Here is a 72,089-nt window from a genome sequence, read left to right as displayed (position 1 = left end):
ACACACAGGATATGTATGAGAGGGACCCCCCAGATACTCACAGGATATGCATGAGGGACCCCCAGATACACAGAAGATATGTATGAGAGGGATCCCCAGATACTCACAGGATATGTATGAGAGAGACCCCCAGATACACACAGAGTTGTACAAGAGGGACCCCCAGATACACACAAGATGTGTATGAGAGGGACCCCCAGATACTCACAGGATATGTATGAGAGGGACCCCCAGATACACACAGAGTTGTACAAGAGGGACCCCCAGATACACACAGGATATGTATGAGAGGGACCCCCCAGATACTCACAGGATATGTATGAGGGACCCCCAGATACATACAGAGTTGTACAAGAGGGACCCCCAGATACTCACAGGGTAGGTACTAGAGGGGCCCTTATGAAACACACAGGGTACCAGGGATTATTGCAGGGAGTTGTGTTTGGGGCGAGGGCTGAGACTTAGGGAGAAGGTTGAGGACAAGATCGAACACGTTGAGACAATGAGCTCATCTGACACAAGGGAACTCCCCACTGACACCAAAACCAGTTTGGCTGGAAATGATCTGTGGGGTGAGGGGCAAATAATACTGGGGATTTAATACTGGGCAAATAATACTGGGTGCCCTTGTCCCCCCATTCTCCTGCTGGTGCTGTTCCCTGGCACTGGAGGGCCACAAGCCACATGTTACTGTCAATAGATTTCATTGTATGACATCATCACTTTCCTTCCTCCCCCTCCTTGTGGGACACTTCATAAAATCCAGAGCCCAAGCAATAGTGGAGGTCCTAGGAGGATTGTGGGAAGGGGGACACAACTGAATATCCAGAGCCCCCCTCAATGCTCAGGCCACAGAGACAGGACTAGAGGGGGAGTCACCCAGGAGAGTGATGATGATGATGATGGTGGTGATGATGATGATGATGTAGAAGTGAAATGATGCAGACAAAGTGCAACCTGGTCACACACAGGTACAAGCACCGGAGCCAAGGGCCCATGAAGCTCTTGAAAAACTACACCCAAGCACCCCTGAAATGGAGCCTATATGTCTCCCCTCAGCACCCCCTTATGGACCAGTACAGAGTCTTCTGAGAACATTCTCTGATGGATCAGCGCTGGGTGCCTTTCTCTCATTTAAACGGGTGCGATACTTTTAAGTTGATTTTAGTATGTAATAGAATGTCCATAGCAACTTTTCAATTGGCCTAAATGTTTTCTTTTTTTTGTTTTTGAATGATTTGCCTCCTTCTTCTGACTCTTTCCAGCTTTCAAATGGGGGGTCACTGATCCCATCTAAAAAACAAATACTCTATAAGACTACAAATGTATTGTTATTGTTAATTTGTATGCCTCATCTTTCTATTCATATTCCAGTCTCTTATTCAAATCAATGCCTGGTTGCTAGGGTAACTTGGACCATAGCAACCAGAGGGCTGAAACTGCAAACTGGAGAGCTGCTAAATAAAAAGCTTAATAACTCAAAAACCACAAATAATAAAAAATTAAAACCAAATGAAAATTGTATCAGAATATCACTGTCTATAACAATTAATTTAGGAAAAGTGTGCCCTGTGCCCCCCCAGCACTGATCCCCAAACTCTGAGTAGAATCTCCTTTAGTTCCTATTCTCTTGTCAAATTGGAGCCTTCCTGTCCCTATAAATAAGCTCCCTATAAATAAATTCCCTATAAATAAGCCCCTATAAATAAATTCCCTATAAATAAATTCCTTATAAATAAGCCCCTATAAATAAGCCCCTATAATAAGTTCCCAATAAATAAGCCCCTATAAATAAGCTCCATATAAATAAATTCCCAAACAAGGCTCCGCCCTGACACCCACTTGAAAGTTCCCAGGAGGATGCGCAGTACCTGCCGCTCTGCTCGTGACGTCAGCCTCCTTATTCCCAGCGCCCCGCCCCCCGACCAATCAGCAGCGTCGCCGCTCCACCTGCCAGGAAGTCACTTCCGTAATTCCGAGCGTCTCAAGAGCCGAGCGCTTCTCTCCCGGGAGCGAACTTTCCCCCTGATCTTGTGAGTTCAAAACCGACTGCTCCGCGAAGCTTCCCCGGTACCGGCAGCGAATGTTCTGCCCCAGCCCGAGGCTCCCGTCCGACTCCTAAACACTCACTGCCCGGGAACTGGTGAGTGCGGGACTGGGACACTGGAACGTTCTTTACCGGGGCCTCCCCGCTCTGTGTCTGTCTGAGAGTCCGGGATAGACTGGGAGTCAGGGGATAGACTGGGTGCTGCTGGGAGTCAGGGGATAGACTGGGTGCTGCTGGGAGTCAGGGGATAGACTGGGTGCTGCTGGGAGTCAGGGGATAGACTGGGTGCTGCTGGGAGTCAGGGGATAGACTGGGTGCTGCTGGGAGTCAGGGTGGGGGGTAGGAAGACTGGGTGCTGCTGGGAGTCAGGGGGATAGACTGGGTGCTGCTGGGAGTCAGGGGGATAGACTGGGTGCTGCTGGGAGTCAGGGGATAGACTGGGTGCTGCTGGGAGTCAGGGGATAGACTGGGTGCTGCTGGGAGTCAGGGGATAGACTGGGTGCTGCTGGGAGTCAGGGGGATAGACTGGGTGCTGCTGGGAGTCAGGGGATAGACTGGGTGCTGCTGGGAGTCAGGGGATAGACTGGGTGCTGCTGGGAGTCAGGGGATAGACTGGGTGCTGCTGGGAGTCAGGGGATAGACTGGGTGCTGCTGGGAGTCAGGGGGATAGACTGGGTGCTGCTGGGAGTCAGGGGATAGACTGGGTGCTGCTGGGAGTCAGGGGATAGACTGGGTGCTGCTGGGAGTCAGGGGATAGACTGGGTGCTGCTGGGAGTCAGGGGGATAGACTGGGTGCTGCTGGGAGTCAGGGGATAGACTGGGTGCTGCTGGGAGTCAGGGGATAGACTGGGTGCTGCTGGGAGTCAGGGGATAGACTGGGTGCTGCTGGGAGTCAGGGGATAGACTGGGTGCTGCTGGGAGTCAGGGGATAGACTGGGTGCTGCTGGGAGTCAGGGGATAGACTGGGTGCTGCTGGGAGTCAGGGATAGACTGGGTGCTGCTGGGAGTCAGGGGATAGACTGGGTGCTGCTGGGAGTCAGGGGGATAGACTGGGTGCTGCTGGGAGTCAGGGGATAGACTGGGTGCTGCTGGGAGTCAGGGGATAGACTGGGTGCTGCTGGGAGTCAGGGGATAGACTGGGTGCTGCTGGGAGTCAGGGGATAGACTGGGTGCTGCTGGGAGTCAGGGGGATAGACTGGGTGCTGCTGGGAGTCAGGGGATAGACTGGGTGCTGCTGGGAGTCAGGGGATAGACTGGGTGCTGCTGGGAGTCAGGGGATAGACTGGGTGCTGCTGGGAGTCAGGGGATAGACTGGGTGCTGCTGGGAGTCAGGGGATAGACTGGGTGCTGCTGGGAGTCAGGGGATAGACTGGGTGCTGCTGGGAGTCAGGGGATAGACTGGGTGCTGCTGGGAGTCAGGGGATAGACTGGGTGCTGCTGGGAGTCAGGGGATAGACTGGGTGCTGCTGGGAGTCAGGGGATAGACTGGGTGCTGCTGGGAGTCAGGGGGATAGACTGGGTGCTGCTGGGAGTCAGGGGGATAGACTGGGTGCTGCTGGGAGTCAGGGGATAGACTGGGTGCTGCTGGGAGTCAGGGGATAGACTGGGTGCTGCTGGGAGTCAGGGGATAGACTGGGTGCTGCTGGGAGTCAGGGGGATAGACTGGGTGCTGCTGGGAGTCAGGGGATAGACTGGGTGCTGCTGGAGTCAGGGGATAGACTGGGTGCTGCTGGGAGTCAGGGGATAGACTGGGTGCTGCTGGGAGTCAGGGGATAGACTGGGTGCTGCTGGGAGTCAGGGGATAGACTGGGTGCTGCTGGGAGTCAGGGGATAGACTGGGTGCTGCTGGGAGTCAGGGGATAGACTGGGTGCTGCTGGGAGTCAGGGGATAGGACTGGGGTGCTGCTGGGAGTCAGGGGATAGACTGGGTGCTGCTGGGAGTCAGGGGATAGACTGGGTGCTGCTGGGAGTCAGGGGATAGACTGGGTGCTGCTGGGAGTCAGGGGATAGACTGGGTGCTGCTGGGAGTCAGGGGGATAGACTGGGTGCTGCTGGGAGTCAGGGGGATAGACTGGGTGCTGCTGGGAGTCAGGGGATAGACTGGGTGCTGCTGGAGTCAGGGGATAGACTGGGTGCTTGCTGGGAGTCAGGGGATAGACTGGGTGCTGCTGGAGTCAGGGGATAGACTGGGGTGCTGCTGGGAGTCAGGGGATAGACTGGGTGCTGCTGGGAGTCAGGGGATAGACTGGGTGCTGCTGGGAGTCAGGGGATAGACTGGGTGCTGCTGGGAGTCAGGGTGCTGGGTGCTGCTGGGGAGTCAGGGGATAGACTGGGTGCTGCTGGGAGTCAGGGGATAGACTGGGTGCTGCTGGGAGTCAGGGGGATAGACTGGGTGCTGCTGGGAGTCAGGGGATAGACTGGGTGCTGTAGGACATGAATAAAACAGGAGTTAATAATAAATACAAAGTTCAGTTACAATGAAGATTAAGTGTTAAGGAAACAGAAAGGAGAATGTCCCTGACCCGCAGAGCTTACAGTCTAAGTGATGGTATTGCCAGGTTGTGAGTGGATACATTCTGGGTGCTGTGTGTTCAGACTACTGGGGACCTATGGGTGCCTGTGGGGGGCGAGTTATCTGGTTGGGGTGAGACTCCCAATGTTCTGCACTTTTACCTGTGACCCCTCAACTCTCTTTAAAGGAGCAGATTTGAGTGTCAGTTTAAATTGTTGCCATGGGGAGGAGCTCATTCTGTGCCCCGCCCCCATTGTATTGTGTAATAATATCCCCAAGCAGCTGCCGTTAACCCTCTCTCACCCAGCAAATCTGTAGCTCTTGGGACCCCAGCTACGGAGAGAGTGAAGGCTCAAACCCCTTGGCTGTGTGCGACTAGCGTGGGGCCCCGGCTGAATTGTTCGGGTGAGGAGGGCAGCTGGGCAGGAGAGGGTTAGTAGAAGGCAAGAGGGCAGGAGAGGGTTAGTAGAAGGCAAGAGGGCAGGAGAGGGTTAGCAGAAGGCAGGAGGGCAGGAGAGGGTTAGTAGAAGGAAGGAGGGCAGGAGAGGGTTAGTAGAAGGCAGGAGGGCAGGAGAGGGTTAGTAGAAGGAAGGAGGGCAGGAGAGGGTTAGTAGAAGGCAGGAGGGCAGGAGAGGGTTAGTAGAAGGCAGGAGGGCAGGAGAGGGTTAGCAGAAGGCAGGAGGGCAGGAGAGGGTTAGTAGAAGGCAGGAGGGCAGGGGAGGGAAGAGGCTTCATGTGTCAGTGGAGGAGGCGGAGGAAGAGGAGGAGTCAGTGTAGAAAACAGGGACATGTGGGGGGAGGGCTGGTGTTGGCTCTGGTTTATTTGTGGCGCTGCAGCAGTTGGGGGATCCTGGTAAGTCCCAATTTCTCTGTTTGTTCTGCTGGGGGGGGGGGGGGGGGTCTGGCCTGACACTGGCGACTGGTGACCCCAGGGGGTTATTTAGGGGTAACTAAGCTGAATGGGAGTTAATGGGCTGCACTGACTGGGAAGTGAATGATTCGCTCAGAGCAGCCCCCCAGCTGCATTTTCTGCACCCTCCCCCCTTCTCTTATCTGGGAACTGTATGTAGGGGGTCGGGTGCTGCTGCCCAGGCTGAGTGGAGTGTGGCGGCTGAGTGGAGTGTGGCGGCTGAGTGGAGTGTGGCTGCTGAGCTGTATGAGTTGGTCTCGGGGGGGGGGAGCAGAGGTCCCACGTCGCACCCTTGTGTCCCACAGAGGCAATTCTGGCACCTGACATGGAGGGGGGGGTAATTAATGGGCTCCAGGGACCTTCAGTGATTGATCTTTCCTTGAGTTCAGCAGTCGCTCCCCAAATTGATTTCTCTTACCTCAGTGATGTTCAGGGTGCGCTGCCCCTTTAATAGGAAGTTCCTGTGCCGGGGTTTTAGTGCCCCCACTTGTGACCTGCCCTATTTATTGCTCAGCAATCTTTCTCTTCCTCCGGGTCATTATGGGCCATGGGGCAATTTTGCACATTTCTGCCTCGATCCACTTCCCTGGGGGACACATTTTCTCATTGCACATCTCACTTCCTGGCTCACTTCCTATTGGATTGCTCAGAATATTATTGGAGGCTTTTTTCAAAGTTCTTTTCCCACTCGCACGTTGCTGTGTTTGGAAACATTTTCTGGAAATAACTGCTGGTTCCCCCTCGTGCTTCCAGTGAGGAGGCGGAGCCAGACTGCAGTGTCACAGCTATGTGCGGAATGTGGAGTTGGCCAATGGCATCCCTGCACTTTCCCCTGTTCGTTATGGCATAGGCTCCACCCACCACTCCCGCTAATGCTGATTTGCACTCATTTGGTTTTTTTATTATTTATACAGTTTCCATGGTTTTATTTCTAACCCCTCCCACTCTCCTATGGAAATACATTGTAAGTACTCTCTAACTGTCATGTATACTTCCCACTAAATGGCAACTCATCCTTTCTTGTGTCTTATGAGATTGTAGCACTGATGCTCTGCCATAAAGCAACACCGGACTGCAGTTTATTGCCAGAAAGGAAGCGGGGAACGTCACACGAGTACCAGGAAATACACTCCCCCATGCAAAGGAAGTAGAGACAGTCACATGAGTACCAGGAAATACACTCCCCCATGCAAAGGAAGTAGAGACAGTCACATGAGTACCAGGAAATACTCTCCCCTGTGCAAAGGAAGTAGAGACAGTCACATGAGTACCAGGAAATACACTCCCCTGTGCAAAGGAAGTAGAGACAGTCACATGAGTACCAGGAAATACACTCCCCCGTGCAAAGGAAGTAGAGGCAGTCACATGAGTACCAGGAAATACACTCCCCCGTACAAAGGAAGTAGAGACAGTCACATGAGTACCAGGAAATACACTCCCCCGTGCAAAGGAAGTAGAGACAGTCACATGAGTACCAGGAAATACACTCCCCTGTGCAAAGGAAGTAGAGACAGTCACATGAGTACCAGGAAATACACTCCCCCGTGCAAAGGAAGTAGAGACAGTCACATGAGTACCAGGAAATACACTCCCCCGTGCAAAGGAAGTAGAGACAGTCACATGAGTACCAGGAAATACACTCCCCTGTGCAAAGGAAGTAGAGACAGTCACATGAGTACCAGGAAATACACTCCCCCGTGCAAAGGAAGTAGAGACAGTCACATGAGTACCAGGAAATACACTCCCTGTGAGTATAATGAGCTCATGGGATACTCTAATGTACTTATTGAGTCCTAATCACTGTATTGTGTGATTTCTGTGCATAATTCCCAGAATTGTCATTTACTGATATATTTCACCCAAATGAAAGTTGTGTTTCTTTCATTTGGGTGAGTGTCAGCTCATTATCTGTGAGGGTCCTGCTTTAGCGTTGCAACAGGAGGTGAGGAGCAGCTTATCCATTGGAACTGCAGACACTGGGCCCTTGTTGTTATTGAGTTTCATTGTGGCCACGCCCCCGGGTTCATTATTTAGCAGATCCTAAGAGGATAATTACAGCAGTGCAGCGAGTGGTGGAGGAGACCTTTAGGGCAGAAGTTTCCAGGGGCCGCACCCTAATGGCTGACGGTTTGACGTGAGTCACAGAGATCCCGCGGCAGAGCAAGTGGCGCTTAAAGGTGTTGGTAGGGTTGCCACCTTTGCCGGTGGCTAAACCCAAACAAAAGGGGTGTGGCAGTGATATTGGGTTCGGCATGATGACATCAGAGGCACAATGGGCCTTAGAAAAACCAAACTGTTCGGGTCAAAACCGAACAGGTGGCAACCCAGGTGTTGGTGTTACATCGGGGATAGCAGGCCCGGACTGGCAATCTGTGGGTTCTGGCAAATGCCAGAGGGGCTGCTATAAGGTGCCATAGAAAGTCAGTATTTAGTGGCTGGTGGGGGCTGATTGGGCCTCAGTGTACCTGAAATGCCAGGGCCTATTTTAATTCTCAGTCCGGGCCTGGGGGGTAGAGTCCCAATTTGGGCAGTACCAAGGGGCGCAGGGGGTACTGGTGAGTGGGGTCAGTATATAGAGCAGTGATGAGTATCTCTGTGTCAGTGCAGGGGGCACCGTGTGTAAATCTTGGCAGGAAAATGATTTTCCCTTTAATTCCCCAGTGATTGTGCAGTCTGATTGGAGAGAGCAAGGTCAGGCGCAGTTGGATTGTGCCCCCGGGGGTAATTAAATAGCCCTGTGACTCCTCCTGTGTGAGACTGATGTTCGGCATCTCCTCATTGTGTCGCTCTTATTGGCTCGGGGGCAACAAGTGCAACCTCTTTGTCCTAAATGCCCTCTAATCCCCATTCATTGGCACCCTGTGTGTGCTGGAGGGCTCCCCCGTCCTACCACTGCGCTGCCCCCCTTCTCACTACCAGTTCTTTGCCCATTCTCAGCTGGACCAGGACTGTGATTGGTCATTGCTCTTTTGCTATTGGACTGATCCAGTATTGCCCAGTGCCACTGACCAACTTGTTTACCCTCCTGGTACAGGTGCCCCTGCAGATCTGCCCCGGGTTTTGCCCCCATTGTTCTCTCTTTTGTTCTAATCAAATTCCCAGAGTAACAATGGAGCGGCACATAAAGCTGAATGTCCTTCCCACAGTGCCCTCTCTCCCTGTAACCCCCTAATCATGGAATTTAACTGGTTATTTACTGGTTATTCACCTGATGGGCGGAGCTAGAAAAGAAACCAATTAGAGATGCTGCTGTTTTTTGTTTGTTTGCGACGACTTGAACTAGTCAATTAGTTACATAGAAACAATGGTCTGTATCAACACGCGTGTCCTACATGTGATCCTATAATGTCTGTAATATATAATGAGACTGGTGGAAAGGAGATTCCACCAACAGCATAGGAAGGGGTTCTTTACTGTAAGGACAGTCAGGTTATGGGATTCCCTACCAAGAGAGGGGGAATGAGTGATTCATTGGTGGGGAGGAAAGGAGATCTCACCATCAGCATAGGAAGGGGTTCTTTACTGTAAGGACAGTCAGGTTATGGGATTCCCTACCAAAAGAGGGGGAATGAGTGATTCATTGGTGGGGAGGAAAGGAGATCTCACCATCAGCATAGGAATGGGTTCTTTACTGTAAGGGCAGTCAGGTTATGGGATTCCCTACCAAGAGAGGGGGAATGAGTGATTCATTGGTGGGGAGGAAAGGAGATCTCACCATCAGCATAGGAAGGGGTTCTTTACTGTAAGGGCAGTCAGGTTATGGGATTCCCTACCAAGAGAGGGGGAATGAGTGATTCATTGGTGAGGAGGAAAGGAGATCTCACCATCAGCATAGGAAGGGGTTCTTTACTGTAAGGGCAGTCAGGTTATGGGATTCCCTACCAAGAGAGGGGAATGAGTGATTCATTGGTGGGGAGGAAAGGAGATCTCACCATCAGCATAGGAAGGAGTTCTTTACTGTAAGGGCAGTCAGGTTATGGGATTCCCTACCAAGAGAGGGGGAATGAGTGATTCATTGGTGGGGAGGAAAGGAGATCTCACCATCAGCATAGGAAAGGGTTCTTTACTGTAAGGACAGTCGGGTTATGGGATTCCCTACCAAGAGAGGGGAATGAGTGATTCATTGGTGGGGAGGAAAGGAGATCTCACCATCAGCATAGGAAGGGGCTCTTTACTGTAAGGGCAGTCAGGTTATGGGATTCCCTACCAAGAGAGGGGAATGAGTGGTTCATTGGTGGGGAGGAAAGGAGATCTCACCATCAGCATAGGAAAGGGTTCTTTACTGTAGGGACAGTCGGGTTATGGGATTCCCTACCAAGAGAGGGGGAATGAGTGATTCATTGGTGGGGAGGAAAGGAGATCTCACCATCAGCATAGGAAGGAGTTCTTTACTGTAAGGGCAGTCAGGTTATGGGATTCCCTACCAAGAGAGGGGGAATGAGTGATTCATTGGTGGGGAGGAAAGGAGATCTCACCATCAGCATAGGAAGGGGTTCTTTACTGTAAGGACAGTCAGGTTATGGGATTCCCTACCAAGAGAGGGGGAATGAGTGATTCATTGGTGAGGAGGAAAGGAGATTTCCCCATCAGCATAGGAAGGGGTTCTTTACTGTAAGGACAGTCAGGTTAAGGGATTCCCTACCAAGAGAGGGGAATGAGTGATTCATTGGTGGGGAGGAAAGGAGATCTCACCATCAGCATAGGAAGGGGTTCTTTACTGTAAGGACAGTCAGGTTATGGGATTCCCTACCAAGAGAGGGGGAATGAGTGATTCATTGGTGGGGAGGAAAGGAGATCTCACCAACAGCATAGGAAGGGGTTCTTTACTGTAAGGACAGTCAGGTTATGGGATTCCCTACCAAGAGAGGGGGAATGAGTGATTCATTGGTGGGGAGGAAAGGAGATCTCACCATCAGCATAGGAAGGAGTTCTTTACTGTAAGGGCAGTCAGGTTATGGGATTCCCTACCAAGAGAGGGGGAATGAGTGATTCATTGGTGGGGAGGAAAGGAGATCTCACCATCAGCATAGGAAGGGGTTCTTTACTGTAAGGACAGTCAGGTTAAGGGATTCCCTACCAAGAGAGGGGGAATGAGTGATTCATTGGTGGGGAGGAAAGGAGATCTCACCATCAGCATGGGGTGCATTTCTGACATTAATAGACACATATAGTTGACTTGGTCCGATACAGTTATTGGCCCTTGAGCTGATATAGGAAGTAACTGTGAGGGGGAGGGGAGAGCGTATTATACACAGACTGTAATAAAACAGGACAGGGATTTGTGTTGTTCTGCACTGGGGACTATGAGGTGGGGGGGAGGGGTGCAGAGGACTCTGCTATTGTGATTGGTTGAATCATAAAAGATCGTTGTTTCCTTTCAGGGGCCCCAGGAATGGAGAATCCACTGGATGTTTTGTCCCGGGCGGCGTCATTGGTTCACGCAGATGACGAGAAACGTAAGTGGCCCCTGCCTTTAAACCTGTGTCCCCCCCGCCATTATTTATCCAATGATTGGCTGTGCTGTTGTGTAATGGGAGGGGTTAGTGACAGAATGAATCTCATTATCCAGCCCCCCAATAGCAAGGAATCCTGGGGTACAGCGGTGTCTCTGAGGGACCCCTGGGGCTCAATGAGTGAATGTGAGGGGCCACAGGTGTGGGGGACGTCTCAAGGGATTTTGGGGTCTATTCACGTGACCCAGTGACTTTCTCTATTGGCAGTGGCTTCATAAAATCTGTGGGGCCCCGGGCCCTTGTTACTGCTCTGCCCACAACTTACCCCACCCCTCAGTCTCCAAGCTCCTCCCACAGCTCAAGGCTCGGATTTAGCCACAGTTTGTGCCACGTCTCCATGTTTTCCAGTTGCCCCAATTACATGTAAAAAAGCAGGTCCCTAAGTGACTGTAACTCCCCGCACCCTGTGGCAGTGGAAGGGAGTTGTAGTTACCAGTTTGGTGCAGAAGTTGTGGTGGGGGGGGTGACACGGGGGAGGGATCTTTGTACTCGACGTTTATCTGACTCGTCCGACCAGTTCCAGTAACGAGAGACACAAATGTATTTACTAAGTTCTGCCCTCGCCAAATAGTCGCCTTTATTTTCCCTTAATCCGGAGCAAAGTGTTAAACCTTCCAGCACTTTATACCCCAATACCCCTCTGTTCCTTTATTTACCCCAGTCCTGTTCCTTTAATTACCCCAGTCCTGTTCCTTTACCCCAGTCCTGTTCCTGTAATTACCCCAGTCCTGTTCCTGTAATTACCCCAGTCCTGTTCCTGTAATTACCCCAGTCCTGTTCCTGTAATTACCCCAGTCCTGTTCCTTTAATTACCCCAGTCCTGTTCCTTTATTTACCCCAGTCCTGTTCCTTTATTTACCCCAGTCCTGTTCCTTTATTTACCCCAGTCCTGTTCCTGTAATTACCCCAGTCCTGTTCCTTTAATTACCCCAGTCCTGTTCCTTTAATTACCCCAGTCCTGTTCCTTTATTTACCCCAGTCCTGTTCCTTTATTTACCCCAGTCCTGTTCCTTTAATTACCCCAGTCCTGTTCCTTTAATTACCCCAGTCCTGTTCCTTTATTTACCCCAGTCCTGTTCCTTTATTTACCCCAGTCCTGTTCCTTTAATTACCCCAGTCCTGTTCCTTTAATTACCCCAGTCCTGTTCCTTTATTTACCCCAGTCCTGTTCCTTTATTTACCCCAGTCCTGTTCCTTTATTTACCCCAGTCCTGTTCCTTTATTTACCCCAGTCCTGTTCCTTTATTTACCCCAGTCCTGTTCCTTTATTTACCCCAGTCCTGTTCCTTTATTTACCCCAGTCCTGTTCCTTTAATTACCCCAGTCCTGTTCCTTTATTTACCCCAGTCCTGTTCCTTTATTTACCCCAGTCCTGTTCCTTTATTTACCCCAGTCCTGTTCCTTTATTTACCCCAGTCCTGTTCCTTTATTTACCCCAGTCCTGTTCCTTTATTTACCCCAGTCCTGTTCCTTTAATTACCCCAGTCCTGTTCCTTTAATTACCCCAGTCCTGTTCCTTTAATTACCCCAGTCCTGTTCCTTTAATTACCCCAGTCCTGTTCCTTTATTTACCCCAGTCCTGTTCCTTTATTTACCCCAGTCCTGTTCCTTTATTTACCCCAGTCCTGTTCCTTTATTTACCCCAGTCCTTTTCCTTTAATTACCCCAGTCCTGTTCCTTTATTTACCCCAGTCCTGTTCCTTTATTTACCCCAGTCCTGTTCCTTTATTTACCCCAGTCCTTTTCCTTTAATTACCCCAGTCCTGTTCCCCTATTATTCCTGTAACTGATGGCCGTGCTGATGCTGAAGGAAATTTGAGTTTGTTCCACCAGGGCGGCTTTGTCTCTGGTTGTGAGTAACGCGAGTAACGCGAGTAACGTGAGTAACGTGAGTAACGTGAGTAACGTGAGTAACGTGAGTAACGCGAGTAACGCGAGTAACGCGAGTAAGGTTAAACCCGCAGGGAATCCGATACCATCGTCTCCACCTGTCCTTGCTGTGTCCTGGCGCCAAGCCGGGCACAATCCCACCCACCTTATATAAAGCCCCACCCACCTTATATAAAGCCCCACCCACCTTCCTCAAACCCTTTGTATTTGAAGTGCCCTCAAGCCTCTTGGTCAACTCCCCCCAGTCCGTGGATTTGCACCTCCGCACTTTCCGTTCCACCCACAAACTGACCACAAATCTTTACTTTTTCTTGGTGAGACTTGGGGTATTGGCGCCAATAAAAATGTTTGAAACTTGCTGGGTCTCATTGGCCTTATGAGTGCCAGGTCCTTTAAGGGGTTACTAGCCTGAAGAGCTTACAGTCCTTACAATAGAGCTTCCCTTGTGAATTCACTCTACCTGCTGTTATATTGTGGGGCCCTATAGAAAGGACCACTGGTTGTGGGCGTCACATAGTTTGGGGGGGGGGGGCTCACTCGCTGCCCAATAATTACAGGTAAAGTTGCTGTTCTGTGTTAGTAAATATGTTACAGGGAAACCCTTGTGAAATATAAAAATAACAAAAGTGGTGTAAAGGTGATCCCTTTATTGGCTAACTAATAGAATCATAACTAATATCATCATAACTAATAGAATTATAACTAATAGAATCATAACTAATATAACTAGCATCATCATAACTAATATCATAACTAATAGAATCATAACTAATAAAATCATAACTAATAGAATCATAACTAATATCATCATTACTAATAGAATTATAACTAATAGAATCATAACTAATATAACTAGCATCATCATAACTAATATCATAACTAATAGAATCATAACTAATAAAATCATAACTAATACAATTATAACTAATGGAATTATAACTAATATCATCATATCTAATATCATAACTAATAGAATCATAACTAATAGAATAACTAATATCATTATAACTAATAGAATCATAAGAAGCTTTCAGAACATTTAGTTCTTTCTCAAGCTGATTACACTGAAGCTGTGTGTTCTCTGCTATATAAATATACAGTATAAATATATATATACACAACATTCAGCTCATAGGTCACATGAGCAACATAAAGGAATATCAGTCTGTGTGTGAGGAGTAAAGTCAATTACGAGGGGATCAGTAAGAGAGAAGCAGATAAAGTACAAGATAATGTGAATATAAATTAGGGCTGAATTATGTGAGTGTAGAATGAAAGGAATTCCCTATGATCTATTAGTCCAGATCCAGACACGTTGCTATTTGTGACCTGGTTCAGTCCTTTATTAGTCCATAGAATTAGCCAGAAATCCAAGGCCCACGTTTAGTCCCTTCTTCAGAGAATTGAATGTTTCCATTAATTTGTATTTATTTGTATTCCCACACTTTTCTTTCATTATCTGTTTTAAAATTGCCCTTAACAACCAAAATTCTTAAATCCTTTATGGAGTGATGAGGCCACTGAAGTGATTTCCTATTGGTTTGTCCAGATTTTTATTGGTTATAGTGAATGGGGGGTGATTGTTTCTCTTTCTCAGGCTTTGTCCTGTCTCTCCTCTATACAGTCCCCCTGTTATACATTTAGTGTATTGTATTAACTACACCACATTGTATTAACTACACCACATTGTATTAACTACACCACATTGTATTAACTACACCACATTGTATTAACTACACCACATTGTATTAAGTACACCACATTGTATTAAGTACACCACATTGTATTAAGTACACCACATTGTATTAAGTACACCACATTGTATTAAGTACACCACATTGTATTAAGTACACCACATTGTATTAAGTACACCACATTGTATTAACTACACCACATTGTATTAAGTACACCACATTGTATTAAGTACACCACATTGGAAGAAGAACAGTGACCATGGATGTTGTATTCCTCTAATGTGTCTGGAATTAGTATTTAGTCTGAAGTCGGGATTTGGGGGCAGGTTTTACATTGTTTTTTGTCACAGTGATATGTTTTTTTAAGGATGCAAGTTTTCAATAAAAATTAATTTTTGGTGGGTGCAATAAGGCACTTGTTGTTATTAGTGACTGTAGGTTGTGAGTCTGAATTCTGGGAGTGGTGCGTCTGGGAATGTGCACCTTGTAGATCTCTCGCTGTGTTTCTGAGGGTCCTTAGTTGGGGATTATATGTGACCACTAGTGGAACTGATTTATTTCAGGTTTTTGTTTATATTGTAGAAGGTGAGTTCTGGGAATCCTGGTGGATCTATGAATGTATTGATGTACAATGATGGGCTGTAGCCCCTGTAGATGAAGTTCTACTTGTGTTTTGAGGTGGAGATTCCTTTCAGCGGTGTCTGATCATATACAATTGTATCATAAAGCCTGGCTGTAGATTGAGTGTTTAGTGTGTACCTCCCAACTGTCCCTTTTTCGGAGGGACAGTCCCTCTTTTGACAGCTCAACCCGCAGTCCCTCATTTGTACTGGAAAGTCCCTCTTTTCTCTGCACTGAACAGCCAGAAAAAGAAACAAAGTTTCTCACTTAATTGGCTTTTAGCAGAGAGCCCAGAACAGCCAACAGGTGCAAATAAGATACTTTTGTAACAATTTTGAGACACAAAAACACAGTTTAGATGAGGAGAAATATTTTCAAACTTTTATAACCCGCCAAATTTTGTAAAACAAACATGGTAATTAGGGGTGTGGCCACATAAAGGGGTGTGGTCAAAAAATTGCTGCGACATGTGCGGGAAAAAAATTTGTGTCCCTCTTTTTACTTCCAAAATGTTGGGAGGTGTGTGATTAGTGTGGTCATGGTGAAAGCTGTCGTACATTAGATATGAGGGTTAGTTCGTTGGCTTTTTATATGTTGGTTTGAATAATATTATCCCTGATGTGAATAGTTGTGTCCAGAAATTGGATGTGAGTGTGTGAGTTGTTCATTTTCAGATTGATTGTTGGATGAAAGTCTTGAAACTGTTTGTGAAACTGAATAAATTCCTGTTCAGTATTTGTCCACATTATGAATATATTGTCTATATATAGTGGAGGTAAATCAGAGGCTTTGGAGTTGCAGGAGGAGAGGACGTTCTCTTCTAGTTTTGTCATCAACAGGTTGGGATATTGGGGTACAATATAGGGGTTCCCATGCGTTACAGAAATAATTCCTGGCTGAAAAAGAAGCAGCCGTGTGTTACTGTAAACTCAGTTGTACAACAGCTTGGGATGGTAGATGCTGCTTTTCCACAAATGTTTTGCAGGCGTCTATATCATCCTTGTGTGGAATGTTTGTTTATAATGATCCCACATCCATTGTTGCCAAAATGGTTCCCTCTGGAAGTGATCCTGCAAGTTTGTTGAGCAGATCAGTTGTGTCTTGTAAATAACAACAAATACAGCAAATATCCCAGGAATGTGAGTGATACCAGTGATGGGCAGCAGGTGGCGCAGTGAGTGCAGGAATCAAGGAATGTTATGGCCACTGTGTAATGAGAAGGATTTGGGGAATGGGAGGAGTATTTCCCCTTCGGAGTCTTTTTCTCCTCCCTCTGATTTCACAGGCGCTACTTGTTACTGTGTCACTTCTTCCTCATTGTTATCCTGCCCCTTATTTACATCCCACACTGCCCCCACACCTCCCTATACACTATTACCCCTAACACTCTAATGCCACGGGGGTAATTACTGGTGTCTGTGTTTAGTTCAGGAGTAATAATACGTGGGGGAACTGCTGGATGTGGACAGGAGTCATTTCCATACAGTAGAAAAGCAATTTCATGTTTGTCCAGCAGGTGGCGCTGCCTCACTAGATTCAGAGGTTCCTGCAGGTGAAGGAGAATACAATTACATTTGGCAGTGAAATGGTTTTGGGGCGGGGCTCAGAGTGGTTCTGTTATACAGAGCAGAGACCCCAATGGCTCCAGCAGGAGTTGAACAGAATAGAAACCTTGGGATATAAATAACGTGGGATCCTATAAATGGGATATTGCGTTTCCGATGTCGAATCGCACAGATTGTAGCAGTGGGGCTGATGTCATTCACACAGGGGGCTCATTAAACTGTGTCGGGTTTATTTGCGTTCGCCAAATGAAACACTTTCTGGAAGGTGTCGGATTCTCCTGCAGTGAAAATGTTCTACTCCCTGAGTTACAATCACCGGCAAATGAGACTTTGGGCCAATTATCCACCTGTAACTTTATCACTGAACCCCCAAAATATCCCTGTGAGTCATGAGAAATCACTGGTGACTTCTACCTGAAAATGTGCCACAACCCTCAACTTCTAACTTATTGTGTGCCCAGAACATTCCTTCTCTGTATATTTGTATTTATACATATGGGAGGAGGAGGTGCCATATTGATTCCCTTAGACAGTACAGTATGAGGGTATAGCTTATTGTGTGCCCAGAACATTCCTTCTCTGTATATTTGTATTTATACATACGGGAGGAGGAGGTGCCATATTGATTCCCTTAGACAGTACAGTATGAGGGTATAGCTTATTGTGTGCCCAGAACATTCCTTCTCTGTATATTTGTATTTATACATATGGGAGGAGGAGGTGCCATATTGATTCCCTTAGACAGTACAGTATGAGGGTATAGCTTATTGTGTGCCCAGAACATTCCTTCTCTGTATATTTGTATTTATACATACGGGAGGAGGAGGTGCCATATTGATTCCCTTAGACAGTACAGTATGAGGGTATAGCTTATTGTGTGCCCAGAACATTCCTTCTCTGTATATTTGTATTTATACATATGGGAGGAGGAGGTGCCATATTGATTCCCTTAGACAGTACAGTATGAGGGTATAGCTTATTGTGTGCCCAGAACATTCCTTCTCTGTATATTTGTATTTATACATATGGGAGGAGGGAGGTGCCATATTGATTCCCTTAGACAGTACAGTATGAGGGTATAGCTTATTGTGTGCCCAGAACATTCCTTCTCTGTATATTTGTATTTATACATATGGGAGGAGGAGGTGCCATATTGATTCCCTTAGACCAGTGATCCCCAACCAGTAGCTCGTGAGCAACATGTTGCTCTCCAACCCCTTGGATGTTGCTCCCAGTGGCCTCAAAGCAGATGCTTATTTATGAATTTCAGGCTTGGAGGCAAGTTTTGGTTGTATAAAAACCAGGTGCACTGCCAAATAGAGCCTCTATGTAGGTTGACAATCCAGGGGGGGCTACCAAATGACCAATCACAACACTTATATGGCAGCCCAAGAATATTTTTCATGCTAGTGTTGCTCCCCAACTCCTTTTACTTCTCAATCTTGCTCACGGGGTTGAAAAGGTTGGGGATCCCTGCCTTAGACAGTACAGTATGAGGGTATAGCTTATTGTGTGCCCAGAACATTCCTTCTCTGTATATTTGTATTTATACATATGGGAGGAGGGAGGTGTCATATTGATTCCCTTAGACAGTACAGTATGAGGGTATAGCTTATTGTGTGCCCAGAACATTCCTTCTCTGTATATTTGTATTTATACATATGGGAGGAGGAGGTGCCATATTGATTCCCTTAGACCAGTGATCCCCAACCAGTAGCTCGTGAGCAACATGTTGCTCTCCAACCCCTTGGATGTTGCTCCCAGTGGCCTCAAAGCAGATGCTTATTTATGAATTTCAGGCTTGGAGGCAAGTTTTGGTTGTATAAAAACCAGGTGCACTGCCAAATAGAGCCTCTATGTAGGTTGACAATCCAGGGGGGGCTACCAAATGACCAATCACAACACTTATATGGCAGCCCAAGAATATTTTTCATGCTAGTGTTGCTCCCCAACTCCTTTTACTTCTCAATCTTGCTCACGGGGTTGAAAAGGTTGGGGATCCCTGCCTTAGACAGTACAGTATGAGGGTATAGCTTATTGTGTGCCCAGAACATTCCTTCTCTGTATATTTGTATTTATACATATGGGAGGAGGGAGGTGTCATATTGATTCCCTTAGACAGTACAGTATGAGGGTATAGCTTATTGTGTGCCCAGAACATTCCTTCTCTGTATATTTGTATTTATACATATGGGAGGAGGAGGTGCCATATTGATTCCCTTAGACAGTACAGTATGAGGGTATAGCTTATTGTGTGCCCAGAACATTCCTTCTCTGTATATTTGTATTTATACATATGGGAGGAGGAGGTGCCATATTGATTCACTTAGACAGTACAGTATGAGGGTATAGCTTATTGTGTGCCCAGAACATTCCTTCTCTGTATATTTGTATTTATACATATGGGAGGAGGAGGTGCCATATTGATTCCCTTAGACAGTACAGTATGAGGGTATAGCTTATTGTGTGCCCAGAACATTCCTTCTCTGTATATTTGTATTTATACATATGGGAGGAGGAGATGCCATATTGATTCACTTAGACAGTACAGTATGAGGGTATAGCTTATTGTGTGCCCAGAACATTCCTTCTCTGTATATCTGTATTTATACATATGGGAGGAGGAGGTGCCATATTGATTCCCTTAGACAGTACAGTATGAGGGTATAGCTTATTGTGTGCCCAGAACATTCCTTCTCTGTATATTTGTATTTATACATATGGGAGGAGGAGGTGCCATATTGATTCCCTTAGACAGTACAGTATGAGGGTATAGCTTATTGTGTGCCCAGAACATTCCTTCTCTGTATATTTGTATTTATACATATGGGAGGAGGAGGTGCCATATTGATTCCCTTAGACAGTACAGTATGAGGGTATAGCTTATTGTGTGCCCAGAACATTCCTTCTCTGTATATTTGTATTTATACATATGGGAGGAGGAGGTGCCATATTGATTCCCTTAGACAGTACAGTATGAGGGTATAGCTTATTGTGTGCCCAGAACATTCCTTCTCTGTATATTTGTATTTATACATATGGGAGGAGGAGGTGCCATATTGATTCCCTTAGACAGTGCAGTATGAGGGTATAGCTTATTGTGTGCCCAGAACATTCCTTCTCTGTATATTTGTATTTATACATATGGGAGGAGGGAGGTGCCATATTGATTATTTATTTGGGTGCTGGAGGGATCACAGGGATTGGGGCCCAGGCTTGTGTAGTCGGGGGCTCTATGATTTATACTCATTGTTGTTACTCAGTTGCATCTGTACAAACATCTGGTCTCTCGCAGTGAGATTTCCTCTGAATGTGCCTCATCCTAGGAAATGGGGGGGGGGGAATATTATTCCCAAATTCTCTGCTTATTCACACGTGTTGTAGATCCACAGCTCCCATCATCCTCTGTGATCTCACAAAGCAGTTGATCTGTGTGTGTGTGTGTATATATATATATATATGTGTATATGTATGTGTGTCACATGATCAGTCCTTCATTGCTCAACCTTAAAGGGGTGGTTCACTTTTATGTTAATTTTTAACATGTTATAGAATGTTAATTCTAACCAACTTTTCAATTGGTCTTCATTATTTATTTTTTATCGTTTTTGAATGATTTCCTTCTTCTTCTGAATCTTTGTAGTTTTGAAAAGGGGGTCACTGACCCCATCTAAAAACAAATGCTCTGTAAGGCTATTGTTACTTTTTATTCCTCATCTTTCTATTCAGGCCTCTCCTATTCATATTCCAGTCTCTTATTCAAATCAGTGCCTGGTTGCTAGGGGAATTTGATCCTTAGCAACCAGATGGCTGAAATTACAAACTGGAGAGCTGCTGAATAAAAAGCTAAATAAGTCAAAAACCACAAAAAATAAAAAAAATGAAAACCAATTGCAAATTGTCTTAGTATTTCCCTCTCTACATCACACTGACAGTTAAAGGGGAACAATTCCTTTAAAGCAGCAGACAAACTGTTTCGGAATGTATAGAGAGGAAGCAAAGGAACACGATGGGTTAATAGAGCAGAAGTATATCAATAATCGTTTATCCGCACCTCCTCACAAGCCGTCACTGCCTATGTATGAAAACAAGATGTCAACCAGTAATGGATGTGCCAACGACTCCATTATTAAATGTATCCAAAAAAGAGATTCATCATTAGTTATTCTAGTGCGTCGCACCATCTATAAATAGTGATAACATTGTGCTTAGAGAAAGTTGAATATGTATTATAGTATATATATATTATAGTATATACCAAAATGAATGAGTGATCATCAGAAGCTCATTGTGTATCACTGACAATAAATACAATCGGGGCAAGGCCAGACGTGGCGTTTTTGCGGCGTTTTTAAAAAATAACAGCCAGGCGTAAATACGCCACTGAAACCACATGCGTCTCTCAACATGCATTTTTCAGCAAGTAGGATTCATTTCCCAACATGCACTTCTCATTGTTCTCAATGAGAATTTGGACGCCATATTTAAAATACGCTGCGTATTTACACAAAGTGCGGTTTCAAACGTGCGGATCCCATAGAGTCTATCGATTTGGTCGTTTCTTGACGTATTGGCGTTTCTGCTAAAAAAAAGCCAATACTGGCGTCCTGTGGCGGATTTCAGCTTACAAGCGCCCTGTGTGAATTGCCGTAGTGCGTTTTCCATTAGTTTCAGTGGTAGCGCAGTTTGTGTATTTACGCCTGGCTGTTCTTTTTTAAAAACGCAACGTAAAAATGCAGCAAAAACACCACGTCTGGCCTTGCCCTTAAATTCATTGTGTGTGTGCCTCATTGATATAATGATCAATGCTTGTCATTTCATTGGTTGGTTAAATATAAAGTATATAAATCCTTCGCGAAAGATTCGGCCGAATACTAAACCGAATCCGAACCCTAATTTGCATATGCAAAATAGAGGTGGGAAGGGGAAAACATTTTTACTTCCTTCTTTTGTGACAAAAAGTCACACGATTTCTCTCCCTGTCCCTAATTTGCATATGCAAATTCGGATTTGGTCCAACTGGGCAGAAGGATTCTTAGGTGCATCCCTAATATAAAGTGCCTTGTATAATTCATCTAAATACCTCCTTAAAGGAGAAGGAAAGCTGCCAATAGATTAGTCACAATAGTACAAGCTAGAACACTATATTTATTCTGCAGAATGCTTTACCATACCCGAGTAAATATCTCTAGACACTCTGTTTGTTTAGGATAGCAGCTGCCATATTAGCTTGCTGTGACATCACTTCCTGCCTGAGTCTCTCCCTGCTCACTCATAGCTCTGGGCTCAGATTACAGCAGGGAGAGAGGAGCAAACTGAGCATGCTCAAGCCCTAGCCCTGGAGGTTTAAGCTGAAAACAGTAAGTCTGATACAGAAGCCCATGAGTACACAATAGAAGGAAAGAAATGTGCTGTTTGACAGAGGACTCAGAGCAGCATTACTTTGAGGGGTTACTGATGTATTTATATAGACCTTTCTGATAAAGCTTACTTAATTTTAGCCTTTCCTTCTCCTTTAAATAAATTCATCTTCAGCAGCAGCAGCAGCAGCAGCAGTCATGTGCTATAGAGCAATTAAAACATAACATTAAATTCATCAATGATAAAAATATAGAGCACCTAGTTCATGGGTTAAAGACATTTAAAGCTAATGATATATTGATCCAGTTTTAGTGGCAAGGGATGTTCCTTATTAGCGAAAAATAAATAAATTGATCCCCCCAGATCATGACGTCACACCCAACAACCCTCCATTTTCGCTAATAAGGAACATCCCTTGCCACTAAAACTGGATCAATATATCATTAGCTTTAAATGTCTTTAACCCATGAACTAGGTGCTCTATATTTTTATCATTGATGAATTTAATGTTATGTTTCAATTGCTCTATAGCACATGACTGCTGCTGCTGCTGCTGAAGATGAATTTATTTAAAGGAGAAGGAAAGGCTAAAAGTAAGTATTTTATCAAAGTGAAAAAACTTCGAATTCAAAAAGGTCAACTGAAATTAAGTCAAAGTTTTTTGGTTTTTTTTTGGTTGAATAGGTCCGTTTTCGATCGAATAGATCCATATTCGGCGGAATTAGAATCTTAGGAATCGAAGGAATAGCGCCTACGATTCAAAGTTTTTCCCCAAAAAAACTTAGATTTTTCAAAGTCCACCAATTGACTCCAAATAGGTTCTAGGCTGAAACAGCAATTCAGCAGGTTTTAGATGGTGAATGGTCAAAGTCAACTTTTTAAAGAGATGGTACATAATAAATTTAGATTTTTGCATTTTTTTCAAATCAAATTTGGACCATTCCCTAGTCGAGGTAAACAAAAAAAAAAATAGCTTGAAATTTGAATTTTTTTCATTTAAAAATTCACCTCGACCTTTGATAAATCTGCCCCTAAATGTTATGTTGTAATCGCTCTATAGCACATGACTGCTGCTGCTGCTGGTGAAGATGAATTTTTTAAGGCGCTATTTAGATGAATTATACAAGGCACTTTATATTCAACCAACCAATGAAATGACAAGCATTGATCATTATATCATGAATTTAATTGTATTTATTGTAAGTGATACACAATGAGCTTCTGATGATCACTAAATCATTTTGGTATATACTATAATACATATTCAACTTTCTCTAAGCACAATGTTATCATGGTTAATGGATGGTGCGAAGCTAGGGTCGCCACCTTTGCTGATGGCTAAACCCGAACATAGGGGGCGGGGCAGATAGCATTGGGGGACATATGCAGTGATGTAGGAACAGACATGATGACATCAGAGGTGGCACAATGATGTTGGTGGAGTTATGACACCAGAACAAGGTTATTACATCACTTAGATGGAACAGGCTGGATTTCTATCCAATGTTGTAAAGTGTTAATGCCCAGTTCAAAACCACACAGGTGGAACTGTATCTCTCGCTATATTCTGCTTAATGAGTAAGCCCAATCCTTTAATTACAGGTATGGGATCTATTATACAGAAATCAGTTATCCACAAAGCTCTGGAATACAGTAATGCTAATTTAGAAAAAAAATTCTTATTTTTGATTGTTTTGTTTTTTTTTGTATCTGTAATAATAATAAATTGCTTTACTTGATAGTAACCAAGTCATGTTGATGTGAGCATCTTAGTATTTAAATTATTTAATCATTGGCCTGATCATTGTTTGGGTTTCATAAGGCTGAAAACCAAACAAAGTCTAGACCCAAACAGGCCTTAAAAACCCAACTGTTCAGGTCAAAACCGAACACATGATACCCCCTATGTGACGCACTATAATTACTCTTCTGATTAATCTCTTTTTTGGATACATTTAATAAAACAGAAGGCTGAGAGCAGCTATAAAAGGAGCTAATCATATAATGAAAGGTAAGGCCAGAGTTAACACTGGCACATGTAGAGTTAATGGGATGAGGGGTGGGGAATGTAGGGTTAATAGGAGGGGCATGTAGGGTTAATGGAAGGAGGGGTTGGGGCATGTAGGGTTAATGGATGGATGGGGCATGTAAGGTTAATGGGAGGAAGGTGGAGAATTTAGGGTTAATGGATGGATGGGGCATGTAGGGTTAATGGGAGGAGGGTGGGGAATGTAGGGTTAATGGGAGGAGGTGTGGGGAATGTAGGGTTAATGGATGGATGGGGCGTGTAGGGTTAATGGGGAGGAGGGGTGGGCATGTAGGGTTAATGGATGGATGGGGCATGTAGGGTTAATGGGAGGAGGGCGGGGCATGTAGGGTTAATGGGAGGAGGGCGGGGCATGTAGGGTTAATGGGAGGAGGGCGGGGCATGTAGGGTTAATGGGAGGAGGTGTGGGGAATGTAAGGTTAATGGGCAGAGGGTGGGGTATGTAGGGGTTAAAATGAGGAGACAAACAGTAAATGCCGGTTGGGGAGTGGCAGTTGGAGGCTGATTCAATAGACAGGAAGGAGTTACACATTTGCCCCAGGGCAGTTTTATAGCTCTGGTTGGTTGAAGGGCGTGGCCAAGTTGTGGTCATAGAAAAAAATGAGTGGGAGGAGCGGAAAGGCGGGAAGCAGTTCGTGATTGGATGGAAGAGGTGTTGCGCAGAAATAGTAAGTTTTCTCCCCGTGGGCAGGAAGTCGTTGCGCATGCGCAGGTGAGAGGAGTCAGTGAGCATGCGCAGTCTCCTCCCCGTTGGTCCCGCTATGGAGTGAGACAGGATCAGACTGCGTGTCAGTGCCGAGGAACTTGCAGCGGGCTGTGAGGCGCCTTTTCCCTCTCTCCTCCCCCTTTTCCCGTCGCTGTTTGGGAAGTGCCCGAAGTCCAACAGCCGCTTCCGACCCCCGAATCGTCCGCTTTGTCCGCCAGGAGCGACTGTGCGACTTCCTGTGGCCTTTTGTTGTCGGCCCTGCAGTTCGGCTTTAGTCGGAATCTCTCGGGAAGACTCGGGCGCCTTCGTGTGACTGTGCGAGTGACGCAATCAGCGCTGTCTCCTCCCCGCTCACCCCATGCTCTGTGTGAAGATGGATCTGCTGAACTACCAGTATCTGCACAAGATGAACAATAACATCGCCATCCTCTGCTATGAAGGTAACTACATGTCCCACAATCCTCAGCTCAGCATGCTACTCCTTCTCGCACTTACACTGCAGCTGCTCCAGTTCCACATTAAGTGTCTGGCTGAGCATGCTGGGAAATTGTAGCTCAGCCCTGTGACGTGTGCTCTCCCCTCCCCCCGGATCTGTCACTTCCTCTTTATTGTCTCTCTGATACTTTCTACTGACATTTCCTTTTTATTCCTTCCTCTTCCGCCGCCTCTGCCCTTTATCTCTATGTCTGTATGTCTGGGGCTGTTATTTGGGGGAGATCTGTATGTCTGGGGCTGTTATTTGGGGGAGATCTGTATGTCTGGGGCTGTTATTTGGGGGAGATCTGTATGTCTAGGGCTGTTATTTGGGGGAGATCTGTATGTCTGCTGCTGTTATTTGGGGGAGATCTGTATGTCTAGGGCTGTTATTTGGGGGAGATCTGTATGTCTAGGGCTGTTATTTGGGGGAGATCGGTATGTCTGCTGCTGTTATTTGGGGGAGATCTGTATGTCTAGGGCTGTTATTTGGGGGAGATCTGTATGTCTAGGGCTGTTATTTGGGGGAGATCTGTATGTCTGCTGCTGTTATTTGGGGGAGATCTGTATGTCTAGGGCTGTTATTTGGGGGAGATCTGTATGTCTGCTGCTGTTATTTGGGGGCGGGGGGTTATCTGCTGCCAGGTGCTCCGCTTGCGTTTATAAGGAACGTCCCATAAATCAGCGTATAAATCCTATAAATACTCGAGTACTTTCCTGCTGTTGCCAACAGGAATGTTCCTTTCCATGCGGATCTGTTGGAAGTGGCAAATTGCAACCCTCCAGCTTTCCTGAACTTCAAATCCCACCATCCCCTAAAGCCCTGTTTCTTAGCATTGGCTCCCCAGTTTTTACACAACATCTGGGGACCCATTGTTACAATGCAGGGCCCCAAAGGCTCAAGGGCTTGTTAGTTATAACTGATGTACCCGTCTACTGTTATACTGCGCTGCTGAGTATGTGAGTGCTCTAGAAATGTAACATCTTTTGTTTGTGTGGATACAGTTAATCTTTATTCCTTTATAAGTGTAGCTGCTGCAGTACTACAACTGTCCACCTGAGCATTCTGGGAATTGTAGTTCTGTAAGCATTGTACAGCCCCAGTATGTGCAAAGAACTTTCTTTTGCCTCTGGACAAACGTATTTCTCTGTTGGATCCTAGATGAGCACTCCACTGATCCCCCTTGTAAGCAGCAGTCCTGTCCTGCTTTATGGCAGCTGAGATTCTAGCTATCTGTATAACAGAACATTCTGTCCCAGTGGCTGCACAGATCCTATCTGATCCCCATTGTAAGCAGCAGTCCTGTCCTGCTTTATGGCTGGGTTATATCTGAAACCTCCCAGAGGATTTTGTTGTGTAACATTTACCTCTGACATAACTGTCAGTTTGTCATTACTCTGACTTGAAACATAAGAAAGCTCAGTAATACAGAGGAAGCAACTGTCTGGCTTTACATTGTTCATTTCTTACAACTAGTATATCTATTTATATTTAGTTATAGAAAGCTCTCCCAACACTAATAATTTGCAGTAGTTGCCCCCGTTGCAGGTCTGAGGTTCCTGGTGACACAGGGGCACTCGGCCGTGAGTTTGTTTTGGAAAAAGCTCTGACTCAAGATAAATCGGCTTTAACTGTGGTCTCTACTATTAATCCCTGGCGAGTTCTTTCCTTGGCTTTATATGAGGAAATGTTTGTATCTGAGGGGTCTCGGGGGGGAAAGTTGCTTGTCATCCTTGTTTTTGTTTAATTTATAAATACTTCTTAGTCTGAAAACACGCCTCACGTCCTGCTGAGATGCACCATGGGAAATTACCCAAAAACCCTCCTTGGGGGGATGGATAGACTGATATGCAGATATGAAAATTGAGCTGCCAGTGCCCTGAGACTGGGGGGCAGAAGTCTCCCCCTTTTTACTGAGGGACTCTCCTTTTCTTACTTGCCAGTCCCCCAAGGGTTTATGATTGTTGGCAGCAGGGGATTTGGGATCCAATTAATGAGGCGAGTTGTAATGGGACACTAATTGGGATAATCGCTGCTCTTTTGTTCTCATTAATTACCCCTGTCTGAGTTCATGGGGGAGTTTGTATTCCCAGCAGCTCCTCATTCTCCTGTGCTGAAGGCTTTTTCCTTTCTCCTCAGTTGTGTCTGTGCTTGACCCCAGTCCTGTTGGGAGAGGCTGATGGGGGTCAGTGAGGGGCCTTGTTGTCCTGTTGTCAAAATGAATTGATGACTTGACTGTTCCCAAGGCATTTCCCCATCAGTCCCTTCTCTGCAGTACAAACCAGATGGTGGCGCTGTTCTGTTGCAGCCCAAATGGGAAACAGTGGCCTGTGGCTGCTACTGGTGGGAAGTGGTACTGCACCTGAGCATCGCTATACCTGTTCATTCACCTTTATCTGCAGCTCAGAGTCCCATCAGAGACTGAGCTTTCTGCCCTGTTATATTGTGCCCGTGCTTTGCCAGCATTGTACCCACATAGATGCCAGCTGAGGGCATGTACTGCTTGGCACCTATTTGATCTGTGAGGGGCATGAATTTGTGAATTATTTTGCCATGAGTCGCTCAGCAGATTCAGCCCCGGCTCTGTGTTTCACTTACCAGTTTGCATTAAAGACATTTGCCGGCAAGATCCCCTTACTCTGTGGGTACAGAGAGAATATTGTTCTTCCTAAATGAGTGGATTGTTCCCATGGGGGGGAATGGGCTGAATGGGATGAGATTCACCGGCCGCTCAGTCCTGGGCCTTTTCTACTTACTGACATGTTCACTACAGCCCACGCCTGGGGCAATAGCGCAGCATAGTGTAGGACTGCTGGGAGATTTCTTATGTTCAGCTGCTTATTGGTCCATATAAGGTGCCTGCCCTGTGAATAAGCCCCACAGTTTGGACTTGAACCTTAAAGCGAATTCACGGGCGCCATCTTCTTCTCTTCGGGAATAGAGCGGAGTATCGACGCATGCGCAGTTGGATCAATCTTCTGTTTCGCAGCAACTGTGCATGAAGAGAAGAAGATGGCGCCTGTGAACTCTGCACGACAGAATCTGCACCGAGGGGTAAGAAAAGCTTTAGGGGTATTTGCCAAGGGTCACACCTAGGCTCCGGGGGAGCAGGGAGGGGGTCTTTGTAGGGTAGGGGGTAGGGTTTTTTTATTAAGGGTTTGGTTCTCCTTTAAAGGAGCTGTATCAACGCTTGTGTGAAATAATGCAACTGAATAGCATTAAATGCTGCATCTCCCAGTAATGGCAGCACCCATGTCTCCCGCAATACCCACGGGGCAAAGGTAAAAGAAAGCAGTTTGGCATTTTGGTGTTTTCTGCAAATTATTCCATCTGCTTTCTCATTGCCAGGACAGTCTGATTATTGCTGAACTTCCAACCCCCACAGCAAATAATTGTCCCATTGTGACAGACGCAGTTCTCCCCCCCTGTCTGTACATGAGCCGTGCAGATGTCTCGGGCTTGTGATGGCATCTCTCCCAGTGTTTGTCCCCCATCCCCCCTCTCACAATTCAGTGGCATCACTCTGCTCCATACAATGGGGTTACAAGGAGCATCTGGGCACTTGCTGAACTCGGCAGGATTGGATGTTGCTCAGGACACAGGTTCCTGTTGGCTCGGTCCTTTTATTCCTCTTTGTTCCACGTCTCAGCCAGACATTTGGCTCCTTTTTTGCCCCCGGCCTTGCCCGGTTCAGCTGGTGCCACCCTGTAGTTGCGCTTGTCAGTGTCCCCTAAAATCTCCTCCTTTCCCCAAAAGCATTTTCCCTTCTGCTGCCGTTTTATCCCCTTCAACTGCTTCTCCATCAGGAGTTGGTGGGGTTAACGAGGGAAGGTTACAATGCGTTTAAGTGTTTGAGAGTCAGATTTTCATCTAATACAGAGAACTTGGCTTGGGTGCCTTGTTCTGAGGGATTTATTGGTGGCAAATAAATAGTCAGACTTTGTCCTTCTTTCCAAACTCCTTAAAGGGATACTGTCATGGGAAAAACATTTTTTTCAAAAGGAATCAGTTAGTAGTGCTACTCCAGCAGAATTCTGCACTGAAATCCATTTCTCAAAAGAGCAAACAGATTCAATTTTGAAATCTGACATGGGGTTAGACATATTGTCAGTTTCCCAGCTGCCCCCAGTCATGTGACTTGTGCCTGCACTTTAGGAGAGAAATGCTTTCTGGCAGCCTGTTGTTTCTCCTACTCAATGTAACTGAATGTGTCTCAGTGGGACCTGGATTTTACTATTGAGTGCTGTTCTTAGATCTACCAGGCAGCTGTTATCTTGTGTTAGGGAGCTGCTATCTGGTTACCTTCCCATTGTTCTGTTGTTTGGCTGCTGGGGGGGGGTGATATCAGTCCAACTTGCAGTACAGCAGTAAAGAGTGATTGAAGTTTATCAGAGCACAAGTCACATGACTGGGGGCAGCTGGGAAATTGACAAAATGTCTAGCCCCATGTCAGATTTCAAAATTGAATATAAAAAAATCAGTTTGCTCTTTTGAGAAATGGATTTCAGTGCAGAATTCTGCTGGAGCAGCACTATTAACTGATTCATTTTGAAAAAAATGTTTTTTCCCATGACAATGTCCCTTTAAGTAGGAGAAATAACAGCCTGCCGGAAAGTAGTTCCATCCTAAAGTGCTGGCACAAGTCACATGACTGGGAGCAGCTGGGAAATTGACAATATGTCTAGCCCCATGTCAGATTTCAAAATTGAATCTAAAAAAATCAGTTTGCTCTTTTGAGAAATGGATTTCAGTGCAGAATTCTGCTGGAGCAGCACTATTAACTGATTCACTTGTTTAAAGAAACTTATTCAATGTACCTTAATTAATCAATCATTACTGTAAATCACACATTTGTTTCTATAATCCTAATGTCTCAATTGTACCCTAACCTTTAGTTTGTAAACTGTCACGTGTAGGGTCCTCTTATCGTATTGTATCTGTAACCCTTGTTTGTTATCCACCATTTGTTCCCCGTTTGTTATAAACTAAGGGTAAAGCCCTGCGTAACCTGCTGAGAAGCTGCTCATTGGATTGATCTGTCCTGAGTTCCAGCAAGAGAGGCCGTCAGTCTGTCTCTGTCTGTCTCATACAAGGGCTTATTAAAGTGCCGGCTCTGTCCCTTTTTGCTCAGAGCTGAATGATTGTCTGGAATGTGCAGAGAGAGAAGTTGTGACTGTCAGGTGAGACGACACTCAGTCTGGGGCCCGAGGCAACAGTGTGACTGGCAAGTCCCATTCTATTCTTACTAACAGGGTCAGGGGGCAGAAGGGTTAATGGAGAGACGATGGATATGTCTAACTGTAACCTGAAACCTGAATCCACCTTTACCTGCCTGTGACATAATGGTCTATTTCTCCTGTGTGGGGCTGGTACAGGTGATCACATGGGCAGTAGCCAATGAAACGACCCCTGCACTGGGCGAGGGCATGTGCCACTCTGGGATCAATAGTCCCACAGGAAAAAGCCTTTCCAGGTATCACATGACTCGGATCCCTGGCAACAAGCAATGTTTCACGCCTGAACTTGAGCACTCACCCAAGGAGGGTAATGACTTTTTGTACCGTCCTGTGTTTCCTTTCTATAGAAAGAACCTGACTTTGGCTAATGATACTTCATTCTGTGGCCAGTTTCAGGTGCTGATGGGGTTGCCACCTGGCCGGTACTTTATTGGCCTGACCAGTAAAAATGCTGGTTGATCCCAATGTTATTAATAAGGAAAAAATATATATTGGAAGGGCTGTATTTTTTTTTTTTCCGGAAAAGGTGGCAACCCTAGGTGCTGAGTGAGTGTCAACTGCTTGGCTCGGTGTGTATATTACTGGAAGCCACATGGAAGATTGAGTTTGGGGTTTCTGCTGCCAACACCCTGTTTTGTACTGTTTGTTGCCTTTATGCATCAAGCTGATTGTTTATGTGCTGGTAAAGTATGGGCGGAGCCTGCTCTTATAGGGGTGCAACTGCCACATAACTCCGCCCCACACTGCCTTTAATAAAAGCAATAATTCCACTGTTAACTCATGTATCATTAAAAGTTATATACTCCGCTCACCTTCCATCCCTCTCCCACCTCTGTATTTGATCAGGCACGGTCCTCTCCAGACAGCAGTGCTGTAAGTAAAATATCATCATCATTTATTTATATAGCGCTGTCAAGATACGCAGTGCTTAAAATATCAGGCACAGTCCTCTCCAGGCAGCAGTGCTGTAAGTAAAATATCGGGCACGGTCCTCTCCAGGCAGCAGTGCTGTATTGAGATATAAAGTCATGTTCCATGTGCAACTGAAGTGCCACTTATACCTCCTCCCAAAACTTCTTTATTGAGCCGCTTTGCATTCCACACAACTCAACTATTTCTATTCATTCCTGGGATAATCATTCTGCTTTGGAAGTTGTGCAGTTACTGCACTGTAGAATGGCATGTCTCAGGGTATGCTGGGAGTTGTAGTTCAGTGTGGACTTCAGACCCTTGTGTTCGGTCCCTACATGTATCTAAATGACTCCCCCCAAACCCCAGCAGATGTCACCCGATCTGATTGGTCTGTACGTTCTTTCAAAAGGAGAATCATTGTGGCCGAGGAGTGTGAAGGCATCAAAGGCAGGAGAGAGACGGTGCGGAACTTACTCCCCATTGTTTCTCTTTCATTGTTTGATCTCCGGAGTCTCCCCAAAACATCTCCTGGTCACAGCATAGACTGGGGAAGTTCAGGGATAAACACTCTGCGCCTTTGATCTGCTAATGACTTTGGCTCCTTTGAAGTTCAGGACTTTGTCCTTCCACGAAATTACTGGAAAAGGTCAGACCTGCAGCTGAACTAACGCTCTCCTCACTGGATTTCTTACCCCTTGGTACTTCTTCCTCTGTTACGTTGTGTCCGTGAATCAACATAAAATAAATCAAATAAAGTACAAAAGAAACAGATCAGCCGACCCCTGACAGCAATTGTATGAAAGTTATGTCTGACCAAAGCTAGTGACAGTCTCCCACTGAAAATCGTACGATCAGCAATACACGCAGAGATATTACCCGCAACCGATCTCCGCCAGACGAAAAATGTTGGGACTCTCCACACACGGTCCGAAAATCGTACAATTCCTTGATTCGTACAATCAGATCTTTGCGTCTATGGCCAGCTTAACATTGTGTCCATTCCTCTGTTACACTGTGTCCGTTCTTCCCTCAGACTGTGTTCGTTCCTCTGTTGCGTTGTGTCCGTTCCTCTGTTGCGTGGTGTCCGTTCCTCTGTTGCGTGGTGTCCGTTCCTCTGTTGCGTGGTGTCCGTTCCTCTGTTGCGTGGTGTCCGTTCCTCTGTTGCGTGGTGTCCGTTCCTCTGTTGCGTGGTTTCCGTTCCTCTGTTGCGTGGTGTCCGTTCCTCTGTTGCGTGGTGTCCGTTCCTCTGTTGCGTGGTGTCCGTTCCTCTGTTGCGTGGTGTCCGTTCCTCTGTTGCGTGGTGTCCGTTCCTCTGTTGCGTGGTGTCCGTTCCTCTGTTGCGTGGTGTCCGTTCCTCTGTTGCGTGGTGTCCGTTCCTCTGTTGCGTGGTGTCCGTTCCTCTGTTGCGTGGTGTCCGTTCCTCTGTTGCGTGGTGTCCGTTCCTCTGTTGCGTGGTGTCCGTTCCTCTGTTGCGTGGTGTCCGTTCCTCTGTTGCGTGGTGTCCGTTCCTCTGTTGCGTGGTGTCCGTTCCTCTGTTGCGTGGTGTCCGTTCCTCTGTTGCGTGGTGTCCGTTCCTCTGTTGCGTGGTGTCCGTTCCTCTGTTGCGTGGTGTCCGTTCCTCTGTTGCGTGGTGTCCGTTCCTCTGTTGCGTGGTGTCCGTTCCTCTGTTGCGTGGTGTCCGTTCCTCTGTTGCGTGGTGTCCGTTCCTCTGTTGCGTGGTGTCCGTTCCTCTGTTGCGTGGTGTCCGTTCCTCTGTTGCGTGGTGTCCGTTCCTCTGTTGCGTGGTGTCCGTTCCTCTGTTGCGTGGTGTCCGTTCCTCCGTTGCGTGGTGTCCGTTCCTCCGTTGCGTGGTGTCCGTTCCTCCGTTGCGTGGTGTCCGTTCCTCCGTTGCGTGGTGTCCGTTCCTCCGTTGCGTGGTGTCCGTTCCTCCGTTGCGTGGTGTCCGTTCCTCCGTTGCGTGGTGTCCGTTCCTCTGTTGCGTGGTGTCCGTTCCTCCGTTGCGTGGTGTCCGTTCCTCCGTTGCGTGGTGTCCGTTCCTCCGTTGCGTGGTGTCCGTTCCTCTGTTGCGTGGTGTCCGTTCCTCTGTTGCGTGGTGTCCGTTCCTCTGTTGCGTGGTGTCCGTTCCTCTGTTGCGTGGTGTCCGTTCCTCTGTTTAATTACACTGTGTCCAGCACCTCAAAGGAATCCCCAGGTAGCTGCAACACCCAAAGGGAACCCCTCTCGCATCTTATTATCGTGTATTTATAAGACGCCAAAGCTTTACATACAAAACCAACAAGAGGTAAAGAGCTTACAATCTAAAAGGAGAAGGGATAGTAGTTTTTTACAGCAATATTAACCAAACTGTTTTCTTTTGTGATTCCGTTAGTTGCGTATTCCACCCCAGACGCCTGTTTGTAGGGCCACTCCCAGAATGCTTTGTGCTAAGTTGGTTCTTACAGGCTGGGACATGCTGACGGCTCTGGACATTTTGTTCTCTCATTAAATACTCATTTTGCCTGAATCTGCCCAAACTTGTCCAGGGAGAAATAGCAAATTTGTGTTCCCCAGTGTTGTGTTTTCAGGTCCCACACTGGATGTGGCTGATCAAGGCCTGCGCTGGGTATTCGCAGTGGGAGGAGCTTGGCAGAGCCATACACACACGGTGGATCCTGGCACAGAAATAAATACACATTGTTGGGACACAAGGGGTCAGATTGCTTTTTACTGACCTGCCACAAATAAATGCACAGAGAAACGTTTCCCTTACAGGCTCATTTGTCAACATTAGCGATGTAGCGAACTGCCGATTTGGTGTTCGCTAAAATCGTTCGATTCGAACGATCGAAGGATTTTAATCGTTCGATCGAACGATCGAAGCATTCGATCGAATGCTTTTCATTCGATCGAATGCTTACAATCGTTCGAACGAATGGAAATCATTCTATTTTTAGCGGTCGAAGGAATTCGAATGGTCGAACGATTTGTATTCGAATCGAACGCGAACTCAAAATGCGAACGTCGCGCGACGTTCGCGAACATTCGGCGGACGCGAACGGTCGAAGTTCGCGCGAACAAGTTCGCCGGCGAACAGTTCGCTACATCCCTAGTCAACATACAAATTTGTAATTTAGGGGTTTTTATGTGAATAAAATTTAAATTTGGAATTAAATTTTAACGTTTGTTTATTTAGTAAAACATTTGAATCTTATAAACTTGATGAATAAAAAGCTTGAATGGGTCAAATTCATATTCTGCACTTCATTTTCAATGGGTCCAAAAACAATTTCTTATGTTTTGCCCAAGAAGACTCCCATTGACTCCTACGGGAACTCACAGGATTTTAGGCCACGAGGTTCTATATTCTAGTTCAATTTGAAGAAATGTCTAATATTCAATTAGGAAAATCTTAATTAAAATTTATGAGTCGCAGTGCCCCCCCCCCCAAAAAAACCCTGTAAAATTGTGGTAGAAATGCAAATTGTATCATTGTATGAGGCCGTGGTGTGTGGCCAAAACCACAGACACAATTTCACGTCCGTGGATCAGAAGAAGAGACTCAGTGGCTCCCGCGTCTCAGTGATGGGGGGTTTGGGTCGTAGATGGAAACTAGCGGGGTACAGGGAATACCTGGCATATTTGTGATGCCAACAAACATATTGAGCTCTGTGCCCCCCCAGGGATTTACATTGGGCCTCACCCAGTGGAGTTTTTGTGGGTATTTGAGATATATGTTTGTGCAAGTAACCTTCCCTCTATTCCTTTATTTATACATATGGGAGGGAGCTGCCATGTTGTTTGCAGTGTGAGGGTTTATGTTGTTATTCTATAAATGATTGTGCCTTTGAACACACATTCCCACAGCTAAACACATGAACCTGGAAAAATAAATCCTTGTGTGTGTTTGTTGTCTGTGCTGTGGTTTCCCTCCTGGTTGTGCTGAGAGGTGCAGTTGCACAATACAACAAAGGCAGTTTGTAGGGGTTATTTGTGCATCAGCTGCAGCCGCAGCCCAGGAATCTCTCTGTATAAACACAGGCGCTGTTGTTTGGGTGTGAAGTCACAATGTGGCCTGAGTTAATATTTACTTCTGTCTGGGAGTCCAGGAGGAACTGATGTGTAATCTGTGAGTAGTGATGTGTGCCAGGGCTGCTGGGAGTCCCGAACTTCAATACCGACCTACACTCAGTTACACTCCCTGACCTTTATATACAGGATTATAACTGCACAACCCGGCCTTTATATACAGGATTATAATGTCATGCTTGTGCCTTTATATACAGGATTATAATATCATGCTTGTGCCTTTATATACAGGATTATAATAATCTTATGATCGTGCCTTTATATACAGGATTATAATAATCTCATGCTCGTGCCTTTATATACAGGATTATAATAATCTTATGATCGTGCCTTTATATACAGGATTATAATAATCTCATGCTCAGGCCTTAATATACAGGATTATAATAATCTCATGCCCGTGCCTTTATATACATGATTATAATATCATTCTCGTGCCTTTATATACAGGATTATAATAATCTCATGCTCAGGCCTTTATATACAGGATTATAATAATCTCATACTCAGGCCTTTATATACAGGATTATAATAATCTCATACTCAGGCCTTTATATACAGGATTATAATAATCTCATACTCAGGCCTTTATATACAGGATTATAATAATCTCATACTCAGGCCTTTATAAACAGGATTATAATAATCTCATACTCAGGCCTTTATATACAGGATTATAATAATCTCATGCTCAGGCCTTTATATACAGGATTATAATAATCTCATACTCAGGCCTTTATATACAGGATTATAATAATCTCATGCTCAGGCCTTTATATACAGGATTATAATAATCACAAGCTCAGGCCTTTATATACACTATTATAATAATAATCACATGCTCAGCTCTTTATATACAGGATTATAATAATCTCATGATCGTGCCTTTATATACAGGATTATAATAATCTCATGCTCAGGCCTTTATATACAGGATTATAATAATCTCATACTCAGGCCTTTATATACAGGATTATAATAATCTCATGCTCAGGCCTTTATATACAGGATTATAATAATCACATGCTCAACTCTTTATATACAGGATTATAATAATCACATGCTCAACTCTTTATATACAGGATTATAATAATCTCATACTCAGGCCTTTATATACAGGATTATAATAATCTCATACTCAGGCCTTTATATACAGGATTATAATAATATCATACTCAGGCCTTTATATACAGGATTATAATAATCTCATACTCAGGCCTTTATATACAGGATTATAATAATCTCATACTCAGGCCTTTATATACAGGATTATAATAATCACAAGATGGGGCCTTTATATACAGGATTCTAATTGCTTTGGCCTTTATGGCACAGGGAGTGTGTATTAGGGTTGGCTGCAGGGAGGACAGTTTAAATTGGTAAATATTGGAAATGTTTAGTTCCAATTGGGCCCCGTATGCCATTGTGCTTATTTACAGGATTCTTTTTGTATTCATTCTCGTTTTCTCGTGTGCATTGTTGCATAGAGTGGTTTCTGTGTATATAGGAAATATAAATGATTATGTACAAATGTTCATTCTCTCTGCACATCTATGAACCCTGTGGTTAAACTCGCCCATAATCACATAACGTGTTGGGGTTTTAACCCTTTGTGCAGAAGCATTACAGGCTGCCATAGGCTGGAGGTAAGTGGCCTTGTGAAGGGTTGCGGGGATTCCCTGTGTGTATATTTCTAGTCTGTGAGAGAGGCAATAAAGTCTGCTTTGTCAGTTGTAGGAGGGCTTGTACTTTGTATCTGTAGCTTCTTGTGCAGTTTCTCTTGTGGGCGCCCAACCTTCTCCCATGTGCCCTTCTTGTGTATGAGCTTTTATTCTCATTATTCTTTATTGCTGCAACACTGGCAGGTTCATCTCCAGGCTGAATCCACTTTGCTTTACCTCTGCATCTCCTCTATGGAAAAGATGCTCAGTGATTGCATACATATGGCCAAACGGTGATGAAGAAAGAATATGCTAAGTAGTACATTGAGCCGGCTCTTCCATGTGCAGCCTGTATCCAGATAATGATCCTGTTAAGGTGGCCATACACAGAGAGACAACATCTGTAAACGAGCGGATCTCTCCCCGATATGCCCACCTTGAGGCACGATTGGATCATAATGCAGGCCTACGGTCAACGAACAGATGTGGTCTGCGATCCAAAGGGATTTTCAACCCTGCCCAATCAATACGTGGTAGACTTTCGGACAAATATCAATCGGGAAAGCCCGTCGGAGGGCCCAATACACGGGCCAGAAAGCTGCCGTCTCCACTTTTATTGGCCGGGGTATGGCCACCTTTATTCCTGTTATTCTTTATTCCTGTTTTATTCCCATTTATTCCTGTTATTCTTCTTTATTCCTGTGTTATTCCTATTCTCCTTTATCCGGCCTGAGGCCTGCCAGTACCTTCTCTCTCTCCATTCTGTAAGTGGAAAATTACAGAAGGCTGTCGGATTCTGGGTCACTTCATGCTCTGTGGTTAAATAACTCGCAGCTCTCTGGGTTGGCACAGAATGTGTTTGCACTAGGGCCAGGCAATCATTTAACTTGAGCTTTTTCATGGGCACAGTCACAGCTGGAAAAATATTCCAGTACAATGTAAATAAATCTTTCTATACAAGCCTGTATTTAGTGGTGTCGCCCAGGGGAAGACCAGCTTTGCCTTCTTCATTATTTATATAAAGTACAGCTGAGCATTTCCAGCTCTCGTGTATATACACTAACTACCATCAGCTTGCACTCTTATCCCTTCTACCCTTAACTCTTCCTACAAGGAGCACTGACAAGTACACTTTCCAAGGCAGGGCAAACAAAACCACTGAACATTATCATATATAACCCTCTCCTCTACTAGTCCAGGGGTTCCCAACTTTCTTTTACCCATGAGCCACATTCAAATGAGTTGGGGAGCAACATAAGCATGAAAAAAATCCCTGGGGTACAAAATAAAGGCTATGATTGGCTATTGATAGCCCCCTACAACTGGCAGATACAGGAGGCTCTGGCAGTACAACAGTGTTTTTTTTTTATGCCTCCAAGCCTGAAATTCAAAAATAAGCCGCTGCTTTGGGGTCACTGGGAGCAACAACCAAGGGGTTTGGGAGCAACATGTTACCCATGAGCTACTGGTTGGGGATCACTGTCCTAGACAATAACCCGGCACTGTTAAAGCTTATGTTTATTAAAAATAGATTAGGGGTAACTACTGTATGTTGCAGTGGTGATCAATCCTATTCCATTAGCACAACCCTCTTTCAACAAAACTTGGGAGACTGAGTAAAATGTCAATAGAAAGAGAATGGGATGATATGAGAATCTGAGAACCTTGATATCTAATTGCAGAAAGTACAAAGCCAACGGATCAAATGCTGAAACTGAGACATTTCATTGGTTTCTGAAAAATCTCTGCTCATTTTGAATTTGATGCCATTAGCATGTTTCCAAAGTTGGGTGATGGGGAACAAAAGACTGAAATAAGTCTGTGACCCACTGCACTGAGGGTAAATATATTACATATAAACCTGATCCAGAAACAACACCGTCTTCTCTGGGCCCAGGCTTATGGAACATGACCAAAGGCCAAGCTGGAAACGCTCCCGTGCTCTGACCAATCAAATTCTTATCTCTACATAGTTCAAAAGCCGGCAGCATCTGTGATGGTATAGGAGGTGCATTGGTGTGCATGGCATGGAGAGCTGGTACATTTTGGGGTGCACCCTGAAATATTGAGCATCTGAAATCCTTTCTCAGACGAGAATGGGCCAGAACCCAAGAAACTGGACTCCTTGCTTCCCAAACGGTTAGAGTGTTGGGAAAAGCAGAGCTGGTGCAACACCCTGGGAAACATTTCGGAACAATAAAACATGTTGCCGGCATCAAATTCAAAATGAGCCGAAATTTCTCAGAAAACAATAGAATTTCTCAGTTTCAGTATCTGATACGTTATCTTTGTTCTATTTGCAATGCAATATCTGGTTTCATAGATTTGTATATCATCACATTCACTTCTTATTCACATTTTACTTTCCTTCCTAACTTTTTTTGGGGACAAGGTGGATTATGGTGTGTTATTTGTATTGGATGCCAAAAGCATAACACGTAGCCTTCTATTACCTGGTGTAGCAATGGCAGTGGTATTGAACTACATATTGGTATTTAGTGATTTGTACAACCCCCTTCATCTGAATTTTTTCTTTCCATAGGGGAAGCAGCATTACGGAATGACCCCAGGGTCCAGTCTCTCCCCATGTCCTCTGCTCTATCCAACCACCGGACAGCTCCTCCCCCCATCAGCCCCAGCAAACGAAGGTTCAGTATGGACCAAGGAGACGACGAACTAGAGTGTGACAACGACCATGTCTCCAAAATGAGCCGGATGTTTCCTCCGCACTTGTAAGTTCCCTTTGTGATACAATGTAGCACCCTCAGTTTACCTTTGTGATACAATGTAGCACCCTCGGTTTACCTTTGTGATACAATGTAGCACCCTGGTCTTGCCTTGTGATACAATGTAGCACCCTGGTGTTGCCTTGTGATACAATGTAGCATTGTGTTTGGCTGCTTCCACTATTTTTGTGTCTTTGAGTTAAGCTTTCGATACATACAGAGATCCGCTTGTTTGGCGACATTGAGGTGGGTGATATTGGACTGATCCAATAGTGGCCCCTAGGGCCCAACAATTGGATCACAGAGAGGATAATAAGGGGCGGTCAGATCAAGGACCACATCAAGAACCGATATAGTCCTTGATCAAACTGAATTTTTAAACCAGTTTGATTGAAATCTGGTTGAAAGTTGGGAAGCCCCTACCCAATAAGCTGCCGACTTAGTCTGTTAACCGCTTATATCGGCCCATGTACGGGGACCTTAACTGTGTAGATCCCTGGTCATTTTGTTGTGATACAATGTAGAACCCTGGATTTTTCCTTTGAGGGGTAGTTTTAGTTAGCCAGGCATCAGGGTAGGGCAATAAACACATTTGCAGCAAGTCTTAGCCTGTAGCATCTGAATTGTGCCTGAAGGGAAATATTCTATAATTAGCTGTATTGTATATATTCAGCTGAAGTCTGTTGGGGGATGCTGGGAGTAGGGTAACCTAAAATATTAGCGGGGGGGGAAGCCTACACTCAGGTGCAGCTGCTGAGCGGACACATGATCCCACGGCAGTTATGGGTATTATGTACTAGTGATGTGTGAGCCGACCTGATACTTACGGGCTCAGGCCGACCTCGCTGCCCCATTTGCAGGTCGGGTTCAGGTTGAGCTTTTCTGCCTGCTCTCCCCACCCGCGACCTCACACTCCCGGGTTCCAGTTTTATAGGCGCAATTGCCAGCCATGCCCCTTTTGTGATGTCATCAGAGAGGTGGGTTGGTGCGGGTCTAGAAAAGAAGTTGGTTGCGGACTGGCACAGATCGGGGGCACTCGTTTTTCTCGACCTACACATAATTATTATGTACAGCATATTTCCCATGGGATCATACATTTATATTAGAAACCACTAAATATAATCCAAGAGTCAATAAAATAAAATAAATGGGGTCACTGCCCCGAGCCCTTGTATTTGTGACCCACGTGCCTCTCGTGCCTCCGTGAGGGAAGTGACATCAGCCGGCGGCTCTTTGATAAGTGAGATCCTTTTCCCTGGGAGCTGCTTGGGATTCCTGACATGCCTTCTGCTCTTGGCTTCCCTGGGATCAGTCACAAGACATGGAATTTCTTATTTACCTTCAGATACATCAGAGCTGTTTGTCACTGGCTGGGCCTGCAGGCTGGGGTGCTACAAGCCACCCCCCGAGCAAAAAGGCCCAATAGTGACAGAAACCTACAGCTACTGGGCCCCTTTAGTATAGGGGGTGGATCATTAACCTTTTCATGGCCGTGGACTCCGCATTAGTCAATATAAAGGCAGCTGAATGGGTTTTTGGTCTGTGTAACTGCTGACAAATCCATGGTGTAAAGCTGGCCATAGATCCAAAGATTTGCTCACGCGAATCTCCGTTTTGTACGATTTTCAGGCCGTTTGTGTGGAGAGTCCCGACATTTTTCATGAGATGCCGTTCGGTCGGACAGGTTAGAAAATGTTCTGTCGGCTGCCGATAATATCTCTGCGTGTATTGCCGATCTGACAATTTCAGTTGGAGACTGTCACCAGCTTTTGTCGGACATAACTATAGTACAGAACATCGGCTGATCTGTTCTTTAACTACTTTATTTTATCTGAATGGTCAGTGGCAGGTCGGGAGATGGTACTGAAGGATCGTTCGTCTGTTATGAAGGTAAATTTGCCCGTCTATAACCTTGGCCAAGAGCAAGTGTTGCCTTAAAATGTTACTGCAACTCTGTGTCCAGTGAAATCTGATTTGATCTTGGACCAATGTCTTCTGAGATACATTGTCATCAACTGATATATCAATGATACCTTGTCATTCGGATATTTCTATTGGCTGGAGGTCAGTTGTTGAGGAGACTGCTCTGGAGGTGATACAATGCGTCTTTCGGATTTTTCTACGGGTCGGGGGCCAGTAATCGAGGAGACTGTGTGTGTGTGTGTGTATGTATCTGTGCAGGAGAGAATCACAGCTACACCGCAGACAAGGAATTTGCACTTATTTTTCTTCCGAGTCTCATCTAGGTTTTGTCCCAACATGCAAGATGCCAGGGGCTCACATTGCTGCTTCGTCCTTCCAACACTTGGGGAGGGATAAGAGGTGTTTTGTCTTTCCTTTTGTTGTCAGAACAGTGGCCCCACAAGCCTGTTTGTGACGGTGTTTTCATGTGATGAATTTAAAGGGGACTTTACTCAAATTTAAATATTTCATTTTGGTTCCCTATTACATGTTTGGTAACCGGATAGATATAATAATGTGCTCAAAACCAGAGTAAAGGTGGCCATAGACCTAGAGATCTGCTTGTTTGGCAATGTCTCCAAATGAGCAGATCTCTGCCCGATATATGTGGGCAATATCAGGCTGATCGGATCGTGGGCCCTAGGGCCCAACGATTGGATCATAATGCATTTGATACGGGATTGCATGCACGTACAGATGCGGCCTAAAACCGACTGGATTTTTTAACCTGCCTGATTGAGATCTGGCCGACTTTCATCCACATATCAATCGGGCGCCCGTCGGATGGTCCCACACACGGGCCAATAAGCTGCCGACTCGGTCTTTCGGCAGCTTTTATCGGCCCGTGTATGGGAGCCTTTAGTCACTGACACAGAGCTTACAATCAAAGTGTCTCACCCCAGGCACAGTTTTATCAGGACCAAGCTGATCTGTATATTTTTGGAATGTGTCATGAAAGCCAGACGGACACAGGGAGAATTTACAGACTAGTTGCAGATATGTTCTCTGGTGCAGCAGGCACAAAGCAGATTGTGTAGAGGATTACTTCCCCTTTATTAGACTGTACTGTTATTAATGGCACTGAGGCTACAGCTTGGCCTGTCCCAGGGAGGAGAGTCTCTCATTAGCAAGATCACGTTTAATTAGATTTTTCCTCTGTGATTGACGTCCCCATTCCACGGGCTACTCTGACCCCATACCCGGGTCGGACAGTTGAGCTGCAGTTGTCGGACAGACGGAGCCATTTTCTTCTTTTCACAATTCAGCAGCGAAACAATGGGCCCCTTTATCCCCGGCAGAGACTCTGCTCCCAAGTGCTGACATCAGCCGTTTCCAAACACGACGCCCTTTACAATTAAGAGTCCTCACCCCCAGCCGACAGGCTTTTTCAGCAGCCCCCCCCCCTTGCATGACATTTTGGCTTTGCAAAGTCAGTATGATGGGCTGAATGGTCTAAAAGTCATGGGCCCAGATATTGGGGGACACGTATATAATAGGACTGTGCTGGGAGTTGTAGTTCATCCACAAGTGCAGATGTTGGGACGGCCTCTTCTGCTCATTGAGTTTGGGGTTTAATTTACAATAAGCTTCTGGGGGAAATCTGCCTGTCGCCCCTTTTCTTCTCAGTGTTGCTTTATGGTCTGTGCTGTTCCCTGTACCTGATCCCAACTGAGCTGCAGGAATCCATATTGGAGACAAAACAACATATTGGGAGTTTGTAATGTTTATATCATTTTTACCAGACGTAAGGAATAGTGATCCAGTTTATGGAAAGATCCCTGATCCAGAAAAACCTAGATCCAGAGCTTTCTGGATAGTAGATCAAATACTCTTTTTCCTCTATTCATACTCTTTATGACATCATAACAAATGCCTGGTTGCTAGGGTCATTCAGACTAGTAACCAGATTGAGATTTATATTCCAAACATGGCCACTGCTGAACTGTAAAGGGGAACATGTTTTTGGACAAATGAGCTGACAGCTAAATGCACAGTGAATGACTGCCGGTCAGTGATCTTCTCTCTCCAGGGCATAGGCTGGGGGACTGCTGCATGGGAAGGGGTTAATGGCAGCTGATGGGTTGCTAGGAATGAGGCAGACCGGATACAACTCTGTGACTCTTTCCCTGCTGTGTGAGTCTATACAAGAGGCTCAATCATTTCTGATGATGGGATTACACAGAGTTGTCCCAGATTAGGAATCTGCAGTCTGACCCTCTGGCTGGACTACAACTCCCAGCATCCCTGCTACAGCCGCAGCTTGCATTAGTTACCCCCACAGCAGTTTTCTTGTTACTAAAGAGCAGGAAGATATTTATAGAGAAGTCTTAGCCGTCATCTGAGCAAACGGTGAGGTTTTAGGGGCATTTCCGATACACAATATCCCCTCCATGCTGCAGTTTATTAACAGATGTTTCCTGAGGTTGGACAGAGGGACGAGAAGAAGGTTCCCCCGCCCAGGGGCAAATCTGTTATGGAAACTGTTGCTACAGACATTGACCGCCATTTTAACTCTGTCTGCTTGGCCCCCCCGCTTCTGAGCTGGTCCCGTTCCTGAAAAAAGGCCTGAAACGTCGCTTATCCAGGTCCTGCCAGTGTTCCAATAAAGGCATTTTTATCTATAAGAAAAAAATTGTGGTGCTTTACTTCAATCAATACTGGTCCCGTTCCTGGACATGTGATTTATGGAGATTAAGGGGTTAAATGACGAGAGTCTTTGGACTGAGTAGACGTTGGTTCTGACCCATTGCAGAGGATGAACGAATCACCGCTGGTTGGAGCTTATTAATAATAACCAACCCTCTCAATAACCCCCAGTGAGCCTGGGCAGATCCAGTATGATGGGGAGTGCAAGAGTTAAATTAGGAGGAGCAGCAGCATTTATTGAGGGTGTGGGGGGTTGTTATTGTGTATTGGATATTGGGATTGGCTGGATCCATACGCCCTGTACGGGGGCCCCCGGTGATTTCCGTGTTTTGTTTGTACTGTCCCACCCTAGAGAGCGTGTCCTACATGACAATAACAGGGGGGGTGTGGGCACAGGATGATTTGGGTGAGGAGACTGGGACATGAGTGCCACTTGCAGTACCACTTTCCACCAGAGGCTGATGGGCATATGTCTTGCACAGACTCCAAGGAACAGCGCCCCCACAGAGAAAACCAATTCAAATGCAATAAAATAACTCCCAGAAGAGCAGTGCAATGACCTTGTACTTGTCCTTTACTGGGCAGTGTGGGAAGAGAACACAGGCAAATGAAGGCTGAGTGGGCACTGCGTATACTTCTATATGTGACCTTTATTCCCATGTAATGGTGCATCGCTCGGACACATTGTGAGAGAAGTTGCACAGAGCCGAGAGCTCTCGGAGTTGTGTTTGGGTTTCACCTGCACCACAGGCCGTCTCTCCCAGCTGCTTCCTGAGAGGACTTTTATACTGACATGGTGCCTGCCAGAGTTGTTTTTTTCTTTTGGGAAAGGGCCGAGTGCCAAGTTAGAGAGGCCCCGGGATTTGTTTGCAGGATGAGGAGCTGCCGAAATGCTGAGCGTGAGCTTTGTATAAATCCTTTCATTTCCATCTCCTCCGATCTTTCTCAGTCCACATGGCAACACCGCACTTACAGATGCACTTCATTTCAGGCCTGTTACATGAGGGGCCACATAATAACTTAGGGGCGTCACATGACTCTAATATGGAGCCTGCTATGGTATCATGGTGGCCAAATTGAGGGTTTCCCTTTATTAGTGCTTCCAGCAGAGCCTCACTGGGGCAAGTGTCCATGGTGCTGCCCCCCCGGAGTTTAGTGGTTTGTACAGGGCTCATATTTAGCAGAACTAATTAGTGCTGCTTCTGATTCCGGTTGTGCTGGGCGAATAGTATTGATCGTTTGCTTAAAGGCAGAGCCATTAGATGAGCCAGGGAATAGTCGAAAAGGTCTAATTTTTTTGAAGTACTGTCTCTTTAAAACTTCGACTTCGACCATTCGCCACCTAAAAGCTGCCGAAGTGCTGTTTTAGCCTATGGGGGACCTCCTACAACCTGTATGGGGGAGTTTGGGAGATCGAAGGTCGAAGTTAAAAAAAACTTAGAATCGAACGATTTAAAGTAGGCCGAAATCGGCCCACTTCGACCCCAAAAAACTTCAACCACCATTCGGTTGGTCTTTTTGAATTCAAAGTTTTTTTAACTTCAACCTTTGATAAATATGCCCCTAACAGTAAGGTCTGGCCCCTCTAGTGTATCTGATTTAAGAATGAGTATGGTTTCCAGTCTCCCACAATTCCTTAATTTGGTTCCTCAGGCCTCTTTTTTTTCCAGGTCTTCCTAATCACTATTTCCCAATGATTTTTCATTAAACCCCAGATTTTCCTCTCTAACCCCCTCTTCTTCATATTCTCCTGTTCCCCAACTCCCATTTCTGTTTAGTTTCCCCTCCATGAGCCAAATAAGCAGTATAGTATGTATGTATGTATGTATGTATGTATGTATGTATGTATGTATGTATGTATGTATGTATGTATGTATGTATGTATGTATGTATGTATGTATGTATGTATGTATGTATGTATGTATGTATGTATGTATGTATGTATGTATGTACCCTGTATGACGGTGGATCAATCTCTTTGCAGTTTATTGCACTGATACACTAGCCAACCCTTGCAGATATCTGACTCTCATGTCCTTATTTGTTCATATTTATTGTTCAGCTGGATATTGTATGTACAAGGTTGGGCTCACTGTAACACACACCGACCCAAACCCACCTCTAGGGAACCCACACGTGCCCAAGGCCCTGGGGGTAGAATGTTACCGACAGGGTGAGCTCCCCTCAAAGTAATGCACAGGGGCTCAAGGTGGTAGGTCTGTTGATACCAAAAACTAGCTTTATACAGTTGTGTTCACAATAATAGCAGTGTCTTTTAACAAAGTGACCAAAGCTCCAAATCCTTATAATAGGTTTTATTTCCATCCAGGCAAATGCATTGGGAACACTGCACATTCTATTCCAAATCAAACCAGGAAGACAAATGGCTGAAATGTGTGTTATTCCTTTAGAGAAAGTGAATATTAGTCCCTCATTGTTCTTTCCCAACTCATTGACTGGATCAAGTGAAAGATGTTTGTGTTGCTTTGAATGAGGGAACTAATATTGAGTTGTATAACAGTGTTTGTGCTGCACATCTGGGTTGTATGGACTCCACCAACTTCCAACAACCTCTTCCACAATTCCAAATGCTTCTTGCTTTTGCCTCACACCCCATGTCACCCCTCAATCTTGTTGGTGTGGAACCAAGATGTCGCTCAGTTACTGGGGTGTTTGGGCTCGTTGTCTTGTTGAACCCCCATTTCAAGGGCATTTGCTCTTGGGCATAAGGCAACATGACAAGTAATTGGATTGAAACTGATCCCTGGTATAAAGGGATAAATAGACCCAACACCAGAGTATGAGAAACACCCCCATATCATGATGCTTGTGCTTCACTCTGTACTGGGGCTTCAATTCAGTGTTTGGGGGCGTCTGACAAACTGTCTGTGACCCCTACACCCAAAAACAACAATCTTGTTTCATCAGTCCACAAAATGTTGCTCCATTTCTCTTTAGGCCAGTCAGTGTGTTCTTTGGCAAATTGTAAGCTCTTCAGCATATGTTGGATTAGGTTCGGCCAGGCACAAGGATTCGGCCGAATCCTGCTGAAAATGGCAGAATACCGAACCGAATCCTGCATTTGGTGCATCCCTAGTTAGTTTCTATGACTCTACGACACATATTTAGTAAATTATTTGCCAAGTAGAAATCTAATTTCTACCAAAAACAGCTATTATTCTGAACACAGCTGTATAAACCCGAACATCACTTTTCTGTACAGACACCTTTGCTGTTTTCCAAACCGTTTTAGGGACCCCATGTGCAGCAGAACTGAACTAGAGGCAACCCCTTCTCCTTTTTTACTGTAAGCTCTAATGAACAAGACTAATTCATGTATATTTGATCATATTGTACTGCACTGCCAATTCACTTTCTAGAGAACTAGTTTGTAATAACCCCAAATTTCATTTAATTTATTTTGGATTTGTCTAGAACCAAGAGCCTTAATGGGGAATATCGAAAAGAGCACAGAGACCGGAGCAGGAGCCCTATTGAAAGAGCAGCAGCGCCGACCATGAGTCTCCACGCCAGCCATTTGTATGGTATCCCACCCCTGGCAATGGATCAGCCACTGGCACTTACCAAAAACAGTATGGATGCTTCGCGAAACATGGGAATTGTGCCCCCCATGGAACGGCAACAGGTGCAGCAACTACTTTTATTTCCACCAATACACATGTTGGACTGTAACTTCTTGTGGGCTTATTATTGTTAGAAATATTATTTAATAGATTGTATCTTTTAGGGGAAAGTGTCTGTGGGCTCAGAAATAACTACTCGTGTGACACTGCATCACTTTGCAAAACTTCATCCTCCCTCCACAAATGTTTCTTTGTTGCGGATACATCGTTCATGTTCTCCCCAGCAAATGTCGATTTTTAGGTACTAGTGACTGAAGGCGCCAATTTCTTATTCTTTGCAGAACCGACCTTCTGTGATTACGTGTGCACCAGCGAGTAACCGGAACTGCAGTCTGTCTCACTGCCCCGTCACCCACAGTGGCTGTGCCTCTTCTGTGCCAGGCAACTTCCGACGGCCATCGAACAGTGAGTACGGTTTGTGCAATTCAAGGGGATTGAGGTTAAAGGGATACTTTCATGGGAAAAAAATTTTTTCAAAATGAATCAGTTAATAGAGCTGCTCCAGTAGAATTCTGCACTGAAATCCATTTCTCAAAAGAGCAAACAGATTTTTTTATATTTAATTTTGAAATCTGACATGGGGCTAGACATATTGTCAGTTTCCCAGCTGCCCCAAGTCATGTGACTTGTGCTCTGATAAACTTCAGTCACTCTTTACTGCTGTACTGCAAGTTGGAGTGATATCACCCCCCTCCCTTTCCCCCCAGCAGCCAAACAACAGAACAATGGGAAGGTAACCAGATAGCAGCTCCCTAACACAAGATAACAGCTGCCTGGTAGATCTATGAACAACACTCAATAGTAAAATCCAAGTCCCACTGAGACACATTCAGTTACATTGAGAAGGAAAAAACCGCAGCCTGCCAGAAAGCATTTCTCTCCTAAAGTGCAGGCACAAGTCACATGACCAGGGGCAGCTGGGAAATTGACAATATGTCTAGCCCCATGTCAGATTTCAAAATTGAATATAAAAAAATCTGTTTGCTTTTTTGAGAAATGGATTTCAGTGCAAAAGTCTGCTGGAGCAGCACTATTAACTGGTGCATTTTGAAAAAAATACGTTTTCCGATGACAGGACCCCTTTAAACATATAAATTGTCAGGCAACAGTACCAGCCCCATAGATTCAGTGGTTCTTTGTATATTTTGGATCTGAATCCTTCCATGTATTGTCCCTGTATTAGAAGGGTTAAATCACTCCAGAGATTTGGCTTTTACTGTCCCGGTTCTGCCGAGTCATTTAATTATTTTTAGCTTTGAATCTTATTCAACAATGACAGTGTTGTCCTGGTATCCGCTGGAGCTCTTGGCGTGTGCAGGTAGGTCACTGCAAGTTTGTATTTGTTGCAGTGCAGCCATTAGGGGATCAGTATTCACTACCCGCTGGCAAGTCGTAGAAGTTCAAATGTGTTTCTTTAAAGGAGACATTCGGGGGGGAATTCACAAAAGTGTCGGTAAAATAAGTAACCCCAGAAGTGGGTCGACAAATTTTGTAAAATGTCGTACGAACGGCAAATTCACAAAGGCAGATGTTACCATCTCTGAATGTCTCGTAAGTCCGACAATTTTCTGAAATGTCGTATATCTTTTCATCGTACAAACGACATTTACCAAGACTTTTCAAAAAACAATTTGACCGACATTTTCATTTTGGAGAGCCTAAAGTGTCTGAAAAATTGTCTGTAAAAAAAAAAAAAAAATGAGTTTACGAGTAATTCATAAAAATGTCGGGGAAAAAACACGCCCACTTTTAACGACACTAATTCAAAAAGTGTCGTACATGACGGAAAATCGGTGGAGAAACTTTCTACGACATTTTAGACATTTTTTCGTTCCTGACCCTTTTGTGAATTCCCCCATTGTGTAAAAAAAAAAAAAAACAAGAATGTACCAGTGCATTATACTCATTTAGATATAGAAGAATTGTGCTTAAAAAAGTCGTGTTTCAGGCTGATTTATTGAACATTTCAGCAAAAACCCTAATAATCCCTCCCTTCTCTTCCACTTCCTGCTCCTGAATTCCCAGGCTGTGCACTCAGCTCACTGCACTGTAGGACAGGAACCAATCAGCAGCTAGCAGGACCTGATAGGGAAGTTCTGGTGCAATTATGCCCAATCCAGGGGCTCTCCACGATCTAAAAACCCTAGTGCTCCAGTTCTGATTCTTCACTTTACAAGTGATACTGTAGTTTAATTTAGCTCTTGTTAGTAAATCATGCGCCTGGTTGCTTCAGGTTCAAATCCGGCAGCAGGTAACCCCGATAAGCAATAGCGAATAGTGGTTCTTTGGTTAGAAAATTCCAGTGAGATTGACTTCAGGATAATGAATATTTCCCCCTCTGTTCCTCCAGCTACGACTGCCTGTGACCCAGTGGTGGAAGAGCACTTTCGCAGAAGTCTCGGCAAGAACTACAAGGAGCCAGAGCCCGTGGCCAATTCTGTGTCGATCACTGGTTCTGTTGATGATCATTTTGCCAAGGCACTTGGAGATACCTGGCTCCAGATCAAAGCTGCCAAGGATGGTGGGCCTAGTAGCCCTGAATCTGCCTCACGTAGAGGTCAATCATCCGCGTCGGCTCACATGATGAACCACAATCACTCCCCGTCTGTCCTCTCTTAAAGAGACCATCAAAGAAGCATCATTAAAGAGCGAGTGATATGACTGAGCTACAGACCAGTGTCGGGGGAAGCGCATTGAGTTGGCTTTTCTTTAATAACTTGTATACGTAACCTGGCGTTTCTCCGATGCCTTTACTCTCTAGCAGGAACAGTTGTTTTCTAATATTCTGCCTCTGTTACCAAAGAAACCTCCACTGCAAATTTGCCGCCTGTTCCGAGAAAAAAAAAAAATCAACGGAGACTTTCATTGTGCAGGAAGAGACGCTTTTGCGAAAGTGGTTCCAACACTCTCCCTCCTTGCCAGCATTTGTTGTGTTCTTATTGGCGTGAGTGTTCCCCTTTCTCTAGTTGAGTTACGTTTGTTTGTATTTACTTGAAAAGGATCATTAAGTCTTGATTTGCACTACAGAGGGCCAGGGTGGGGTTTGCCTGGCCGACGTTTCATGAGAAGCGAATATTGAGAAAGGAAACTGCTAGAAACAGAAAGGAAAGGTTTGAGGGACGTGACTCTCTGTGTAGAAAGGGGAGAAATATAGAGAATTTAGAACTGTTATACTTCTCTTTTCCAATCTTCTCTTTGGCAACGGACTGCGGATTTTCTCTGAGACTGGCGTTGTGTGTTGTTTTGGTTGGCAGACAGGTCCGATTGGATCTCTCTGTATTCCTTATGGGAAAATAAAATAGCTGGTATCTATTCTACACTTATTAAACTCCTCCGCTCCTGGACATAGTAACTTACTGCTGGCACAGTTTAACTTTGGATAAGATTTTAGTTTGGTTGCTACCGCTTTCTCGTGGTAACCAGGCTGAGCCTCCGGATAGGCCAATCCTAATCAATTTATTAATCTATGAATATGTGTGGTACAGGACGCTTGGGCGTTCGTCTTGGTAAGCAATGACTTCTTGTGCCCTTTGCGTGTGCTTGGTGAGCTTGTGAGTGGAACCGTATTTAACGGGCTAAATCTCTGTTACATGTTAGACTGGGCTGCTGTTTCATGCCATTTTATTTAACCCTATGTGGAAGCCCAAGCCAAGGGTGTGTACATTCCTCTTTTTAAACCCCTGCCCCCTTAATTGATGTGACTACATATAAAATAATTCCTAACTTAAAAGGTAAAGGCAAAGTAGACCCGGTTCATTGCTTGGCTTTGTAGAATCTAGTCCTTGTGTACAGTGTAACATTCCGGTGATGTTAGAGAATTTAGCGCATTATATACCACTGGGTTTATGATAAGAGCGCAGGTATGCATGGGTAGTGATGTTGTGTTGCAAAGCACGTTGTGTTGGCACAAGCTACTATATTGGAAGAGAGAGTCTGAGACTCGCTCATTAGGTGTTGAACCAAGAAAGGGTCTCGAGGGGTTAAACACATTTCACAATCCTCATTCTCGTTAACGCTTGGCATCTACCCAGTACACGCCTCTTTCTTTTTTTTTTTATATATATATATAAAGGTAACTATCAGACCATCATTACGCTGTGCGTAACGTATGTACAGAGAAATTTGTAGGTTTTTTTGGTTTTTTTTAAGAACAATTAATTTGTTAATGATATGTAGCTATTTAATTGTTTGCCTTCCTCTTATTGTAATCATTAATTTTTGTTTTCGTTTGGAGAGAAAAAGTTGATCTTTTTTTTGTTTTTGTGTAGATTTTTGTGTATTTGTGATAAAGTGCAGGAACACAGTTAACCTATGGAGACACTTCGTTGGCAGTCCCAGCCGCTCATAGTACTGCCACAGGCTACTGAACGCGGGGTCACTTGTGCCCGAAATGAGAACCGTGGAAAATGGGACTTTAGCAAATCAGATTTTGGTGTAAAAAAGGATGTGGCATTTTGTACTTTTTCCTAATAACCTTGTTAAGTAGCCTGTCTGGCCTATCTGAGATTAGGCACAAGCAACACAATGGGAACATAAGTAACAGGCACCATTCTTTGGACTGCTCGTGACTGTATATATATATTGTTCTATTGTGTGATGCAATAGGCCACCCTGTACTTTGGGGAAGGAAGTGCTTAGACCTGACAGGATATTACTTCATATGACATCATCATTTAGAGAACAAAACCAATTTGGAATGCTGACAACTAAAAACCAGGAAGGGGTGGGGTGTCCCTGTTTTCATTTCGAACTGTTTTAAGGAGCACAGCTGTTATTTAAAGGGATACACTGTCATGGGAAAACATGTTTTATTCAAAACACATCAGTTAATAGTGCTGCTCCAGCAGAATTCTGCACTGAAATCCATTTCTCAAAAGAGCAAACAGATTTCTTTATATTTAATTTTGAAATCTGACATGGGGCTAGACATATTGTCAGTTTACCAGCTGCCTCAGCCATGTGACCTGTGCTCTGATAAACTTCAGTCTCTCTTTACTGCTGTACTGCAAGTTGGAGTGATATCACCTCCTCCTTCCCCCCCCCCTCAGCAGCCAAACAACAGAACAATGGGAAGGTAACCAGATAGCAGCTCCCTAACACAAGATAACAGCTGCCTGGTAGATCTAAGAACAGCACTCAATAGTAAAATCCATGTCCCACTGAGACTCAGTTAAATTAAGTAGGAGAAATAACAGCCTGCCAGAAAGCAGTTCCATCCTAAAGTGCAGGCACAAGTCACATGACTGGGGGCAGCTGGGAAATTAACTATGTCTAGCCCCATGTCAGATTTCAAAATTGAATTTGTGATTTGGAAAAACATGTTTTCCCATGACAGTATCCCTTTAATGATATAAATCCCCCCAGGATACTGAGCAGTTGCCCTGTGCCTTCTGTTTCAGGGGTACTACACTTTGTGATCCCCCCCAGCAGCTGCCATTGACTGGGACCACAGATCTTTTTAGTCCTCAGACTTCCATTTCCCGGGGGACCCCTTCTGATCCTAATCAGGGTGGGTTTCCTTCATTGTTTGTGCAGATGAACAAGAGCAGCAGGTTTGGGCCTACGACATGGCTCGTACTTGAAGAGCAGCCTACAAACAAGTCTGATTCTCCCACGGAGGAACCATCTGCACGACTTTACTTTTTTCAAATATTTCCATGTTTGTAAATCTGTAAAATAGCGTTTCTGTTGTGGCCTCAAGTGACTGAAACTGAAAGGAAAAAAAAAAAGGTTTGGCCGGGCCATTTCTTTTTTTTTTTTTTTGATTTTTTTTCCCTTTTCTTTTTTTGTACTTAAAAATATAAAGTAGCCTTAAGAACAATAAAGTGCTCTTAAACCACTGCCCGCCCCACGGCGCCTCGTCTCTTATTTCCTAATGGCGGATGTGTCTTTACACTACATGTTGGGCCCACGGCTCTCTACACTGGGACCCTGAGGCACAATTAGTTGCCTTTAAGGGGATTTCAACCCAAAAGTAAAGAATTGCCATTAGAGTGAGCATTTGCAACAACAGAACTATATAGTATTTACCATAAAGCAGATTTCCATGTGCAAAAATAATGTTAATAGTACCTGTTCCTTCCTTCTCATGTCATCCTCGCGGGGTCGCTCCTCAGCAGCCCTGCCTCCTATCCCATAATCCCCTTCTCCAACCATGTGACTAATGGCAGAGAGATTCTCCTCAGCAGCCAGGCCTCCTATCCCATAATCCCCTTCTCCAACCATGTGACTAATGGCAGAGAGATTCTCCTCAGCAGCCAGGCCTCCTATCCCATAATCCCCTTCTCCAACCATGTGACTAATAGCAGAGAGATTCTCCTCAGCAGCCAGACCTCCTATCCCATAATCCCCTTCTCCAACCATGTGACTAATGGCAGAGAGATTCTCCTCAGCAGCCAGGCCTCCTATCCCATAATCCCCTTCTCCAATCATGTGACTAATGACAGAGAGATTCTCCTCAGCAGAAAGACCTCCTATCCCATAATCCCCTTCTCCAACCATGTGACTAATGGCAGAGAGATTCTCCTCAGCAGCCCTGCCTCCTATCCCATAATCCCCTTCTCCAACCATGTGACTAATGACAGAGAGATTCTCCTCAGCAGAAAGACCTCCTATCCCATAATCCCCTTCTCCAACCATGTGACTAATAGCAGAGAGATTCTCCTCAGCAGCCAGGCCTCATATCCCATAATCCCCTTCTCCAACCATGTGACTAATAACAGAGAGATTCTCCTCAGCAGCCAGGCCTCCTATCCCATAATCCCCTTCTCCAACCATGTGACTAATGGCAGAGAGATTCTCCTCAGCAGCCAGGCCTCCTATCCCATAATCCCCTTCTCCAACCATGTGACTAATAGCAGAGAGATTCTCCTCAGCAGCCAGACCTCCTATCCCATAATCCCCTTCTCCAACCATGTGACTAATAACAGAGAGATTCTCCTGAGCAGCCAGACCTCCTATCCCATAATCCCCTTCTCCAACCATGTGACTAATGGCAGAGAGATTCTCCTCAGCAGCCAGGCCTCCTATCCCATAATCCCCTTCTCCAACCATGTGACTAATGGCAGAGAGATTCTCCTCAGCAGCCAGGCCTCCTATCCCATAATCCCCTTCTCCAACCATGTGACTAATAACAGAGAGATTCTCCTCAGCAGAAAGACCTCCTATCCCATAATCCCCTTCTCCAACCATGTGACTAATGGCAGAGAGATTCTCCTCAGCAGAAAGACCTCCTATCCCATAATCCCCTTCTCCAACCATGTGACTAATAACAGAGAGATTCTCCTGAGCAGCCAGACCTCCTATCCCATAATCCCCTTCTCCAACCATGTGACTAATGGCAGAGAGATTCTCCTCAGCAGCCAGGCCTCCTATCCCATAATCCCCTTCTCCAACCATGTGACTAATGGCAGAGAGATTCTCCTCAGCAGCCAGGCCTCCTATCCCATAATCCCCTTCTCCAACCATGTGACTAATGGCAGAGAGATTCTCCTCAGCAGCCAGGCCTCCTATCCCATAATCCCCTTCTCCAACCATGTGACTAATAACAGAGAGATTCTCCTGAGCAGTGACAGACGGGATTCCCAGCAGCAGGACAGTGAGTGATTAGTGAGTGTGAGTGATTAGTGAGTGTGAGTGATTAGTGAGTGTGAGTGATTAGTGAGTGTGAGTGATTAGTGAGTGTGAGTGATTAGTGAGTGTGAGTGATTAGTGAGTGTGAGTGATTAGTGAGTGTGAGTGATTAGTGAGTGTGAGTGATTAGTGAGTGATTAGTGAGTGATTAGTGAGTGTGAGTGATTACAGCACAGGAGGAATATAAGGAGGAATGATATAAAGAGCAGATAGAGAACAGCTGTGTGTTGTGATGAGGAGGAATAAAGCTGCACACACACATATCATACAGTACAGCCATTTGCAACCAAAATGATAGCGGTATTTCATGTTAGATACACACCATGCCCTTAGGTCACACATCAGTCTGTACATGGGCCCCCAGGGGAGTGTTTTGTACAATACAATTAAAGGAACAGCCGCCTATGGTTCCTATAATATTCCCATCAGGCCAGAGATGATCTGCTTTCCCCAGACTCCTGCTCTTTCCTATCATTCTTGTCTCTGAAGTTCAGTTTGGGATCCACTGCAGAAATACAATTGGGCAAACGATACAATTAAAGGTAATCAATGGTAGGGATAAAGATGTACCAATGTAGGTAAAGATAAAAATAAAATGCACGTTTATTAGTTCATTTAAAAACATGTGAAAAATCAAAAAATAGATGAAGAGAGCAGGGGAGTGCATGGCTCTACGTTTCGTGACTATAGCGGTCACTTCATCAGACGAGAGGGAAAGATTTGGTGTTTGGAGGTGGAACAACAACTGGCGCTGGACTGGGGGTGAGTTTACTAACGAGCATCTGCCAGTGACTAATTCAAAAAACCCAAAAATGTCTGCAATGGAGCCTTAACCTATGTCACATACACATTACCTTCTGTGCCCTTTGACTCATTAGTTACATCTCATTATTATCCCTAAATGTGATCCAAGAATCCAGCCAACTGGCCACAGCCCCAACTCCTGTGTAAGAATATCTCCTATCTGCCTGGCCTTTACTCATATATCAAATGGCACCGGCTTTTCACCTAAAGGGGCCCAGTCTGAAGGTCAGTTAGGGGGAGATTTGGGGTGAGTGTTTATTTGTACCCTGGGTACCCCTGGAACTATAGCAGGGTGACACCCCAATGTTTCTATATATCTGTAACCTTGTTATGAGCTAAGGGGGCCCAGTCTGAAGGTCAGTTAGGGGGAGATTTGGGGTGAGTGCTTATTTCTACCCTGGGTACCCCTGGAACTATAGCAGGGTGACACCCCAATGTTTCTATATATCTGTAACCTTGTTATGAGCTAAGGGCCTGGACAAAGATTGAGAAAGGAAGGCTTGAAATGTGAAAAAACTTGAAGAACATGCTAAAAGTAACAATAATTAAACTTTGCCTTTAATCAGCACTACTCCCACCTCCATGCAAGTTAATACGTTTTAAATGGTATCACTAGAGAGATTAACTGGCCCCTGCATTGTATAACCCTCAAATTTGTGTGCCCTGCTGTGCCTGTGTGTGACATACTCTGCCTGTGGAACATAAGTCTGGTATTTGTTCTGGTGGTTCGTTAGCATTTGAAAATAAATTATTGTTAGGGGCCCATAAGGTGTTTAATCATGTGCTGGGGGTACTGTGTTATACACAGGGGAGAAGGAGACATATGGATTTAAGGGTATGTCTTGATATGACAACTTTTTTCACATATAAGTGATTAGTGATATCCCTGCAGTGAGCACCAACCATTTGCTTTATAGGTTTGTTACCACCAATAATGTGGATATGGTCTTGTAGCAACATGGGTGTGGTTTAAAAACAGGGAGTGGCTAACACTGGGTTCCATTATACCATTATATATTATACCTTTATACCATTATACCTTTATACCATTATACATTATACCTTTATACCATTATACATTATACCATTATACATTATACCTTTATACCATTATACATTATACCATTATACATTATACCATTATACATTATACCATTATACCATTATACATTATACCATTATACCTTTATACCATTATACATTATACCTTTATACCTTTATACCATTATACATTATACCTTTATACATTATACCATTATACCTTTATACCATTATACATTATACCTTTATACCATTATACATTATACCTTTATACATTATGCCTTTATACCTTTATACCATTTAACCTTTTAAGGGGAACTTGCAACAGCATTTCAGTTTTCTGTTACAGTTTGGCAGTGAACTAGTCTGGTGCTGAAGATATTCACTAGGAAAGAGCTTGGTATCTGCCTGTCAGAGAGTCAGGGAGTTGCACTCACAATAAGGGGTGACTGGGAGTAGGGTGCTTCTAGAACTGTATTGAGCTCCCCAGTTTGAGAGTCCAACAGCTGCAAGACTTCCAGAGAACTTTATGGGTCTGTGCTGGATAAATCCATCTGTCGCACCTGCACATGGGGCTTCAGCGGATCATATTCCCAAACAGAAACCCCAATAAACCCTGTTATTTCCCACTGGGCTGATCCCTTTGAGCTGTTACAGGGCCACATAATCCTGTCACCTTCCAAATCTTTATTAACCATTTCATAGCAGATTGAAACCAGTTCGTACTCCGTTCATTCCTCTGATGCCGCCCCCAAAGAACTGGTGCAGGTGCCTAGCACGCGTGGTACAGGGAGGGGCTAAATTAGCAGCTAGACTACGGTTTTGGTCATTTTGGGTAACTGCCAGTGCAGCGGAATCTTGGAGCTATAAAAAGCCATGTCAATAATAATAAGTGCCCTGGAGTAAATCTGCACTCAGTCAAACACAAATACCGTCACCTTAAAAGAAAATTGTAAAAATTATTTCAAAACATACATAAAGATAAACTCCCATTTAAAAAATAACACAAACGTATCATTTAGCAGACTCTATATTTATGCTCTCCTTCCCATAGAAGGGTCAGGTTGGGGGTCTCACAGCAGCCTTTAGATTAAGGCTTCCCTAGGGTCAGAGACGTCTCTTTCTGGCACAGCCCTCCCCCCCCCTATTAATCCCACCTCAGTGAAGCACCAGCCTGGCCAGATACACCCCTGTCAGATCACTAAGTGTCTGCATTGTGTCCGCATGTTCTGCCCAGCACTACACAGTTTTCTCAGTAATAGCAAATGTGCGTCGTCCTGAGTCTCTGCCCCAGTGAAGCTTACAATCAAATTTCTTAGCCACACAGATCTGGGGAGACACCAGAAAGCTTAACCTGTGCTTTGCCCAGCTGTGTTGTAGGGTTAATTGCCCCATAATATATAAACTTCTAATCACACAGTAATAAAAATGTACTTTGTTTTGAGACCCCACTTTCTTGTGTTTCTTTTGCAAGAGTGAAATGACAGCTTTATCCCACCCAGTTAATATGGAACAGGGGCACACCATCCCGTTCTCAGTCCGAAAACTATAAGCTGGCTAGTCTGACATCAGTGGTAGGAAAGTTATAGGAAGTAGTAAAATAAGGTATAAGATACTTGATTACACTGCAATCAAGGGGAGAAAAATAAGAGAGAGGAAAATAAGAGAGAGGGGGGAAATAGGAAATAAGAGAGAGGAAGGAAATAGGAAATAAGAGAGAGGAAGGAAATAGGAAATAAGAGAGAGGAAGGAAATAGGAAATAAGAGAGAGGAAGGAAAGGGAAATTGAGAGAGGGAGGAAAGAGGAAAATAAGAGAGAGGAAGGAAAGTTGAAAATAAAAGAGTGCAAGGAAAGAGGAAAGTAAGAGAGAGGAAGGAAAGAGGAAAATAAGAGAGAGGGAGAAAAGGACACCTGCTTCCCGGGTCATTACCAGGAAAGGAAAATAATAGAAGAAAATAAGAGAGAGGAAGAAAAGTTCACCTGGTTCCCAGGCCATTACCAGGGGAGAAAAATAAGAAGGACAAATGGTGCCTGGGTCATTTTCAGGAAAGGAAAATAAGAGAGAGGAAGGAAAGAGGAAAATCTGAGAGAGGAAGGAAAGAGGAAACTAAGAGAGAGAAAGGAAAAGACAACTGGTGCCTGGGTCATTACCAGGAGAGAAAAATAAGAGAGAGGAGGGAAAGGACACCCGGTGCCCACGTCATTATCAGGGAAGGAAAATAAGAGAGATGAATCAAAGAAGAAAATAAGAGAGAGGGAGGAAATAGGAAATAAGAGAGAGGAAGGAAAGGGGAAATAGAGAGGGAGGAAAGAAAGAAAGAAAGAAAGAGAGAGAGGGAGGAAAGAGGAAAATAAGAGAGAGGAAGGAAAGTTGAAAATAAAAGAGTGCAAGGAAAGTAAGAGAGAGGAAGGAAAGAGGAAAATAAGAGAGAGGAAGAAAAGTTCACCTGGTTCCCAGGCCATTACCAGGGGAGAAAAATAAGAAGGACAAATGGTGCCTGGGTCATTTTCAGGAAAGGAAAATAAGAGAGAGGAAGGAAAGAGGAAAATCTGAGAGAGGAAGGAAAGAGGAAAATAAGAGAGAGAAAGGAAAAGACAACTAGTGCCTGGGGTCATTACCAGGAGAGAAAAATAAGAGAGAGGAGGGAAAGGACACCCGGTGCCCACGTCATTATCAGGGAAGGAAAATAAGAGAGATGAATCAAAGAAGAAAATAAGAGAGAGGAAGGAAAGGACAACTGATTCCCAGGTCATTACCAAGGAAGGACAATAAGACTGGAAGAAAGGGACGTGTGACTGCATGAGGCTGAGGTCAGTGATTATTTGCCCCATGGCCCTGACATTTCGGGTGCCTTTTGATAGCCCCCAGGTGCTGGAGCTTTATAGTAATTACTGTTACTGTGGGTGAGAATGTTCCAGCGGATCTGCGAGTTCCTGTATGTTTCCTGAGAATTAAATGCACAAGGGGAGGTTGGTTCCTTATTGCTTCTGGAAAGTTGTATCCATGGCAACAGGAATTGGCAATCAGTGTGTAATACAGAGGCAAAACTCTGAGGGCCGGGTACATGCTGAGAGTAAAAGCAGCAAATAGTGTTTTTATTGCCATTCAGCACGTCTGTCACATGTGCATCTGAAATGAACATCGACCTGGTTCTGAGGAGCACAAAACCTTTCCTGTATGTACAATATACTGTACTGTTGTGTTCAGAATAATAACAGTGTATTTAACAAAGTGACTAAAGATCAAACTCCTTATAATAAGTTTTATTTCCATCCAGGCAAATACATTGGGAACACTGCACATTCTATTCCAAACCAGGAAGACAAATGGCTGAAATGTGTGTTATTCCTTTAGAGAAAGTGAATATTAGTCCCTCATTGTTCTTTCCCAACTCATTGACTGGATCAAGTGAAAGATGTTTGTGTTGCTTTGAATGAGGGAACTAATATTGAGTTGTATAACAGTGTTTGTGCTGCACATCTGTTTTGTATGGATTCCACCAACTTCCAACAACCTCTTCCACAATTCCAAATGCATTTCTTGCTTTTGCCTCACACCCCGTGTCACCCCCACAAGTTTTCTATTGGATTGGGGGGGGACCATGACGTCAATCTTGTTGGGGTGGAACCAAGATGTCGCTCAGTTACTGGGGTGTTTGGGCTCATTGTCCCGCCCATTTCAAGGGCGTTTGCTCTTGGGCATAAGGCAACATGATCCAATGAGTACCCACAAACTAATTGCTGCTTAAATTGTTATTAATGATAACATTCAATTTAATGGAGGAACCGGGATATCATTAGGGCAGAAAGGAAACTGAATCACCTGACATTTGCCTATGAATGCAATTTCCAAATATTCCTGCACGGCAACCAATGGATCCCCTACAATGGAAGTTTATAAAGAGGCAGATAGATTTATGAGCTGGACCCCTGGGGGAGATAAATCCTGCGAGGTTGTGTTGCCCCAATTCCCTCCCCTTGTAGAGGCAGAACAGAGTAAGGTGGATACAGAAGCCTATAAAGTCATCACATAAAGCTAACAAGCTTTCTCATTAACTTCTCTCAGGGCCCATGGCACCGGCTGAATCTCACATTACTGTGGAAAAGCGGAATTGACACAATACTATTGCATCTATATGGCAAAACACTATGGCTCACTATATACTGTGCTGCCCTGGGACACCTCCTGTTACCCCATAGTCCCAAATCCCACCTAATTCCATCTTAATATAATAGCAGCACAGTAGATAAAGTTGAAATATAATATACAGAAGCCCATTAAGTTCCACCCTGATATAATTCCTATTTCATTTTAGGATGTCAAAACTTACAGACCAACTGTGGAGGGAGTTTTAATGCCAGAGGGGCAGTAACTGTCTCTACTTCTTTTGCATGGGGGAGTGTACTTTCTGGTACTCATGTGAATGTCTCTACTTCCTTTGCATGAGGGAGTGTATTTCCTGGTACTCATGTGACTGTCTCTACTTCCTTTCCATGGGGAGTGTATTTCCTGGTACTCATGTGACTGTCTCTACTTCCTTTGCACGGGGGAGTGTATTTCCTGGTACTCATGTGACTGTCTCTACTTCCTTTGCACAGGGTAGTGTACTTCTTGGTACTCATGTGACTGTCTCTACTTCCTTTGCATGTGGAGTGTATTTCCTGGTACTCATGTGACTGTCTCTACTTCCTTTGCACAGGGGAGTGTATTTCCTGGTACTTATGTGAATGTCTCTTCTTCCTTTCCATGGGGAGTGTATTTCCTGGTACTCATGTGACTGTCTCTACTTCCTTTGCATGGTGGAGTGTATTTCCTGGCACTCATGTGAATGTCTCTACTTCCTTTGCACGGGGGAGTGTACTTCTTGGTACTCATGTGAATGTCTCTACTTCCTTTGCACGGGGGAGTGTATTTCCTGGTACTCATGTGACTGTCTCTACTTCCTTTGCACGGGGAAGTGTATTTCCTGGTACTCATGTGACTGTCTCTACTTCCTTTGCATGGGGGAGTGTACTTCCTGGTACTCATGTGAATGTCTCTACTTCCTTTGCACGGGGGAGTGTACTTCTTGGTACTCATGTGACTGTCTCTACTTCCTTTGCACGGGGAAGTGTATTTCCTGGTACTCATGTGACTGTCTCTACTTCCTTTGCATGGGGGAGTGTATTTCCTGGTACTCATGTGACTGTCTCTACTTCCTTTGCATGGGGGAGTGTACTTCCTGGTACTCATGTGAATGTCTCTACTTCCTTTGCACGGGGGAGTGTATTTCCTGATACTCATGTGACTGTCTCTACTTCCTTTGTATTAGGGAGTATATTTCCTGATACCTGTGTAACTTTCTCTACTTCCTTTGCATTGTGGATTGTATTTTCTGGAACATAAAAATCAGAACATTGCTTCGGTAACATTTTCATTAGGCAAAGATAATTTTTTGGGTTGTAGTTGCCCTTTCCATGCAAATCTGGCTGTTATACTTGTCTCTGTGTCAGTAGGGCAGATAAGGGGGGTGCAATTGAAAGGAAGAATGTAACACATCTCTACCCTGTGAGATAATGAGTTGAATTTCCCATACAGATAAGAGGCAGAGGAGATGCCACTAAAGGAATCATGGAAGAGGCGTCAGACAGGGAAGTTGCTGTGGGAGAACGTCAGTCAGACAGACAGACAGCAGATAAGGGCAATACAGATAATCTGAGAGCTCAGACTAATTGGACCCTAATGTTCCCCAATGCAGGAGACTCCAGGGCAGCACTATCAGGGCTCCTCCTGGCACAAGCAGGACACCTAACTCACAGAGTCACAATGTGATTCACTCAAGGCACAGCCTCCCTCTCATCCCACAGAGATAATATTCCTGGTGCCACAGCTAATTAGGGTAATTAGAAAAACAAGACTGAAATGATCTGACTCTTCTCAGCAGAACAAGAGTATAATGTTAAAGGGATTCTGTCATGATGTTTATGATGTACTTTTTATTTCTAAATGACACTGTTTACTCTGCAAATAATTCACTGTACAATATAAAATGTCATTCCTGAAGCAGCAAGTGTATTTAGTTGTAATATTGGTGTGTAGGTGCATCTCAGCTCATTTTGCCTGGTCATGTGATTTCAGAAAGAGCCAGCACTTTAGGATGGAACTGCTTTCTGGCAGCCTGTTGTTTCTCCTACTCAATGTAACTGAATGTGTCTCAGTGGGACCTGGATTTTACTATTGAGTGTTGTTCTTAGATCTACCAGGCAGCTGTTATCTTGTGTTAGGGAGCTGCTATCTGGTTACCTTCCCATTGTTCTGTTGTTTGGCTGCTGGGGGGGGAAAGGGAGGGGCGATATCACTCCAACTTGCAGTACAGCAGTAAAGAGTGACTGCAGTTTATCAGAGCACAAGTCACATGACTGGGGGCAGCTGGGAAACTGACAATATGTCTAGTCCCATTTCAAATTTCAAAGTTAAATATAAAAAAATCTGTTTGCTCTTTTGAGAAATGGATTTCAGTGCAGAATTCTGCTGGAGCAGCACTATTAACTGATGTGTTTTGAAAAATAAAGTTTTCCCCCATGCCAGTGTCCCTTTAATGTTGCTCTTTTTCTCTGGGGTTTCAGTCTCACAGCTCAGTGATCCAGGGACAGACTCTAAACTGTTCCTCTCTTTGGGGTTTCAGACAGACCAAGTCAGCAGCTTATTGGCCCATGTGTGGGGCCATCCGACGGGCTTTCCCAATCGATAGCTCTCAAAAGTCGCCCAGATCTTGATCAGGCAGGTTAAAAACTCCCATCAGATTGCGCCGCATCTGAGCGTTTATGTGGTCCTGTGATCCGACCGCCCGTTTCGGATGCATTATGATCAGATTGTTGGGCCCTAGGGCCCATGATCGGATCAGCCCGATATCGCCCACTTCAATGTGGTCATATCGGGGAGAGATCCACATCGCCAAACAAACGAATATCTACGCCTGTGCCCGCCTTAAGACTGTATCCTCCAAACCCCACAATTCCCTGCACACGTGATTTCAATAAGGAACATGCCAGTGCAATGCATTGTGGGTTATGTAGTTCCTGCAGTCTGTCTGTAAGTACAATGTGTCACATCAGTGTTTAGTCCCTCCTTCCCTGCCAGGATTTCATATGATACAGAAAGAGAAGAATTGTTACAGCTGGATTTCAGCAGAGAAAATGCCATTTATTCAGACTTTTTGAAGTAACAGGGAACTGTGATGGGAATATTAGGGGTTTCTGTGTTATGTGGCCTCTTTATCTAATTTTGGTTTGGAAGCCGGAGTTCCCCTTTAAAGTTTAATGTTCATGTCTCTGGAGTTTTAGTCTTGCAGCTCAGTGATCCAGCAGCATCTGAACTGTTACAATTTGTTACAATTAGTTGATCCATTAGTTGATCCATTTCTCAGTAGGATCTATGGGGAATATAAGTGTAACTATTGTATCAATTCAGCTGCCTTTAATGTCACTCAGGGATTCTGCTCAGCAGGGACAAAGAAATGGTTTAACTCATGGATCAATTTAGTTACAGGGTCACTGACCCCCCTCCCACAGCTTCTTCACAAACACATAAGATGGGGAAACATGAAACTTTACACTTCAATATTACAAAAACAGTTACAAATTGAAAGTAATTGGAAAAAGTTGTTATTTCTGATGAACTGTCTGAAACCAAATGAACTGAAACAAGTGTTTGAATGTGAACATCCCCTTTAAATGCTGTTGTTCCTTTTGAATTAACAAGAAGGGGGTATTTCCTGGTACTCATGTGACTCTCTACTTCCTTTGCACGGGGGAGTGTATTTCCTGGTACTCATGTGACTGTCTCTACTTCCTTTGTACGGGGGAGTGTATTTCCTGGTACTCGTGTGACTGTCTCTACTTCCTTTTCATGGGGCAGTGTATTTCCTGGTACTCGTGTGACGCATTCTACTTCCTTTGCATGGGGGAGTGTATTTCCTGGTACTCATGTGACTGTCTCTACTTCCTTTTCATGGGGGGGAGTGTATTTCCTGGTACTCGTGTGACTGTCTCTACTTCATTTGCACGGGGGAGTGTATTTCCTGGTACTCATGTGACTGTTTCTACTTCCTTTGCACGTGGGAGTGTATTTCCTGGTACTCATGTGACTGTTTCTACTTCCTTTGCACAGGGGAGTGTATTTCCTGGTACACGTGTGACTGTCTCTACTTCCTTTTCATGGGGGGAGTGTATTTCCTGGTACTCGTGTGACTGTCTCTACTTCCTTTGCACGGGGGACTGTATTTCCTGGTACTCATGTGACTGTCTCTACTTCCTTTGCATGGGGGAGTGTATTTCCTGGTACTCGTGTGACTGTTTCTACTTCCTTTGCACGGGGGAGTGTATTTCCTGGTACACGTGTGACTGTCTCTACTTCGTTTGCATGGGGGAGTGTATTTCCTGTTACTTATGTGACTGTTTCTACTTCCTTTGCACGGGGGAGTGTATTTCCTGGTACTCGTGTGACTGTCTCTACTTCCTTTGCATGGGGGAGTGTATTTCCTGGTACTCATGTGACTGTCTCTACTTCCTTTGCATGGGGGGAGTGTATTTCCTGGTACTCATGTGACTGTCTCTACTTCCTTTGCATGGGGGAGTGTATTTCCTGGTACTCATGTGACTCTCTACTTCCTTTACATGGGGGAGTGTATTTCCTGGTACTCATGTGACTCTCTACTTCCTTTGCATGGGGGGAGTGTATTTCCTGGTACTCATGTGACTGTCTCTACTTCCTTTGCACAGGGGAGTGTATTTCCTGGTTCTCATGTGACTGTCTCTACTTCCTTTGCACGGGGGAGTGTATTTCCTGGTACTCATGTGACTGTCTCTACTTCCTTTGCACGGGGGAGTGTATTTCCTGGTACTCGTGTGACTGTTTCTACTTCCTTTGCACGGGGGAGTGTATTTCCTGGTACACGTGTGACTGTCTCTACTTCCTTTGCATGGGGGAGTGTATTTCCTGTTACTTATGTGACTGTTTCTACTTCCTTTGCACGGGGGAGTGTATTTCCTGGTACTCATGTGACTGTCTCTACTTCCTTTGCATGGGGGAGTGTATTTCCTGGTACTCATGTGACTGTCTCTACTTCCTTTGCATGGGGGGAGTGTATTTCCTGGTACTCATGTGACTGTCTCTACTTCCTTTGCATGGGGGAGTGTATTTCCTGGTACTCGTGTGACTGTCTCTACTTCCTTTGCACGGGGGAGTGTATTTCCTGGTACTCATGTGACTGTCTCTACTTCCTTTGCATGGGGGAGTGTATTTCCTGGTACTCGTGTGACTGTTTCTACTTCCTTTGCACGGGGGAGTGTATTTCCTGGTACACGTGTGACTGTCTCTACTTCCTTTGCATGGGGGAGTGTATTTCCTGGTACTCATGTGACTCTCTACTTCCTTTACATGGGGGAGTGTATTTCCTGGTACTCATGTGACTCTCTACTTCCTTTGCATGGGGGGAGTGTATTTCCTGGTACTCATGTGACTGTCTCTACTTCCTTTGCACAGGGGAGTGTATTTCCTGGTTCTCATGTGACTGTCTCTACTTCCTTTGCACGGGGGAGTGTATTTCCTGGTACTCATGTGACTGTCTCTACTTCCTTTGCATGGGGGAGTGTATTTCCTGGTACTCGTGTGACTGTTTCTACTTCCTTTGCACGGGGGAGTGTATTTCCTGGTACACGTGTGACTGTCTCTACTTCCTTTGCATGGGGGAGTGTATTTCCTGTTACTTATGTGACTGTTTCTACTTCCTTTGCACGGGGGAGTGTATTTCCTGGTACTCATGTGACTGTCTCTACTTCCTTTGCATGGGGGAGTGTATTTCCTGGTACTCATGTGACTGTCTCTACTTCCTTTGCATGGGGGGAGTGTATTTCCTGGTACTCATGTGACTGTCTCTACTTCCTTTGCATGGGGGAGTGTATTTCCTGGTACTCATGGGACTCTCTACTTCCTTTACATGGGGGAGTGTATTTCCTGGTACTCATGTGACTCTCTACTTCCTTTGCATGGGGGGAGTGTATTTCCTGGTACTCATGTGACTGTCTCTACTTCCTTTTCATGGGGGGAGTGTATTTCCTGGTACTAGTGTGACTGTCTCTACTTCCTTTGCATGGGGGAGTGTATTTCCTGGTACTCGTGTGACTGTTTCTACTTCCTTTGCACGGGGGAGTGTAGTTCCTGGTACACGTGTGACTGTCTCTACTTCCTTTGCATGGGGGAGTGTATTTCCTGGTACTCATGTGACTCTCTACTTCCTTTACATGGGGGAGTGTATTTCCTGGTACTCATGTGACTCTCTACTTCCTTTGCATGGGGGGAGTGTATTTCCTGGTACACGTGTGACTGTCTCTACTTCCTTTTCATGGGGGGAGTGTATTTCCTGGTACTCGTGTGACTGTCTCTACTTCCTTTGCACGGGGGAGTGTATTTCCTGGTACTCATGTGACTGTCTCTACTTCCTTTGCATGGGGGAGTGTATTTCCTGGTACTCGTGTGACTGTTTCTACTTCCTTTGCACGGGGGAGTGTATTTCCTGGTACACGTGTGACTGTCTCTACTTCCTTTGCACGGGGGACTGTATTTCCTGGTACACGTGTGACTGTCTCTACTTCCTTTGCATGGGGGCGTGTATTTCCTGGTACTCATGTGACTCTCTACTTCCTTTACATGGGGGAGTGTATTTCCTGGTACACGTGTGACTGTCTCTACTTCCTTTGCATGGGGGAGTGTATTTCCTGTTACTTATGTGACTGTTTCTACTTCCTTTGCACGGGGGAGTGTATTTCCTGGTACTCGTGTGACTGTCTCTACTTCCTTTGCACGGGGGAGTGTATTTCCTGGTACTCATGTGACTGTCTCTACTTCCTTTGCATGGGGGGAGTGTATTTCCTGGTACTCATGTGACTCTCTACTTCCTTTACATGGGGGAGTGTATTTCCTGGTACTCATGTGACTCTCTACTTCCTTTACATGGGGGAGTGTATTTCCTGGTACTCATGTGACTCTCTACTTCCTTTGCATGGGGGGAGTGTATTTCCTGGTACACGTGTGACTGTCTCTACTTCCTTTTCATGGGGGGAGTGTATTTCCTGGTACTCGTGTGACTGTCTCTACTTCCTTTGCACGGGGGAGTGTATTTCCTGGTACTCATGTGACTGTCTCTACTTCCTTTGCATGGTGGAGTGTATTTCCTGGTACTCATGTGACTCTCTACTTCCTTTACATGGGGGAGTGTATTTCCTGGTACTCATGTGACTCTCTACTTCCTTTGCACGGGGGAGTGTATTTCCTGGTACTCATGTGACTGTCTCTACTTCCTTTGCATGGGGGAGTGTATTTCCTGGTACTCGTGTCACTGTTTCTACTTCCTTTGCACGGGGGAGTGTATTTCCTGGTACACGTGTGACTGTCTCTACTTCCTTTGCATGGGGGAGTGTATTTCCTGGTACTCATGTGACTCTCTACTTCCTTTACATGGGGGAGTGTATTTCCTGGTACTCATGTGACTCTCTACTTCCTTTGCATGGGGGGAGTGTATTTCCTGGTACACGTGTGACTGTCTCTACTTCCTTTCATGGGGGGAGTGTATTTCCTGGTACTCGTGTGACTGTCTCTACTTCCTTTGCACGGGGGAGTGTATTTCCTGGTACTCATGTGACTGTCTCTACTTCCTTTGCATGGGGGAGTGTATTTCCTGGTACTCGTGTGACTGTTTCTACTTCATTTGCACGGGGGAGTGTATTTCCTGGTACACGTGTGACTGTCTCTACTTCCTTTGCATGGGGGAGTGTATTTCCTGTTACTTATGTGACTGTTTCTACTTCCTTTGCACGGGGGAGTGCATTTCCTGGTACTCGTGTGACTGTCTCTACTTCCTTTGCATGGGGGAGTGTATTTCCTGGTACTCATGTGACTGTCTCTACTTCCTTTGCATGGGGGGAGTGTATTTCCTGGTACTCATGTGACTGTCTCTATTCCTTTGCATGGGGGAGTGTATTTCCTGGTACTCATGTGACTCTTTACTTCCTTTACATGGGGGAGTGTATTTCCTGGTACTCATGTGACTCTCTACTTCCTTTGCATGGGGAGTGTATTTCCTGGTACTCATGTGACTGTCTCTACTTCCTTTGCACAGGGGAGTGTATTTCCTGGTACTCATGTGACTGTCTCTACTTCCTTTGCACGGGGGAGTGTATTTCCTGGTACTCATGTGACTGTCTCTACTTCCTTTGCATGGGGGAGTGTATTTCCTGGTACTCGTGTGACTGTTTCTACTTCCTTTGCACGGGGGAGTGTATTTCCTGGTACACGTGTGACTGTCTCTACTTCCTTTGCATGGGGGAGTGTATTTCCTGTTACTTATGTGACTGTTTCTACTTCCTTTGCACGGGGGAGTGTATTTCCTGGTACTCATGTGACTGTCTCTACTTCCTTTGCATGGGGGAGTGTATTTCCTGGTACTCATGTGACTGTCTCTACTTCCTTTGCATGGGGGGAGTGTATTTCCTGGTACTCATGTGACTGTCTCTACTTCCTTTGCATGGGGGAGTGTATTTCCTGGTACTCATGTGACTCTCTACTTCCTTTACATGGGGGAGTGTATTTCCTGGTACTCATGTGACTCTCTACTTCCTTTGCATGGGGGAGTGTATTTCCTGGTACTCATGTGACTGTCTCTACTTCCTTTGCACAGGGGAGTGTATTTCCTGGTACTCATGTGACTGTCTCTACTTCCTTTGCATGGGGGAGTGTATTTCCTGGTACTCATGTGACTCTCTACTTCCTTTACATGGGGGAGTGTATTTCCTGGTACTCATGTGACTCTCTACTTCCTTTGCATGGGGGGAGTGTATTTCCTGGTACTCATGTGACTGTCTCTACTTCCTTTGCACAGGGGAGTGTATTTCCTGGTTCTCATGTGACTGTCTCTACTTCCTTTGCACGGGGGAGTGTATTTCCTGGTACTCATGTGACTGTCTCTACTTCCTTTGCATGGGGGAGTGTATTTCCTGGTACTCGTGTGACTGTTTCTACTTCCTTTGCACGGGGGAGTGTATTTCCTGGTACACGTGTGACTGTCTCTACTTCCTTTGCATGGGGGAGTGTATTTCCTGTTACTTATGTGACTGTTTCTACTTCCTTTGCACGGGGGAGTGTATTTCCTGGTACTCATGTGACTGTCTCTACTTCCTTTGCATGGGGGAGTGTATTTCCTGGTACTCATGTGACTGTCTCTACTTCCTTTGCATGGGGGGAGTGTATTTCCTGGTACTCATGTGACTGTCTCTACTTCCTTTGCATGGGGGAGTGTATTTCCTGGTACTCATGTGACTCTCTACTTCCTTTACATGGGGGAGTGTATTTCCTGGTACTCATGTGACTCTCTACTTCCTTTGCATGGGGGGAGTGTATTTCCTGGTACTCATGTGACTGTCTCTACTTCCTTTTCATGGGGGGAGTGTATTTCCTGGTACTCGTGTGACTGTCTCTACTTCCTTTGCATGGGGGAGTGTATTTCCTGGTACTCGTGTGACTGTTTCTACTTCCTTTGCACGGGGGAGTGTAGTTCCTGGTACACGTGTGACTGTCTCTACTTCCTTTGCATGGGGGAGTGTATTTCCTGGTACTCATGTGACTCTCTACTTCCTTTACATGGGGGAGTGTATTTCCTGGTACTCATGTGACTCTCTACTTCCTTTGCATGGGGGAGTGTATTTCCTGGTACACGTGTGACTGTCTCTACTTCCTTTTCATGGGGGGAGTGTATTTCCTGGTACTCGTGTGACTGTCTCTACTTCCTTTGCACGGGGGAGTGTATTTCCTGGTACTCATGTGACTGTCTCTACTTCCTTTGCATGGGGGAGTGTATTTCCTGGTACTCGTGTGACTGTTTCTACTTCCTTTGCACGGGGGAGTGTATTTCCTGGTACACGTGTGACTGTCTCTACTTCCTTTGCACGGGGGACTGTATTTCCTGGTACACGTGTGACTGTCTCTACTTCCTTTGCATGGGGGAGTGTATTTCCTGGTACTCATGTGACTCTCTACTTCCTTTACATGGGGGAGTGTATTTCCTGGTACTCATGTGACTCTCTACTTCCTTTGCATGGGGGGAGTGTATTTCCTGGTACACGTGTGACTGTCTCTACTTCCTTTGCATGGGGGAGTGTATTTCCTGTTACTTATGTGACTGTTTCTACTTCCTTTGCACGGGGGAGTGTATTTCCTGGTACACGTGTGACTGTCTCTACTTCCTTTGCATGGGGGAGTGTATTTCCTGGTACTCATGTGACTCTCTACTTCCTTTACATGGGGGAGTGTATTTCCTGGTACTCATGTGACTCTCTACTTCCTTTGCATGGGGGGAGTGTATTTCCTGGTACTCATGTGACTGTCT

The 72,089-nt window shown here is 45.1% G+C and overlaps 1 protein-coding gene across 1 annotated transcript; it reads left to right on the top strand.

Moving 5' to 3' along the window:
* Positions 1–24,932: 24,932 nt before the first annotated feature.
* Positions 24,933–51,043, top strand: vgll4.S (vestigial like family member 4 S homeolog; the record flags this gene model as incomplete). The annotated part of the gene is given in 5 exon segments (NM_001092291.1): positions 24,933–25,306; positions 39,759–39,948; positions 47,986–48,196; positions 48,476–48,599; positions 50,545–51,043. Coding segments are annotated over 5 exon segments (876 nt in total). The 3' UTR covers positions 50,814–51,043.
* Positions 51,044–72,089: the final 21,046 nt, after the last annotated feature.

This window comes from Xenopus laevis, chromosome 4S (genome assembly GCF_017654675.1).
Source record: "Xenopus laevis strain J_2021 chromosome 4S, Xenopus_laevis_v10.1, whole genome shotgun sequence".
Lineage (NCBI taxonomy): Eukaryota > Metazoa > Chordata > Amphibia > Anura > Pipidae > Xenopus > Xenopus laevis.
Note: the sequence above shows the minus strand (reverse complement) of the source record. Positions and strands in the feature narration are given on the sequence as shown.